Source organism: Arvicola amphibius, chromosome 13 (assembly GCF_903992535.2).
Source record: "Arvicola amphibius chromosome 13, mArvAmp1.2, whole genome shotgun sequence".
Taxonomy (NCBI): Eukaryota; Metazoa; Chordata; class Mammalia; order Rodentia; family Cricetidae; genus Arvicola; species Arvicola amphibius.
This window is the reverse complement of record NC_052059.1, coordinates 31,044,210-31,116,298: the sequence shown is the minus strand read 5'-3', so window position 1 is coordinate 31,116,298 and position 72,089 is coordinate 31,044,210.

Here is a 72,089-nt window from a genome sequence, read left to right as displayed (position 1 = left end):
GTCCTTATTTGATAGAGAAGAGAGTTGAATCTTAGATGAACTTGTTTCACTGGAACACTTTTCCTCCCATAAGGAAGAAATGCTCATAACCAAATCATCTCTTAATTCTCCCTTTCTGTTGTACTATCACACATCTGCAACAGCTATATGTTTGAAGGAAGGAAAGTACTTGAACAAAAGTAGACCATGTCCTTTTGTCTGAGTTGTGTCCTCTTCAAGTTCTTATATTGAAATTCTCTGTTTCATTATCTCAGGAGGCAATGAAATTTGTATAAAGACAGAAACTGACAATTAAGCTAAACAATTAGGCTAAAATGAACATATAACAAGCATTCTTAATCTAATACTTAGTGTCTTTGTAAGAGGAGACTACTATGAAAAAATGTACCGGAGGTAATATCATATAATTGTATAATTGCAGAGGCAGGAGACAGCCTTCTAGTAATCAAGCAGGAAGACCGAAAAAAAAAAAAAAGAAAGAACAGTTTTATCTCTTGATTATGGACATCTAGCCTATAGAACTGTGCCTAAGTAGATTTCTGTTGTCTAAATGATCCAGTTTGTAATTCATTGTTATGGAACCTTGCAACCTAACCAGAAAAAGAAATAAAGATAAGGGCACTATAGTAATCCTCCTGGATATTGGAAGTAGACACGATCGCCGGGCAAAAATTGGGAACCTGAGGGTGGGGCGAGACGGGGCCAAGGGAAGATGGGGAGAGAAAAGCATGAGGGGGAGAATGGGTGGAGCTCGGAGGAATGGGATGCTTGGGATACAGGAAGGGTGGATATGGGAGCAGGGAAGCATATATCTTAATTAAAGGAGCCATCTGAGGGTTGTCAAGAGACTTGACTCTAGAGGAGCTTCCGGGTTTCCAGGGAGACGCCCCCAGCTAGTTCCTTGGGCATCTGAGGAGAGGGAGCCTGAAAAGGCCAGATCCTATAGCCATACTGATGAATTTCTTGCATATCACCATAGAACCTCCACCTGGCGAGAGATGAAGAAAATGACTGAGCCCCACATTGGAGCACCAGACTGAGCTCCCAAGATCCTGATGAGGAGGAGAAGGAGGGAGAACATGAGAAAGAAAGTCAGGACCGTGAGGGACGGTCCCATGGACAGAACTAACGGGAGATCACCAACTTCAGTTGGAATGGGTCTGATGGAACATGAGACCAAACCAGACTCTCTGAATGTGGCCGACGGTGGAGGCTGACTAAGAAGCCAAGGACAATGGCGCTGGGCTTTGATTCTTCTGCATGGATGGGCTCTGTGGGAGCCTTCTCAGCTTGGTTGATCACCTTCCTGGACCTGGGGAGAGTTGGGAGGACCTTGGTCTTAACATAGAGTAGGGAACCCCGATGGCTCCTTGGCCTGGAGAGGGAGGGAGGGGGGGTATGGATGGAGGGGAGGGGACGGAAGGGGGAGGAGGAGGGGGAGGAGATGGAAATTTTTAAATATAAAAAAATAAACCATAAAAAAGATAATGGCACTATCGAGTTTCTGGTCACACATAAATGTGATGATTAATCTTGATTGTTAAATTGATTTATTTAAGATAGGAGTTTTTTTAAAAGGAAATTTAAGTTGCAGCCATCACCTTTTCTAACACAGTTTGTTTTTCTTGTGGTTTCCACTCTCTAGATCCACTTTCTCTTGTGACCCCTGTTCCCCTCCTATAGACTCCCTGACAGATTCATTTCTCCTTTTACATTCCATGTGTCCTTTCCCCCAACATGGTCCTTCCTCATCATCTCAACTTTTCGTTCTTCTTTCTAGTATTTTAGAGATTACATATATTTATACCCATTTATGTTGATGCATATACACATAGTGGGCTATGTCTATGCTCTTAGTCTATGTAGCTTCTGTTGTTTCAAGCTCCCCATTCTGCATAGTCATTGAATGACAATTCAACTCCAAGCCAAATTAAAAACTTTTCATTAATTAAATACAAATACTAAGCATATATATATATATATATATATATATATCTGAAGAGACATATTCATATCTTTGTGTGTATGTGTGTGTGTGTGTGTAGTCCATTACTCTCGAGAACTTTGGATAATACATTTACAATACTTAATTGAAACTGTGAAATAAACCTTTTCTTCAGGAGCATATGAAATATTCACTAAAATTGATGATTGCATGTAATATAAAATAAATGTTCATAAATTTTAAAGATTATAATTTGCATGAATTATTTTCTCTGTCCAAAATGTCATTAACTAGAAATTAATATTAATTAAATTGTGTAACAAATCTAAATGTTTTAAACTTATATACATATATATATATATATATACACACACACACACATATGTGTAAAACTATCAGTCAAAGACAAAGTTATGAGGAAGGTAAAATGTTCCTAAGTCAATGCTTGTTAACTATTATATAGAAACTATATTAATGTAGGCATATCCCAATATTAAGCGAAAAGCTGTAGCTTTAAATGCATATGCTGAAAAAGGAGTTCTAATAGGTCTTCATGAAGCTGATGTTTGTGAGTCAACAAAGAGAGTCTTTGTAATAAATTGCCTCTTTGCACAAGTTTGAGTCCTAATAGATTCACTGTGTCTATGTCATTACTTGGGGTAAATATATCTTTTATTTAACAAGACTCTATGTGTTCTAGTTAGGGTTTCTAATGCAATAACGAAACACCATGACCCACAAGAAAGTTGGTAGGAAAGGGCTTATTAGGCTTACATTTCAGTATTTCTGTTAAACATTGAAGAAGTCAGTATGGGGACCCAAACAATTCAGGCTCCAGGAGGCAGGAACTGAGCAGAGTCCACAGATGGAAGCTGATTACTGACTGCTTCACCTGGCCAGCTCAGCACATCTTATAGAACTCTGGACCATCTGCCCAAGGATGGCACCACCCACCATGATATAGACACTCTCCCATTGATCACTAATGAGAAGATACCTTACAGCTGAATCTCATGGAGGTATTTCCTCAGCCGAGGCTGCTTTCTCTCAGATTACTCTAGCCTGTGTGTCAAAACCAGCTAGTATACCAGAGAGCATTCCTTATCCTGTGGGATAGAGCTACAATCATAGAAGTATAACAAATACAAACAAGAAGCCTTGGACACAGTCCCTCATACTATCCCGCAATTGAAAAGACAATTGCCCACAGGAGAAGGGCAAGAACAGTGCCTTCTCTCAATACTGAAAGGATTCAGATGTGCTGCCCTACACCTGATGCTCAACCAATTTGAATCCAAGGTCATGAACATCTTGAGGGACGATTCTTAAATACTCTAAATTTAGTTGCAATAAAACCTCACTCTGCTAGGTGTGGCACTTCTGCAGAAAAGACATCAATGTATCAGCTATTCAGTACTACAGCTATTGACTGAAACGTGTGATCATTTACCTTTTTATATAACTTCTATAGGATCATGAACACTTTGCATTCATGTGAGAAGGTGAAAGTTTACATTTGAAACCTTTCTTATATCAAAATAAATTATAGAACAGCTTGAACTTTCTAGAGATTCATATAAAATCACATTGGCCCACTCATAAAAATCTCAAATTTGTTAAAGGTAATAATGCCAGGTAGAAATAAGATGAGTCTTATACAAAGTGGCAAAGTGGATGCAGGGAGCACTCTTAAAAGTGGGTTGCGTCTTCGTTCAATTATCTATATATTCATCAGCCAGGACTACATGTCCTGGTTTGCTGTAGCTATGTAATAATTCCGTAAGCTGATTTTCCTCCTTATTTTTCTTTTTTCTTACTTTAAAAGATTAAATAGCTACTTTCCCAGGACTTTCAAATAAATGCTAAAATATTTTGTTTCCCTCTGTCTCTCTGTCTCTCTCTCTCCTTCCCTTCCTCCCCCCTCTCTCAGCCTCTCTCTCTCTCTCTTTCCACACACACACACACACACACACACACACACACACACACACACACTTCCAAGACTTTGAGTTAAACATGCCAATACACTTGTATAAATACTTGCGTGGGGGGGGGGGGGGAGAGAACTGGCGCAGAAGATTTAGAATTTAGAAGTTCTTGCTGCCATTCTCTCCTATCCATCCTCTTTCAAATACATGGCCTATTCTTTATCATTATTATTGTTACTAAAATGCACACATATGCACAATCTACAGAGTCCTTTTATTGTTAATGGTGTAATTAGGTTTATACTGTATCTCAAATGGCATTTTGACTTTGCCTGTCTTTCTTTATGTTCCTGCCTTTGTTCCCCCCTCTCCCCGACCCTTTCCATTTGTCACTCTTAATGTTCATTTTTCTTTCTTTGTTTCTTTTTTATACATAATTCTTATTGATTCTTTAAAGATTCCACATCATGCACCCCAATCCCAAGCATTTCCCAGTCCCTCCACATCTGCTCTTCATTCTTGTAGGACCCCTAAAAGAAAATTTGAGAAGAAATAAAAATATTAATTCAAACAAATGAAATATTGATAACAAAAATCTACACATAACCTGTGCTTCAATGGATTGTAGTTTGGTTATCAAAGACTTTACAACTAATATCCACATATAACTAAGATACACTTTTTTGGAAGGGTCTGGATTATCTCATCCAGGATAATTTTTTCCCCTAGTTCATCCATTTACCTGTGATTTTCATGATTTCATTTTTAAAACAGGTCAATAGTATTTTATTGTGCAACCACACCATGTTTCCCATATGTTCTTTTATTGTGGCACATTAAGGTTGCTTCCAATTTATGACTATTATGAATAGAGCAGCCATGAACATGGTTGAGCAAATGTCCCTTGTTGGAACACAGTCATAAGAATGAACACGGTGATCAGTGCCTTGGAGAACTGTGAGAGAGTCTCTAGCAAGAAAGGAAGCGGGTATTTCACCTCAGGCACATTTCATTCCCTGGATTGTTCTTGAACATAATTTCATGTTTCCTGTGTTTAACATTTATATTACATTTATAAAACATGTTTATTCTTCTTGTATGTCAGAAAATAGCTAAAGAAATCAGTCTGGTTAGTGTGCCCAAAATATGAATTTGCCCTTCTGCAAGGCTTTCATGCTTTCCCAGATATAATCTGCAATACATGCCAGGCAATTGTGGCTAATTGGTCTGCCCTGAGAAACTTCTGGAAAAAGAGATGCTGTGTTAATACTTAGTATGTGCTTACTGACATTTGTTTATATGATTTCTGATCATATTTCTCTGAACTCAAATAACCTTCTTTTACTTTGAAGCACTAAAATTATTTCTGTCAACCGGGAGGTAGTGGCTCATGCCTTTAATCCCAGAACTTGGGAGGCAGAGACAGGCAGATGTCCGTGATTTTGAGGCCAGCTTGGTCTACAGAATGAGTTCCAGGACAGGCTCCAAAGCTATAGAGAAACCCTGTCTCGAGATTCCACCCCTCCCCCCAAATTGTGTTCTTTCTGACTGTGTTACTGATAAGAAAGCTACTGTTATTGGTATTGTTTTTACTTTTTTCTTATGCATACAATACCATTTTAATGTCACCGTGTAATCTTTTTTGTTTGTTTGTTTCAGTGGTTGGTTGATTGGTTGGTTGGTTCATTGGTTTGTTTTACTTTTCAAGTTGTTGAAACCTTAATGTTGATATCTTTGGGAAGGCTTGGAAATCAGTCTATTATGTGATATCATAGGTTTATACCTGTAGACAAATTAGGATTTTTTCCATTATATTTTTATATACTTTCCTTTTCAACCTCTTTCTCCTTATCTCACTAAACTCTGATAATATGAATGATTATTGATTAAATCTTTAGCTCTTATCCAACTGTTTCTAGCAGTTTACCCTAAGTGAAAATAGTTTTCTTAGGAAGAGCTCTCCCGGGACTCACATGGCTAGGAATGCAGAAAATTCCAAGGTTGACAGACCACTCTCCAAGAGTGTAGAAGCGATAAGAACTGTAGGGGGAAGAGACTTCAATCTCTCAGCCCAACTACAATTTGTGCAGAGAAGCCTCTTTCCCCCCAAAGGCTACATATTTCTTGACTCATCGTCTAAACAGGCTGGAATTTGTGGCAATGCACCTGCCCTTATGTGACTTCTTTACCAGTAGATACACCTATTTTCATGGTCCTGGACATCACTTCAAAAATCTCATTGTTTTGCCAAGTTGGGGTTTGGGAAAATTACTACCTTGCTCTGTCTTTCCTCGGTTGCCTTTCTTGGAAAGTTGACATCTTTGTTGTGTTTCTTAGAAAAGCCTCCTGAAATGATGAGTCTCTGTTTTTATTAAGCACATTTTTGATTTGGAATTTAAATATTTTCTATGCCATTTCCAAGAGAATCTTCATTCCTCACCCCTGTTTGTTCATTTGTTTTTAATTTTTTTTGATTTTTATTAAGCTCTGCATTTTTTCAAGTCCCCTCCCTTTCTCTCCCCTCCCCTTTTTCCTTTCCCAAGTTCCCCATGCTCCCAATTTACTCAGGAGATCTTGTCTTTTTCTACATGCCATGTAGATTAGATCCATGTATGTCTCTCTAAGGGTCCTCTTTGTTGTCTGGCTTCTCTGGGATTGTAAATTCTAGGCTGGTTTTCTCTGCTTTATGTTTAAAAGCCACTTTTGAGTGAGTACATATTATATTTGTCTTTCTGAGTCTAAGTTACCTCATTCAATATGATGTTTTCTAGATCCATCCATTTGCCTGCAAATCTCAAGACGTCATGATTGTTTTCTACTGTGTAGTACTACACCCCCTGTTCTTTAGTTGAGTTAAGCCCTAAAATACCCGATCAGGTCTGTACCCCATGTTTTTATTGGATCATGTGTTCTTTTGATGACCAATTTCTACTCTCAACAGGGGAATCTAAAATGGCTGAAAGACACTTAAGGAAATATTCAACATCCTTAGTCATCAGAGAAATGCAAATCAAAACAACTCTGTAAGAATGGCCAAGATAAAAAAAAACATTGATGACAACTTATGCTGGAGAGGTTGTGGGGTAAAGGGAACACTCCTGCATTGCTGGTGGGAGTGCAAGCTGGTGCAGTCCCTTTGGTACAGTGTGGTGATTTCTCAGAAAAGTAGGAAACAACCTTCCTCAAGACCCAGAAATACCACTTTTGGGTATATAACCAAAGGATGCTCAATCATGCCACAAGAACATGTGCTCAACTATGTTCACAGCAGCATTGTTTGTCATAACCGGAACCTGGAAACAATCTAACTGCCTTTCAACCGAAGAATGGACAAGGAAAATGTGGTACATTTACTCAGTGGAGTACTACATGGCAGAAAAAAATAACGGCATCTAGAATTTTGCAGGAAATGGATGGACCCAGAAACATTATTTTGAGTGAGGTAACCCTGACAGAGAGAGACAATTATCACATTTACTCACTCATAGGTGTTTTTAAATCTAAAGCAAAGAAAACCAGCCTACAAACCACAATCCCAGAGAATTGAGACAACAATGAGGACCCTAAGAGAGATTTACATAGATCTAATCTACATGGGAAGTAGAAAAATGCCACGCACCATGTCCCCGTGTCTGTGTTCCGTACGCTATTAGTTACTGAGCTTCGGGAAAGGGGCTGGAGGTTAAAATACACAGACACACACAGACAGAGAGACAACGACACGGGTCATCCTTGAATTCCCCAAGAATGCCCCTTTATTGTGTTCAGGGGCAGATTATATAGAGATAGCCACGCCCCAGCCAAACCCACCAGAAACCACTCTCCCGCCATCAGGAACTCCTGAAGGTCTCGTGCTCAGAGCAGCTGTAGGCACTCAGATCAGGGGATTACAAGAAATTCAGGATCTGGGGTCTCACTGCTCCCAACAGAAAACGACAAGATCTCCTAAGTAAATTGGGAGCATGGGACCTTGGGGGAAGGTTGAAAAGGGTAGGGAAGAGGCAGTGTTGGGAGCAGAGAAAAATGTAGAGCTCAATAAATATCAATAAATAAAAGAAAAAAATCCACTCAGGTTGGGTTCACATTTCTTTGCTCAGAGTTCCATTTTCTTTGTAAGACAATATTTTTGATTTTCAAATGTATTTATTCAATTTATCAGTTAATACTTTTTTATGGCTCTTTGAAATTTTACTAGTTAATTTTAATTTATTTGTCATCTTAGTTTTGTCCTCTAGAAGGCATTTTTCACTTAGGTTGAAATCTTTCTTTCACAACCAGTTGAAATTTTGACACTTTGGATATTATATAGTAGTCTAGATCTTCCTTAAGCCTTACATTTCAAATTGCTTCTTGTAATGATTCTAAAGCAAATGAAGGTGGAAAGATGCTATCTTCTTACTCTCATCCTAAATAGATACCCAGATATTCCACTCCCCTTCCTGACTCCCAAGGTCTAGGCTTTAGTGCTAACTGACTGGTGTGAGTAGCTTCTAGTCACATAGCTACTAATACTTCCCACACTGTCAGTGAGAGACAGTGATGTCCATTACTACTGTCAGATGGTCCACACAGACACTGTGTCAGTGCACCAAGAGCAGGTGTTGAAAGTTTTGGCATGTTCTCTGTCATGTCTAGCTGTGGAGATGAATGGCAAGGCACATCACTTCCAAGTGAAGACAGAATGGCTAACCCCATAAATATTTTCCATTGACATAACTGTTGGGCATAGAAAGATGAAATGGGACAGAATTCTTTGAAGTGGATAAAAGTCCTACATTCCTCTGAATCTTACCTGATATGAATTCAGCAGGGAACTTTATGCTGAATTAAGTTCAGAAGTCTCTTCATTTTACCAGATTTTTGGACCATTGGTTGTTGAGAGACCAGAGCTTTCTTTTATAAAGTTTAAAGGGATAGAAAATATATTATCTAAAGTTATTTTATTTTTAAAATCTCTTCTTTCTTTTCCATTAACTATGGATAATAGCCTCTTTGCTTGGTGTTAATTTTCAGGATTTTTCTAGAAGTCTGGCTGACCTCTAAGGCTAGAAAATGTGGAGCTAAGAGGAAACCCTAGAAGCTCACACTGCCAAGTCTCTTGGATCTCTGTGCCCCTACTTGGTGTTAGGAACTCTCCACACATTCAGAGTCTTGTGTTGCTTTCAAACACAGTCTCAGTGCTACTAGGTAGAATTTGATGGAGAAATATCAGTATGCACATCTACTCTGTATTCTGAAGTGGAGAAGTTGAAATGACTTTCCCATGTACCTTCTCAACGTAATGCAATCTTTTCGTTTTTTTAAACAAATTGCAAAAGTTTCAATTTTATAAAAAAATCTGAGTTTCCTAAGTTCAGAATAATGAGAACTGAAACATTTCAACTTACGAACTTGAAATTTTTCATTTCCCAGTGAGAAATGTGGAGAAATATAAATTAAAAGTACTCTCAGTATATTACCTTAATTATTCATCTTATTACTTATTATCTTGCTTTGTGGTTTTGCATGCCTCTGAACTGTGCAAACATTAGAATGGAAGAAGGCAATAAACTCATTAAACTTGTCCTGGAAATGATAAAGAAAAACAAATTAAAATCATTGATACAAATATGAAGGAAAACAATGTCTGAGCTATAAAAATGTTTCAGAGAATATCTCTATGGCATTTGTACATATGTAATATAAAAAGATAGATACAGATAAATATAGATGATATAGAAATAGATGATGTAAATATAGATGCATATATATACACACAAGCATAAATATGCATATTGTTTACATTTGCTTCTATGATTTACTCAAGATGAAGAATAATTGAATGTGTTGGCAGTAAGCATTGATTCCCACAAACTGAAGCAATTAGATTTTTAAACTTAGAAATATTTTAAAACATCCTTGCCAAATTGCCAAATTAATTAATGATATATTCCTTCATGTTCCCATCCTTCCACCTCTATTTTTCTATTTTCCTCTCTTTCTAGTATCCTTATTGTTATATTTTTCTTACTTTCATGGTCTATTTGTCCATTCTTTCTTTTCTTCTTGCCTTCCTCTCTTGTGTCTTTGTATCCTAACCACAATCCTTTATTTTTATGCACTATATCTTCTTCATACTTGGTTGTCATGTCAAGAGTATTGGTGATCTCTCTCTATTGTATATGAGAAATTTTCAGGGGAAAAATGTGTGCATCAAATATCTACAAAATAAAGATTACAGAACTTCATACTGTTATGAAGGCAGGGTTGCTGAAATAACTGCATGGCTTCCATTTGCTGAAAGAGCCTGTCGTTTCTATATGGGAGTCAGTATATAATAGCAATGTTTTCACAAGTGTCTGTTTCAGTCCCAATGAAGTAAAGTACATGCTGTGGCATGCTTCCTCTATTTAAATGTTGCCACACAAACAATGAGCGAGCAATGTGAAATTAAATAAGGTTTGCTTTGTTTTATATTTTCTTATATGTTGATGCATAACATTGAAAACATTGTGAACACTGTTCCTCACGTTGTGACACTGATGCTTGTTTATTCCCTACCCCTTGTTAATTAAAACTTTCTGCTGAATTAGAATAAAAAAAACCTTCAAAAGTATTTCAAAATATAAAAATTGGCATCCAGTTACATGATAAATTAATTCAACAGGGAGAGTCACCTAAGACACTTACCCGTACATATATGAAATACCCTCACTGCTTTTGATACTCTGGCAGCTTATTTCAAAGAGAGCACATAATATTCAGCAGCACAATTCCCTCTCACAACAAAGGTGCTATTAAGAGCTGTTGCATCAATAATGGGTGAATGTAAACTCCCTAAATAATCATAGATTGGATATTGTGCAGCAGTTTCAAAAGAGCAATTATAGCTCATTGTATCAGTAATGCGTGCATTTAGGCCTCTTAATAGTACATATTGGCTTAATGACTGGGAGAGAATGCAACTAGTTAGCAAAGGGTAGATTCTCATTTCCTGGGTATGTTTTAGGAGAGGAAATAACTATCTGTTTGAAATTATTTAGGTTCATTCCTATTGGAGTCAGGGGGATGGAAAGCATTGTCTCTAGTGGGCACTCCTGGACTTGTGTCATTTGAAAAAACTTGATAAAATGTTATTCAAGTGTTCTCAAGCTTGTCACAGAGATGCAGAGCTAGATTCATAATGTTCATGCCCTATTTGTCTTAATTCAGCTCCTGCTATGCCCACTGATAGGCATCTACAAATGGATACTGATATTTCCTAATTTGAATAGCCACCTTATGGAACAGAGAAACCCTCACACAATGTATATGTATAAACAAACAAATATAAAAGATATATACATATAGGTATATATGTATAATGTACACACTATATATGTACACATACAGACACACATATATACACACATACACACTCTTTTTAATGAGAAAATTTCCCTAAAGCTCAGGTTTTTGACCAACTGCTCCCAGTTGGTTGCACCTTTGAGGAGGGTTTAGGACGTATAGATTTGCTGGAACACATAAGATTGGAGCTGCACGTGGAGGATTCATTGCCTCAGTTTAATTCTAGTTACATCTATGCTTCATGTTTGCTTTTGAAGATGTAAACTTTCAGCTTCCTGCATGATACCATGAATAATGCTTGGTGCCATATTTTTATCCTGCCATGGCGGACTCTAAATCTTCTGGAACTGTGTTATATATGTGAGACACATATAATATACCTCTCTTTCCCTCCCTTCAACTGCATTTGACTGTGAAGTTTTATTATGACAACAGAAAAAGTAACTAATACATAGTTAGTACAAGACAGTGGGCTGTTTCTGTGACAATCTGACTGTTTTATCCTGTGGAGGAATACTTTGGAACTTGGCACTAGATAAGCAATCGAATGCTTCAAGCAGATATTAAAGGCCATTCAAGTAAGAGCTTGGAAGGAAGAAATGTTGAGAGAAATATGGTTTGTGAAGGCGCACTTCAAGAGTTTCCAGAGTGGAATAACATTGGCAGCTGGCCATAGGGGGTACTCATGTGATATTTTGAAAGAGAACCTAGTTATCTTCTGCCCATGTCATGAGAACTTGCCTGAGGATAAGTTAGAAAGTAATGCATTAATTTCTTTGCCAGAACAAATTTGAACAAATCATATTGTTAATGGTGTGTCATGGTTATAATTGATAATACTTACGCACATTTATGATGAAGAGGATAGAGTTGGAAAAAAAACAAAAGCAAACTATAAAGTTTAGTGAGAAAAAGAATAACTTTAATGTTATAGCCTAGGCATGTGTTGAAAGAGAGTTTGTAATTGCTAAGAAGATTAGTGCAATTAAGGAGAACATTGCACTGAACTAGAAAGGTCACTGGGAAATCCAGGACATGGTCCTACCTTCAAACTTGTTTCAACGAGAGCCTCAGATCTCTTTGATGCTGGAGACATGAGATATCTTCAAGAAAAGTTATATACAAGAAGAAGAATCACTCAAAGTGAGATGCATATGTTTCAGCAGCAAAGCTGGAGGGGTGGACCATCTAAAGCCTTTGAAGTCAGGAGTCCAGGTACTGTGCATGGAGCTCCAGAATTTGATGTTGATGTTGTCTGCTTTTTGTCTTGCCTGAGTTCAATATTTCTACACTATGCTCCCGTACCTCCCCTTTGTAATGGTAATGTTGTCCTGTACCTATATATTTTTAAATAAATAATTTGTTCTTGTGATTTAGTAGGGGATTACAGAAAATACATTGCCTTGATTCCCAGAAATTACTTTTGACTTTCAAACAATATTTAAAATGCAAAAGAATATCTCAACCTTTGGGACTGAACTAAACACATTTTTTTTTACCACATCATAAATCTTGTCCTCAAATCTTGCACACATATACACAGCATTAATTACTTTATCCAAATCCCCAAATCCAGCGCACATTTCCTGGAAACCTGTAGGCCACTTCAGTCAGGATAGTAGATAGACTAACTGAAAATCTTCTCTCTCCTGGAATATTTTCTCTGAATTTGTCAAGTGTAAATGGATTAGACATTGTTGATGTATTTATTGTCTGTATATATTGTATATAGTCATTATACTTATTGTAAATAACTTTTCTTTTATTAGTTAAAGCCTTTTTATTTTCAACAAAAAGGGGAAATATGGGGTATTTCTTTTATATTTTAATAAATAAATTTAACCTAAAGGTCAGAAAAGCAAAACAGTCAGCCACTGGCTCTTACTTCTACCTCAGTCCAAAATGGCGATCCTGCCTCCTGGAATCCTCAGAATGAGACAGAGAGAAATCTGTCTCCTCCCATCATATATTCCTTATATTGAACACCAACATCTGTTTCTGGGTTTTTATTAATCGTGTTACATTTGGCACCTAACATTTGGGGTATGAATCCACAAAAAAGTCATTTGCCTGAAGCTATTTAGTCACTTGAACAGGTCAGAGCTGGACCCAAACCTAGCCACCCATGTTTGGAAGAAAAGCTAGTGCTCCCAACCTCATTTACCGCATTCCTTAGCTTCTGCTAAGGAAGCAAGATGAGAATTCCTTACTGAGAAAAGATACGAAGCCACATGGCTAAACATAGGTAATAATTATAGGTTAATTCAAGTAGCAAGAGCTAGTTAATAATAAGCCTGAACTAATAGGCCATACAGTTCATGATTAATATAAGCCTCCATGTGTTTCTTTGGGACTCAACAGCTGTAGGACTGGCAGCACAAAAACTTCTGCCTACAATCTCCTCTACTCCAAATCTAATCTCCCAATTTCATCCCAGCTCTCTACAGACTTTCTGCTGTGGCCTTCTTTCCTCTTGGTTCCCATTCCCAAATTTTCAGGGAGAACTCTTCCAACTTCTCCTCCCCAAACTCATCCAAATATTCAAGTCTCAAACACTAGTCAGTATTCCCTGGGAATCATCCAGTCATGCCAGCCATAAAATCGGCTAGACTAAGTCTGCACTTTAAGACTAAGTCTGTCTTTACCTTTTCCAAATTCCTTCCAAATCAAATCCTTCAATATGCACCCCAGCTCAGTAACAAACTACCTACTGCGACCTTCCCTCCTTCCTCTCATATCCAGTGGATCAAATGGAACTTTCCTTTCAGACTTCCATTCCCAAACATATCACTTTATCCCCATGCTAAACTCCACTAGGCATTTTCTGGTCACAAATTGAGTTTTAATAGAATTTAAACATTTCAGAAGTTCTGTGTGTGTGTGTGTGTGTGTGTGTATAATTGTGCACATACATTTATACATCTACACATACCTATGCATATATACATACATCTATGTATATATACATACATAATAACAGTGATAAAAGAGGTCAAAAAGTAGAAATAAAGTAGTAATATATGGGAAGTATTGGAAGGAAAGGAGAGAAGCCAGAAATGTTGGAATTTTTTATCATATAATTATTATAATCTCAAAAATATCAAAATGTACTTAACTATGAAGCTCTTAAGACATTTAGAAATTTTACTTTGACAACTCTTATAATTTTTTATCTCCATTATGTATCTAGAGTCATATACATATAAAAAGCATCTTCTTTGTAGTACATATTGGGCTAATACGTATATCAATACACGCTAATAGATTTTAAACTATAGTCAGTCAGACTATGGATATTTGCAAAATGATAAGATAAACTTAAATATTTGAAGAAATTTTTTTTAAAGGTTTCTGTCCTCTTATAAACAAAAATACAATGGCACTGAGTTGATTCTACTGCATTGACTGGCTTTGTGGCAGCCTAGTCTGTTTGGATATTTACCTTCCTAGACCTGGATGGAGGGGGGAGGACCTTGGACTTCCCAAGGGCAGGAAACCCTTACTGCTCTTAGGACTGGAGAAGGAGGGGGAGAGGGATTGGGGGAAATGGAGGGAAACGGGAGGAGGGGAGGAGGTGGAAATTTTTAATAAATTAATTAATTAACTAAAAAGACAAGGTTATGAACTGTAAACCCCTCCTAATCAAGGGTGTCTCAGGAATTTAACTTCTGTGAAGAGACACCATGACCAGAGCAACTTTTATAAAGGAAAACATTTCATTGGACCTGGCTTACAATTTCAGATGTTTAGTCCATTATCATCACATTGAGACATAGTAGCATATAGGCAGATGTGGTGCTCGAGAAGGAACTGAAAATTTAATACTTTTTGATTTGTAGACAAGATAACTGAGACATTGGGCCTAGCTTGAGCATAGAGAAGACCTCAAATCATAGTGAACAGTGACATTCTTCCTCCAACAAGGCTATACCTGCTCTAACAAAGTCACAAGTCCTAATAATGCCACTCCCTATGAGCTTAGGTGGGTCACTTACATTCAAACTACTGTGAAGGGAAGCATTTTGGACTATTTAACATGATAAAAACAGCTTTAAGAAGTGATATTTTAATGCATCTCTATTATACATTTTTAAACTAGTTATCTTGCTAATGCATGCATAGATTAAATTGGAATCAGGTCAATTAAAGTTATTCATGTGAACTTTTATTTATGCCTTCCGTAAAAACGTGCAGATCAGAACTCTGGTACAAAATGGTAGCAAGGCTTTCTGTTACCAGAAAATCTTTTGATAAACCCTGTAAAAGTGGCTTAGACCAATGATCACATCACTTGGAAGGCTGAGTCAGGATTGCTTTAATTACACCACCAGTCTTGGCTCTTTAGTTAATTTCTGGTTAGAACTGGGCTAGAGAAAAACCCTCTCTCAAAACAACAGAAATTTATTTTAAGAAATTATTTTCTAGATCACTAAAACTAACTGGAGACAATACCATAGACTAGTCATATAATCAAGTTAATATTGCAGCACATCTAGTGAAATGTATAGGTAATCTGATGTGGAAAACATAGCTGAATTAAGCAGTACTTACCTAGGATGTTTAGTTCATTGAGGAGTATTATAAAAATATTAAGATAAAAGCTATTTGTTGACACTAAAGTTCCTAAGTATCTATTAAAAAGCAAATATGAAAGTGACAAAATGAAACATAGCAATTACTTTGCTGACGATTAGATACAAGGTACAGAAACATGATTTTATTGAAATGATACTTAAATTGACTGAGGAAGGTTATGAAGACTTCTTGTACGCTAGAAAATTGGATGTACTATAGGATACACACTGTCGAGGCTAGTTGTCATTAGAAATAGGAACTATATTGGTGATGTATATAATGTAACAAATAATGTAGGAATGGTGTGTATTCCAAGATCTAGAGGAATTTGCCATTGTTGGGTAATAACGTAGAAAGGGAAGTGTCTATTTATGTGGCCAGAGAGCTGGAATAGAAGGACCATATTACACATATTAGAGCCAATTCCTGTGTAGGATATGTATGCAGAGAAGCAATCACCATGTATTTCTCAAATACATGGCCAGCTGTGCTATCAATTTAGAAACAAGCATATCAGATGGCAATTAAAGTCATGGCTACAAAGCTTAAATGAGGGGAAAGCACACACCATTCATGTTTGGACACTAATGTGGTCCAGCTAAAACATGTACTCTAAGGAGGAAGTAAGGATCAAGTTCATATTCATTAACAGTGTCACAGGACAGGGAAGTCAAATAAAATGAGCATTGAACACATGCCCTGAATTTGGCAATTGTCAGGGCATTTATCTTAATGAGAGAAATCCAATGGAGTGGAAATGTTGCAGGAGACATTTATAAATCTGTATCAATAAATAAATAAGGAAAACAAATTTAAGGCTATTCTTTCTACGTTTAAAATCTAAAACCATTTTTAAAATTGTGAATACTAAAAACTTGCTTTAGTTATTTTTGATTTTTTTTTTTTTTTGGAAAAAAGGCTCCAGTAACACAAGGAAACTTAGTAATTGATACCTGCTTTTATTTATTTATTTTTATTAAAAATAGGTTTTTTTCATACACTATATTTATATTATGATTTATCCTACCCTAATTCTTCCATGATCTTCTCCCTCTTATTAATCCACCCAAATCCATACCCTTTCTTTCTCTCTCTTATTAAAATAGAAATGGTGAAAGTTCTTCTTTCCCTCAAACGAATGTGTAAAGAAAATGTGGAACATGTACATAATGGAGTTACTCAGCAATTTAAAAAATGAAATCATGAAATTTTCAGTTATATGCCTAGAACTAGGCAAAAATCTTCTTGAGTGCGATATGCACACACACACACACACACACACACACATATATATATATATATATATATATATATATATATGGATATTAGCTGTTAAGTCTATTAAAGCCAAGCTATAATCCATACAACTACAGAGAACTACAGAACTTCTATATAGTTAAGGGACAAAGAAAGACAGGTAACTCCCTTCAGGAACGAGAAATAGAATAGATAGGTACAGATTGATGATAATGATCTGTAATCGGATGATAAAATGCAGAGGGAAAGGAAATACAGGAATGAAGAGGGCAGGAATACAGAGATAAACAGCTCAAATTAAAGGCAATTTGAGGGGTAGTATAGAAACCTAATAGAGTAGAAACTATCTAAAATATATTGATACATGAAGACAGTTTGAATGAAGTTTCCAAATACAACCGGTCATCTTTTGTCACTAAATGAAGATTCCAGTAGCACAATTGCACTATATTTAATTGAGTTGTTGGCCAAAGGTGTTGCATAGTAATCCCTACACAACTCGTATTATTGCAAAGATTAGTGGTTGCTTCTACAAACTGACAAGGCCCTGTTACTAAAGACAACACCCACACAAATAAGTCATTGAACATGAAAAGTGGAGGGGTGTCTATATAATAAAACTTTCACATATTATATTATACCATCTTTGATACAAGAAGGTACTTAACATTGTTACCAGAGGATAATTTGAAGACCAACCAAGCTCAAATACTTTGATCTACGATGGTGTCCTGTCCACAAGATGTGCTAGGGAAATGGTGGGACAAAGTTTGTGGGAGTAACCAACCAATAGCTGATTTGACAAAGGCTACAAGATGGAACCAATCCCTGACACTGCTTGGGTAAACTTGAACCTGAGTCTATATAGCCCAGGAACCTAATGTAAAAGCATACAGTACTGTTCCAAATAAAAAAAAAGATAGCAATATAATGACATCAAATGACATTCTGCTATACTCGTAGATTAGTGCCTTATTCAGCCATCACCAAAGAAGCTTCCTCCTGCAGCAGATGGAAACAAATATAGAGATCTACACCATGCATTTATTATGCACAGAGTGAGAAACATGGAAACACTTAGTCCTAAATGGGATGTCTCCATCAAATCTCTCTCCTCAAGTCTCAGAGAACCCTAAAAGAGGAGGCAGAAAGAGTCTGAGTCAAATGCAATGGAGGACGCCAAGCAAACAATACTCTCTATGTAAACATGATCAAAGTTCATAGGAACTCATAGAGATTGAGGCAGCGTGCATAGTACCTTCATGAATCTTCACTGGGGCCCCTGAGTACATATTATGGATCCTAGTTTAGTGCTTTTTATATGATTTCTGAGTGTGTGAGCCAGTGGGTTTCTGTTTTTTGTGCCTTCTCTCTGGCACTTTTCCCTGTGTTTTCTTGTTTTGTCCAATAGTGATGTATTAGCTTTTGTTTTATCTTCTTTTCCTATTGGCCCTCAGAAGCCTGTTTGCTTTTTAATGATAGACAAGGACTGGATCTAGATGAGAGGGGAGGTACTGGGAGGAATAAAGGGATGAGAAACATTATCAGGATATATTAAGTGAGGAAAAAAATCTTTTTCCCATAAAAGGAGGGGGGAACACAAACAGGCATCTCCAAAATATGTGTCCTTCTGCAGCCAAGTAGCTAATTTTAATGCTTGCCTAATTTAAAGCACGTGGCTGTTTTTCCTGCTTTTCTCTAGGTTCTTCCTACAGGCAGCTGCTGAGACTTACAATTTACCTGTCTGTGCTTTTCTTTGAAGCCATAATAAAAGTGTTTTTGAACACCAGTGTGAGTCCATTTTTAAATTCCTTCATTGATGAGACGAGGAACTTTATGATAATACTATGACTCCCCCAGTATAAAAGGGTTACTTGGACACTGGTTGTTTAACTCTTTTTGATTGCAGGTCACTTCAAGGGAAGCAGCTTGCTTCTTCATATACCTCCAACATGCCGCAGTAACTCACCACCAGCTCTCAATCAACTGAATCAAAAGATCATGAACAAGGCACTTGGAAAGAACTTTTGGTCCTTGACGTTGATTTATATCAGTTATTGTGACATGGTAAACGTGGTAAAAATTTTCTTTGTTCTAATATCTTAGATATCTTACAATGGGGATATCTTAAAATATGACTTACTGTCATATTGGATAATTAATGATGCCAAAGGACAACTATTATCTTGCTATAAGAAATTATGGAGAAGGGAGAAAGGAAAGAATGGTAAAGGAGGCGGGGAGAAAGAAAAGATGAAGGGACAGAGACAGATAGGCAGAGACAGACAAGAGATAGAAAAAGACAGACCAGCAACAGGTTGAAATTTAAGCTAAAAAGAAAGGCAGCCAAGTTTGAAAACTGAATGGTTGACCTTGAAGGGAAAATGATTCAAGGAAGATTAAAAGGGATATGAAATTATTCATATATATTTCCTTATGAAATATAACTAATGAAACATCATGAATTTTGAATTACCTGACCATAAGTCTTTATGGATCATAATTAGGGCAAATTCATACTATTGTCAAGTGCATGTGCTTTTAAGTACCTTCCACTTATGAAGCAGAGGCCTGGAGAACTAGAAATTTCATGTACTGAAGGGGGAGTTTTAAGTTGTGTGAAGCAGAAGACAAATCACTTATTTTCCCTGGTCCTCTGAGTCTGGTTACAAATGGAATAAATACGATCAGAAAAAGTAAGAAGCAATGAACATATACTTGAAAAGTACACAGGGCAAATAAAAGTGGAGTAAATAAAGGCAGCGTAACAAAATAAAAATTATGTGAAGGGAATTAAAAAAGAGGACTGAGTGAAGGCCAGATATTTGATTATAGAAATGTGACAAAATGCTATTATATATATATATATATTTATATATATATATATATTATATATAGTAACCTCCCATGTAAGCATGTATATAACGGGATAAAGGCAGTAGTTAGTTAAAATTTGTCTGAATACATTTGTAGAGGGATTTATCTGAACAATCTGAGCAATAAATTAGAAATACTAAGAAAAGGGAATCTAGAGCTCAAATCCAGCAATGCATGAGCAAGAAGAGGTATTGGCTGGATTTGGGGTATCTATGGATAAAAGTTCAAATGTCATCTGCATGTGCCTTATGCCATGATCCTGCTACAGCCTGGTTTCAAATTCTGAGACTGGGAAGGGGCATAGGCATGAAGAAATGAAGTAGTATTTGACTACCTGAAGAGTTTCATACAAGCGACTGGTCCCAAAGAGCTCAAGTCATCTTTACTACTTCTTTAAAACCAAGCATTCTGCAGGTTTTTCCATACTAACAAACATGTTTTTCCCATGTTAAATATGTTTCCCCCAAACCTTTACATCAAAACATCAATAAAACAAAAAAACATGCCATTTTTTTAGCTTGGGCAAACATGGAGCCAATTACAGCCTGTCTTTACAAAATTATAAAGTGATTAACAGATTAACACAGGCACACATTTTCAAGAACAATCTCATTCAAAACATATTGACAGACATAGGGATAAGCTGCCTGTATACAGTTCACTTGTCCTTCTGAAACTTCCCATTAACTTTTATTGCCTCTGATCCTGTCAGGACTAAATCAGAAGAGTTCCAAGTGACAGGTGTTATCTCCAGTCAAGAAATCTGAGAAGCATCAGCTGTCACAGAATTTTAGGGAAAATATTTGAGGAAAAATGGGGTTCCTGGGAATGCTCACGTCTGTCCCATGCATGACTGACAAAGTGACACTAAAAGCCACCAATAGCATCAGCAGTATTAGGAGAGAGATGAGAGAGTGTGCAGGCCCCATGAGCCCAGTGTTCTTCACTGTCTCAAAGTCCCTTGGTCCTTGCTGAGTGAGACTGTCCCCATGAACGCTGCCTTATTTGGGGTCCCGTTAGATAAACACTCATATACTGGCCCAAAATTAGGCCATATGGCTCCCAACATCTTACAAAAATATGTAACTTATAAGTAACTGAAATAAATTTACTCAGAATATATGAGAAAATGATATATTCAAGTTAATGTATTACCCATTGAATTTTACACACAAATCTACCACGGAAATATGCCTTCAGATAACTTTAAAATATCTCAGGATCTAATATAACATGTTTTCAATATTACTATGTACTCAGTAGGTTTAAATCATTTCCTAATATATACATTTCAGAAACTAATGACGTTCCTAGTGAAATCATGGTTATTAGTGGATAATCTACCTTCACTAGTTTATTTAACTAGCATCACTCCTAAAAAACATCTAGAAAAGTTTGTCCTAATACCCACACATGTGTGCAGTTTTACCTCTCATCAAGGAACATCATTTTGGAACAAAGACAACTACAGAAATCCATAATCAATCAAAATACAGCGATTTAGAGCTGAGTCCCTAGAGATGACATCTACAAAACATGCACACAATTTAAGCTTGCAGAAAATCGTGGCAGATGCTGCAGAAGGTTTTAAGAGAGAGAATCAGAAAGTGTGCTGTGAGATTGGGTCAGCAGTAACATCAAAAGGTACACCCATAAAGTCTCACCGACAACACCACTCATGAGAAGAGCTGAAGAAAGATGATATTAATAGACATGCCAATGTGGATGGAACAAAGCCCACAAGGCCTCAACTCTACACAGAGAACTATTTGCAATTGATTACAGTTTAGAGCAGGAGAGATGTTCCCTCCTAAGGAAGAGTACACTGATACTTATTCGTTATGAAACAGTCAGTCCTGAAATGCTTATAGAGTAACATATGGACTGAACAGGTTATATTTAGTTATATATGTACATATATATGTATACATATACAAATATATGTGTTATACACGTCACAATAATTGCACATCTATATTTAGGAATATATATAATATATGTACATATATACACACATATATGTATATATGTGTATGCAATAATATTTGAATTATAAAGAGAAACAGAGGGATATATGGAAGGGTAAGGAGGAAGAAATGGAAAATGTCAAATGTAATTAAACATATATATGTGTGTGTGTATACATATATACACACATACCTATATATCCTACTCCATTTAAAAATTATGTCAATGATATGAGTTCACTTTGAATGAGGCACAGAATTACAGAGGCACACCTATGTTAGTGCATGTTAGTACAGATATTTGTTTAATTATTCCTCTTTTCAAATTAAGTGCGTAGAGGTTAATTCACTTGGATTTGAAGCTGAAGAGCAAAATTCTTGTTTTTTACAACAGATAGTTTTTCCCTGATTCCAGCATTAGTAAAGCCCAGAGAACTGACAAATTGCTTGGATGTCATGCAGAATATGACATCATTATTTCTCATCAATTAAAAATAATTTGTGCAGGTTTTTTATGTTAAACTTTATAATCAATACTGTAGGAAATTGGACATGTGACTGTTTTAATTAGTCTAGTGAAAATTGATATTACAGAGAAAGCCAAAAATTATTTTAAGGAGATAAAGAGTTCAGTACATTCTTAATATTTGGTTCTATTAATCTTGTACTATTGTGATTGCTTAAAGAAACTCATGTTTACTTTCAAAGAGTATCAGAAGAACCACGAATAAGTTTATTTAATGTGTCTTCAAATTACACAGCATATCCAGTAGGAGTTCAAGTTAACAAGACACAATTCTAACTATCCTCTGATTATGCATATGCATTGGTAAAATTAATTTTAAATATTAAAGGAGCTTAACTTTCCATTATATTTCTTGAACATTGTCAAAGCTTGTGAATAATATGATCAGTAAGGTGTTCTGACACCTCTGACCACCATAACCATGTATGAAACACAATAATGAAAAGACAAATGGAACTCAGAACTTTGTGCTGTGTTTTACAAGTGATAAGAGTTGTCACAATGAGGGTCATCCTTTATAAGTACTATAATAGACTACAATTTTAAACCCACATTACAGACTGATCAAATATTTTCTTGCTTTGGTACAAGTTCAGAAGATGCTGCTTTTAGTATTCTGCTGAAACGTGATGTAGCAGCTAACATCATAACATATATATGAATAATAAATTAAATGTGAATATATGTAATACATGCATAAAGAAAAATTCCAAAAGAATATGTAGGAAAATACATATGTAATACTGACAAAATAAAACAAGAACCCCCATACAGAAGAGTAATATAATTCCTCCCACTTAAGAGTAAGAAGAACCTTCAACTAAATCTGTCAGAGTAACAGTAAAAATGAGGGAAAGGAAATTTTCTGGTTAAAGATGGTGTGAACATGGTCCAAAGAAAAGAAAAATAAACAGACTGAAAACATGTATGCAATATGTATCAGAGATGAAGGAGTAATATTTTCATTTTAAGGCGCTTCTGAAGTTTGAAAATGAAATAATCAAAATCTTAACAAGCTCTAGATCTTTGACAATACCTCAGAGATTTAAAACAAAAGGCAATAGTTTCTTAAATTTATAAAAAGGCACATCTCACTCAAATTAAGATATACACATTAAAATCTAAAGCATAATGTCTTATCTGAACTACAAGATCGACAATTCCAAAGTTTTATTACATTCTTAATTGTACCTATGGGGAAAACAATATAACACTCTAACAATATAAAATTACTATGTAAGTTATGCTCATAGTGACACATTATTAATCATTGCTAGACAGAACTAATCCATATTGGTGCTAGACTCAAGTTTCAAATTTTGGGTCAATGATTCTTCCAGATGAGTCAGGGATTTCTTACATGTTTATACATGTCTGACATTTGTGATGGCAAATGTTCCAAAATCTTCTGAATATAAGTTATTCTTCCTGACTCCTTTTAGGTACACTGGCTTGACAACACTTCTCTTTGATATTTGTTCTATCTAACTCTCTGCTGCTGTGGAAAAACCTTTTCTACACTATGAATATGTATTACTGTATTACTCTCTGTTGTTAATAAGAAGTTGACTGGCCGGTACCTGGGCAGAAAGTTAGGCAGGAAAGCCAAACTGAGAATGCTGGAAGAAGGAGTCTGAGAAGTCCCCAGCCAGAAGCAGAGAGAGCAGGAGATGGGTATGCCATGCTAATAAAGGGACCACCATATGGGTCAACTTAAATTTGTAAGAGTTAGTTAGTAATAAGCCTGAATTATCAGACGAGCATTTATAATTAATATAAGCCTCTGTGTGGTAATATAGGTTGTGGCTGTCAGGTATTTGAGAACAGGTGGTTGGGACAGGAAACACGTGCCTGAGCTCTGCCATTTCTCTTGAGCCTCAATGCACTATAATATGCAAAAAAGTTTCCAAGAGATGATTACAACTTTTATTTAATTGAGTGTTGATGTGGTTTCACAGGAATATTATCAGTTCATTTTATAGACATTATTTTGTTCATCTCACTGGAGGAAACACAAAGAGGTATACAGAGAACACTAAATCCTTGTTTAATTATTCAGATATGTCTGCAAATAGGACACAGAAGTGAATTAGCTTTTCCAAGATTTTTTCCCAGATAATTCATAACCAATTTTCAAATGTTTGAATAACAAAAACACTATCACACTTTTATATGAACATTGAGTTTCCAAAGTAGTACATTAATTCTCACTGTAAATTCCATTCTCCATAAAAAATACTTCATGTTTTTACTATTCTGTCATTCCCGAGAAAAAAAATGGCTAAAGTTCTCTAAAAGAGAATTTATAAAATAAATGATACTGTCTAAAATATTTTTATATTTCATCTTAAATAATCACACACATTCATTGGATTATCTTTGTTTTAACATACTATTTACTTTTATGAAAGAACTACATTTACTTAATGTATGATTATTATTTATATATACATTTTATTTTGTTACATTTTTGTGATAAAAATATATAATTGAAATTACAATTTAGCTTGAAATAAAATATTGAAATAGATGCAATTATTCAACACTTGATAAATTAATTTTTCAAAGAAAACAAAGTATTACAAAAAGACACTAAACTTGAGTCCAGGGAGATAGCTCGGTGTATACAGAGCCTGCTGTGCAAGTGGGACACTTCTCCTTCCAGGATGAAGACCATAGTAGAAGAGTCTCAAGTTCATCGACCTCAGGGAATCCAGGTTTCTTCACCTAAGTGGGATTGGCATGGCGGTGGCATATGTGAAAAGGTTTCCATGGCCAACAAGTAGCTGGTACTCTGCACATTCAAATTTAAATCTATTAGAAGCCAAGGAAAGATTCTGAAGGCAAGTTACTTCTATAAAACTATTAAGAGATGTTGATGGATGGCTAAGTTACAGTTTGAAGGATAAAATAACCCATACTCAATCCAAGGTCTAAAATTTTCACTATTCAAATATTATTTGTAACACAATTGCTTTAATGATGACCTTTACATTTACTCTTGAATGTTGGGTGCTTTGGGGAATAGCACATGGCTTCATTCATACAAGGATTATTTGTTCTGTATTGGATACAATTGTGAACAATTTATTCTGATTTACTTTAAATTGACATTACTGTCCTTGTTATTTGATAATATCAAGTAAATTTCACACCAATCAGAAAAGAAAAAAAATCCATCCGTATTTAATATGGAAATAAAAGAATAGGATATACCTTTGACTAATTTGTAGGTTAGAAGCTCTACATAAACAATTTTTGATTTTCCATTTTCACCAGTATCAGCACGAGACATGTCACAACTGTTGTTTAAGCAAAACACAACTGTTATTGCTGCATTAATAATAAAGCAGCAAGCAACAGAATGCTGCTTTGAGGAAACATTTTTAAATGAGAATGAGTATCTGAGGCAGTACAGTGTTAACCTTTCACTTGGTAAACTCAACCTTCATTAATGGTCAATATACGGTGCTTGAATTTCACACTGCTGGAATTGAGAATTAAGTTTTGAAATATTTGGGGGTCAATGTTTACAAATTGTGTTTTCATGAGCACAACTGATAATTAGCATTTGAACTTTGGAAATGAGGATCCTAAAAGCTTTTCGTTTTCAAGAAACTGATAGAATGTTCTAAACTTATTTGGAACATTTTGATTTTGCTTTTTCTCATTTAAATGCCAATGTAGCCATCAAGTTTCATTGTACGGCACCTTTTCTATCAAAATCACTTCTAATTAAATAGTTCACAAGAGAAGACGAACTTACTAAACAGTTTTACAGCTTTGAAGTTGCTTGGCAGTCAAGAGGACAGATTTCAGTCTCACTGAGATAATTTTATGGAAAAGAAATGCCCTGATTCTCTTTGACATCTTTGGATTGATGTGTCAGGAATCAAGCCTATTTCTCAGCACTACGCTCAGTGTATGTGAGGGAGTGACTGTGGAGATGAGAGAAAGTGTCTGTGTTTTGCTGAGCAGGCCAGGAATTTAAGAGGAAATAGATTATTCTTGAGTTCAAGGAACTTAGATTTACAGGATGTGTTTGTGTGCTGAAGCATATCAAGCCTGCATAAAACCCAGCAGATTCCCAAAACTCCAAATCATTTAGTAATCTCGATAATAGCCTATCTTCTTATCAAGGAGAAACACCCAACAACCACTGCTAAAGCTTCAAAGCCTATCATTTAAAACAAAGCTCTAGGAAATCCCTTGTTTTTAATATCAGAGGCTTATTACATGTGTTTTAAATATAGACACTAATATACAAATAGGGATTTTTTTAAAACCTTAGGTTTATATATGCATATAGACCAAAGTGAAGACTATTAAATATGTTGGCTAGCTCTTAATTGCAATCTCTTTGGTTATTACATCTTTAAAAGAAATCTGGTAAACCAACCAACAGGCATGTCAAAGTAAAGGTCAGACTAATACCTGGGAAGGTACAGCAACGGATTTGGTGGGGAAAACTGATTAAACTAAGGCAGCTTAATTCAAAGCAGCAGGAGCAACAGATGCTGTTGCCTTTGTTTATTTTCCCTTGTTGCCAGACGGAAAAGGAGAAATAAATACTAGGACGGAAAAGAAAGCTGCTGAATTGTGTTTCTACTCCACTTTAGCATGCTGCAACATTTCAACATGCAAAGTAGTCTCGTATGAGCTAGAAACGTGGCTTGTTTGACTTGGAGGATCCATCCTCGGTGACCATCTATATTATAAGTGGAGGTATCAGCAGGTTGGGAAATCATGCAGATCAACAAGGTACATGATTGGTTAGTTTTTCTCACAAGAAGGAACTGTGATATATTACTTTCTCTGGAAAGCCTTAAAACAACCATAATGACTTAATTTCCATACTGGACTGTAGACATATCTTAAAAACAAGGATTTCATCCTTTTATCAAAAATTTTGAGCAAGTTATATTACATGGATCACAGTACCTAACTATAATCTTAGTTACTAGGATTCAACAAAAAATAATTTTTATGTTTCTCATACTACTTAAGAATAGTTTTGTTCCGACTTCATGCTTCCCGTTAATAAATTGCAATACCAGGACGATCTATACATGCATATGTTTTATATCAGTACTTCTTGTTTGAGCACAGCACAAAGGACCTTACACCTACAGATCTCCAGGGAGAGCATGAATGTTAAGCATACATGATTGATTTTCCAATGGAAAAGTATGAAACCTGTTCTTCCATCCAGAAAGCTGGGATTTGGGAATGATTACTAGCCTGTTAGTCATTTCAACCTGATGGGTCAGAATATATCAAGTACCAACAACTAAGACTGGAGGAGGCTAATAATCTCAATGATCCTAATAGCTAGCCAGTGTCTCCTCAAGCTCCCACAACTACTATGAGGGTGGTTAATAATCAAATGACCTCTATACTATCTGTATGACTGAGACCCAACCAGAATCTTCCTTGGACCCTTATCAAGGAGCATATCTCTAGACCCCATCTTCGTGGAAGAACTGACATGTACCATGAGTCAGGTTTCCCCACAATTACACCTCCTTGTGCACTGGGCATTGCATTTATTACAGCAGAAAACTTTTTGCCATGTCGTATTGTGTTTACATTTGTTGAGAATAAACCACCTGGCTTGAGACTTCCAAAGGTTTGATCGAGGTTGACTCAGTAAACTGAGTTTTCCTTTATACCTCTTCGCAGTCCATTCCCTTGCCTGACACCTGTAGGGTCCCCTTCAGCTTCTGAGGTCACATAACCTAAGACATGGCTGGTGATCTAAAACTCAATAATTATTTATCCAGAAGTTGGCATATGCCAGGTAGTTTCATGTTTTGAAAATGAAGCAATGAAGAAGGAAAAATAAAACAATCTCTCTTAAAGCAAGAGACAAAAATAAATGATGCAGTGGGGTTTGTTTTATCCATTTTGGTATCCTTAACAAAAGTGCCCAAGGCACAGAGAGCTTGGAAAATTTTTTACATAGTAGAGCAGAAAAGTTTGAAAAAGAAATTTAGCATGTTGGGAGAAGATGAGAAGAAAAGGCCAAGTGACATTCTGTGGTCATTTCTCTATGACATGACAGGGAGTTCTAGAAGGGAGTTAAAAGAAATTGGAGTGATCATTCTGAGATGGGAAGGAATGGAAACTAATCTGTATCCTGACTCTTCCTAACCCTCCTCTCAAGGAGGTGGTTACAGTGGTAGAGTGATCCAGTTTCACTGACAATACTTTTGGGTTACTTGCCCTTTTGTGACAGTTACTAGGGAAGCCAAAGCCCCATGCCTTAAAGTGCAGAATTTCCTTAGCAGTCAAGTAAGGTTCTAACAACTAGTAACTTTTGGGTGGGCCTAGGTAAAATTTAAACATTTCATAAACATGATATTTGATCTAGTAGTGTTTATGTAACTCAGAAACAGTGGGAGGCATGTTAAGTTTCATCTGAGATGCAAACATCTTCTGGGGTTACTTAACAGTCATTTCGTTTTTTGAAAGAAAGTACATATATCAGCAGAAAGACAGCCAAAATGAGGCAAGGCACAGAATCTAAGTGTTCTTGTATATTTTCAGTCCCAAACGTTTTAGGTGCTAGAACATTGCTAGTTTCAACAACTTTTCCTAAGAAATCTTATATTTTTACTAGAACACAGCTTGTTTAAACTATGGAAACTTGGGATTCAATCATTTGCTACTGAAATAAGTTCTGCCTAATGTTGTATACTTTATTGTCTTCATTTCTCATAGAAGAAAATGGAGACATTAAGTCATTGGCTGAGTGCTGTTGATTTTTTTTTTCCTCATGGTTTATTTTTTTTTATTTAAAAATTTCCATCTCCTTCCCTCCTCCTCCCCCCTCCCTCCCCTCCTCCTCCCCCTTCCCTCCCCTCCTTCTCCCCCTTCCCTCCCCTTCCCTCCACCCATACCTCCCCTCCCTCCCTCTCAAGGCCAAGGAGCCATCAGGGTTCCCCACTCTATGCTAAGACCAAGGTCCTCCCAACTCCCCCCAGGTCCAGGAAGGTGATCGACCAAGCTGAGAAGGCTCCCACAGAGCCCGTCCATGCAGAAGAATCAGAGCCCAGAGCCATTGTCCTTTGCTTCTCAGTCAGCCCCCGCTGTTGGCCACATTCAGAGAGACGGGTTTGGTCGCATGATCCATCAGTCCCATTCCAAGTGCTGTTGATTTAAATTGGTATTTTGACTAGATCATAGCAGGAAGTCTTGATATGCATGCCGCTGATAGCAATCAGTTGTTGTGTATTTACTGAAATTTCTGACACACTGAGGGACATGGGGAAACTAAGTTATAATGAACATAAATTTTTCTGACAGATGATTCAGAGATTACTTTCTTGTGTTCCAGATTTTCAGGCTAACCATTTTGAATGTAAATATACATTGTTGCCGCACACCGCGGCCCCGGTCTGCGCTCTATGCGCTAGACCCCAGTTGGCAAGCTTTGGGCAAGGGCCTGGAGGTTGAGAATACACATGCAGAGACAGACCGGCACACGGGCCCCCTTTAATAGCACCATGGAGGCTTAAATACACTGCAGTCAATGGCCAACAGGTGAAAATCCCATCCTCTGATCCTCTAAGCTAGGCACAGCTTCTAGTAACTTCAATTAGAAGGTTCTAGCAGGGAAGAGCAGCTGAAGGCCAGGACTCATTAGTCCCAACACATTGTATACATATGTAAACATTTTTAGGAATTTGTACTATGTATTTTAATCAACCATAATTTCATAGGAGAAATGGGAGCTAGATTTCTACTGTAGCTGAGTATAGGCAAGCCCTTTGTTTTAATACAATATACCACCAATCACCTTAAGCTCTCCCAACAGAAGTTAGACTTCTACAACTGCAGAAATGGACCCGCAGAATTATTGGCTTCTGGTCAGGTTTTTAGTATTTAGAGGAGTCAGAAAGCTAATTTCTAATTCTGTCCAACACCGGTAGAGTTGTTAAATAAGCAGGGTGTAAGTAATCTGATTTTATGCTATTTGGAAAACTTGAGATAAATTATCTGTCTTAAAATTCTCTTTGGATTTGACAATAAACTATTTAGTTACAAATAAAGCATAAATGTGTGTCACACTCAACAGCATTGCGCTGATTGACACGACTTGAAATGAAGACGTGGGATGAACTATTTAAGATCTTCTCCCAGTTTTGCACAGATCATTCGGCAAACTTTAAATATTTCAAATTCTGTTTTAAAATAGTTTCCTTAAATTTATGTATGCCACATACATATATTAGTGTTGAAAGTAACAAGAAATTGAGATTTTAATCATATATCAATGCAAAACTAATGAATTAACATACACCAGACGGTCTCCTTTCTTTTCTACCGCATCTAATTACTCTAAATATATTAGTGCATAAATTAGCATAATTGTTTCACATATTTTCCTAGTGCTCTTAAACACCCATAGAAAATATGTACATAATATTCTATATTATTTAGTGCATTGCATAGTTCAATCCATTTGGACATGAAATTGAAAGTATTTATAAGCATGTGAGATATGTGCAGACAGATATTCAAGTGTTAGAAATATTCTGCCTTGAATAATTTGAATATGATAATTAGTCTTAATAAACACTAAGAAGGCTTTTTAATCTTAGATTTCCATGTTAACATACATTAACTCCTCCCTTTCCTTAAAACTCCCACAGAACATCAACTTTCTAAAGACATATTCCAAAGATTGGATTTGGGACTACAGGAAGGAATCAAAAAAGGTAATGAGGAAAGTATCACATAATAATGATGATGATAATAATAATAATAATAATAATAATAATAATAATAATAATAATATAACTAAAAGTTTTTAAATTACCACAAGTTTTCTTCAAGGTATTTAGACAAAACTGAAATTAGAAAACAATATAGAAAACCTATCCACATTCTAATCACAACATATTTTCTAGATTTACTCAATTAACAAATTATTACAGAAGATAATATCATCTGCTTAGGCATGCTAAATATTTTTAAATAAATTTACTTATATCTATCCAAATGTAATCATATTCAATTGCTTAATACCTTAGTATATTGAAAAAAGATCTAAAAAATTAACATGTAAAAAGAGGAAGAAAAACAAGAAAACACATAGAACCAATACAGAAATATTATATATGAAACTACTTACTTCTTTAAATAAAAGACAAAATTTCAGAAGCATATTCAAGATACAGGTAAGTGTGTGTGTGTGTGTGTGTGTGTGTGTGTGTGTGTGTGTGTGTGTTTAGCTCTTGAAGTTCTGTACTGTCTCAGTCACTTTTCTATTGCTGTAAATGATATCATGGCCAAGGCAACTTATAAAAGAAAGAGTTTCCTGGGGCTTACAGTTTCAGACGGTGAATCCATCACACTGTTGGAGGGAGCATGGCAACAGACAGATATGCATGATGCTAGGGCAGTAGCAGAATTAACAGAGAGATATATCATTATCCTCAAGAACACAGGCAGAGACACAGAAACAGAGACAGAGTCAGAGACAGACAGATACACACACACAAACACACACAGAGAGAGAGAGAGAGAGAGAGAGAGAGAGAGAGAGAGAGAAAGAGAGAGAGAATTAACTGACTAACTGGTAATGATGTAGGCTTTTGAAACCTCAGAAGCCACCTCCATTGACACACCTTGTCCAACAAGGCAATTCCTCCTAATCCTTCTCAAACAGTAACTGAGTAACAAGCATTCAAATGCAGGGAGTGAGTCTCCTTCAAACCACCACACACCGTGTGAGGCACAAGTTAGGATTTCACCTTCTGCACCTTGTGTGGCTAGCTTGTGAAGCAATAAGATGGGAATAGCTACATGGCATAGAACAAACAGATGTGGAGTAAAGTCCTCTTCTGACTTAGTAAAACCATTTCATCTGAGCAAGAAACCTTCTTTCCATTAAAAAAAATTTCTACAAATTGATAGTTACTCTTTAGTTTTTTTTTTTTTTTTTTTTTGGTTTTTCGAGACAGGGTTTCTCTGTGGCTTTGGAGCCTGTCCTGGAACTAGCTCTTGTAGACCAGGCTGGTCTCGAACTCACAGAGATCCGCCTGCCTCTGCCTCCCGAGTGCTGGGATTAAAGGCGTGCGCCACCACCACCCGGCTTTTAGTATTAAATAATTTCTTTATCATAGCTGATAACACAAAATAATTTTTTTTCTTTTCGACTAAACGTATTTAATTTGGAGACATAATGGTGATATTTAGGAGTCATGGAGTAGGGAGGAAGTTTGTTATATATTTATTTTGAAAGAGTCTTCTAAGCACCTCAAGATTGTCTCTGAACTTCTATATCAGCATTTTCTGAGAAAAACTCAGGAATAAATGACTGTTATAAAGAATTAAACAAAGGATATACTCTGAATGGAGACACAAACTGTCATACTCCACTAACTTTGGCAAACTTCAAACTATAGCTCTCCTAACTAAGGACTTCTTTGGTAAACACTAGAATTTAGTTATGTGATGTAACATTTAAAGAATCAATTAACATTACTAACACAGCAGACAGTAAACTAATTTGTATTAATAAAAATTCACCAGGTTAACTTGGTATGTTTAACACCAGAAATTAAGGAGCTGTGCCTGGAGAAGTCAGACACAGATATTCCAGAGATAAACTCCCCTCCCCTTTCCCATCTACTCCCATCCCAGCCTGCTCCTCCTCTATCTCCACTTAGGGATTAGCCTTGCACAAAGCATGCTGCAGCAAGTTGAAACAGAACTGAGCTCCTCCCTTTATGCTGAGGCGGGGCAAGATAATTCAGCATGGGAAACAGGTTACCAAAAGCCAGCTAAGAATCAGGAAGAGGTCCTCTTAGAAGAGAGCAAACTAGATAGTTATCACACACATGGGAAGATTGGTCCCATGCAGGCTCCCCAAGTGTTGATCCAGCTACCAAGATGGTCTCGGAGCTAAGGAACCAGGATGCATGGATTTTCCTGTTAAGGGGAATTAAAAATAGATCTTCTGGGTAAACTAGGGCAGAGGTTGGTGAGATAGAGAGATAGGAACTAGAGGGAGCTATTTGGGCAGGTTGGGTGCCAGAGGGAGCTTGGATACAGAATGGAGGGGGAAAGTAACCAAAGAGTTGTCTTGATAGGGGGAACCTTTGGTACCAGGCAAATTCCCAGGAACCCACAAGGATAACCCCAACTAAGACTCCTAGCAGTAGTGAATGGGTTGCCTGAACTGGCCGTCTCCTGTAAACAGACTGGTGACTTCCCTAATTGCCATCAGAGATAGATACTCTATCCCTTAACTGATGGAAGCAGAGGCAGAGATCCACAGACAAGCACTGTCTTGCTGAAAGAAAGTGAGGAGGGATTCTACCAGTGTGTGGGGGGTCATTATCAGAGAACCCACAGATCTTTTCCTATGGCACTGTTACTCGTCTATACATCTTTAACTTTTCTCCATAACTATCATCTTCAGAATGAATTTAATCTCCTCTTCCCAGAGGAAAACATCCCTTTCTAAACTTATTTTTACTTCCCCCACCTTCTGCATATCTTCTTCACCAAGCTTGCCTGGTTTCTCTTGGCAGTCTCTGATTGCTACTATTTTAACCATTTGTTCTTTACAGCAGATTATTTCTCTTCTCTTTTCAACACAGGATGTAAACTCCTTTTAACTTCCCTGATGCTAACTAAGCTAAGTAGACAAGTTCAGTTGTCTCTAACTGCTCTCTCAGTAGTATTTGAAAGTTTGCTCTCTTGGATTTTCCACACTGAAATATTTTTCCATATGTTTTTCACAGTGAAAGCTATCTCGTCTCATTTCTAAATAATGAGATCAGGGATTTTAAAATATTGCTTTCAGATACGTACCCTATCTGGGTTTTCCACACCACTTTCTATGTATTAAAAGTTGTTTTCAGCAGGAGAGGTAAGGTAGGAACCTGAAATTTTGTAGCGTCACTGACATGATTCCTGACTTTAAGCATCCCTGATCAGTTATCAAAGTGTCTTTTTTTTTTTCAGATTTTTTATGCCACCTGGGAAATAACTGAAGACCACACTAAACCCTCTAAGAAATAGGCTCTTGACCCATTCCTAAGCAATTATAATAATTTGAAAATGAATGGATCCCATTGATGCTACCGTGGGACCCTCTAGAACACTAGTAGTGGGGGGTGACTTCACAGAAATGGAGAATGTATTTTAAATAAAGGAACTGGTGACACTCAAATACTATTGAGAAAGCATTAAGAAAATATTTTGGAAATTTACCTATCCTATTTAGGATCAGAGAGTTGAAGAAGTTTATATTATGGGTTAGAAGAAAGAAAATTAATCCCCATTTTAAAATTCAGTGGTTAAACTAATAATTGAATAAATTTAAATGAGCACTTGGGCAAGAACTCTACTGTCTACTATGTAAACTGAATCTCGGGAAGTCATCAGCTAAGGGTACTCCTACTTCTCCTTGTACGCTTGTCTCACTCACTGCTGCATTAGTTTGGATTTTTTTTACATTATTTTCAGTTGTCCTCATGTGTATATGTGTGTTGTATGCATGTGTGAACACATGTGTAGAAGGCCAGTGCAAGGGATCAGATGTGCTGCTATTATACTCTGCCTCATTCCCTTGAACCAGTGTCTCTCTCTGAATAGAAAGCTATACATTTTAGCTAAGCTTGGTAGCCAGTGAGTTGCTGGGATCCTCTCATATTCATGGTACAGTGCTGGATACAGGCATGTCCTCCCACTGTCTACTTCTTATGTGTGGGTGCTCGGGATTAGAATCCAGATCCACATGTTTCAAAGAGGGGTGCTCTTACCTACCAAGTTATCTTCCCAACCCACCTGGCTGCTTTTTTGTATCCATGGTTCAAGCATTAGAAGGCTGGCCTGAATAACTGTTTGTCATCTTAAATATACACATGATGTTTTTGGTTACTCACATATATTGGGTTGTTTTTATGATGAATTTAGCTCTATTTCTTAGAGAGAACCTCAGTATATACATAGCTTTCTACATGATAAAATCACTAAGCTCCAAAGTTACTGAGGAATTTTATGTCTAATGTTAATATATTTTCACTGTGTCTCAACAATTATTTTGTTCAGAAGACAGCAATTATATTTCCACTTTTGAAAACCTGAGCTCTTTCACATTGAAGAGCACTCTTTATCATCTTTGTCCTTCAACTTAGCAAAAGGCAAAAATCCAGAATTAGGACTAAAAAGCTTATTGGGTTGAGCCAGTTCTTGGATTTAAAGGAATTTTAATCAAGAAAAACATTTCTTTTTTCTTCTACCCAACTGGACGAAGTCAAAAGCAACAAGACATTGTGATCCAGCTCCCCTAGTTCCTCCCATTGTTTCTTTCCTTGCTGTACTAGAAATAGTCCCTTTGCTTCTACAATTTAATAAAGGTAGAAAAGATTGAATTTCCTGACTTTACCCAAACCAATTAATCAGTCAGTAAATTAAACTCAGCTGTGAAAAGAAACTCCCAGCTACCGTTTGGATTTAGGACTATCCATTATGTTATTGACAAAAAAATCAGGCTTATCGGCAGGAGCAGGGCATTCAGGTACTTTTGAAAATGAATATGATTCTCATCTTATTTTCCTGGGTTCACCTGCTGTGGATTCATCCCACACAGCACTGTAGAGAGATAAAAATAAAAGAATCTAAATGTTGCCATTATAAGTCTGGTGTTGGTAATGCGACAGTTTAATCTCCTACTAGTGATAGTACTGCAAAATTTCATGTGTCAGGGGAAACCTTCTTATCTGAAATATCATATTAAGTATTACTTACTTGATAGCTCTCGTGCAAAGTAAATAAATCAGTCTTAAGCTAATTAGCAAAACAAAACCACACACAAAATCTTAATCTTAAAAATGTCAATTTTTATCCTCAACGCACCTAAGCTTAACCTCCCGATGTTACTGCAGTTTGCAGAGCCCTGGAGTTGTGTGCTTGAGGGCTATTTGTATTTTTTTTTTCTGAATTGGTTGTCTACGCCCTTCACAGTAGCTGTCACCCAGAGTTTGGTAACACTTCAAATTAAATGACACTAATTACACCTAACATGCGTTTGTAACAAGGATGCAAGTATTTTATAAATTCTGCTCGTATCCAAATGAATTTAAGTGGTAATTCAGGACTCTTTGGCTTGTAAATTATATGATTATACCTTCAGTAGCCTGAATCTCAATAATGTGAGTACGTATCGACGGTATGACAAATATCCTCTAGAATTAGTTCACAACGGTGATGTTTAGGATTACCTAGTACAGTCTCTTTTTGAGTTTGCTATTCAGGCTGCTGGCCTTTCTACAGCATCTCACGAATGTACTCTTTGCACAGAAAATTACAACTAAAGGATCATAAAAGCAAAGGATAGAAAGAACGAGTGCCTGCTTTCAGGAGCTGCTCTTCTGCTATCACTGAGACATAAGCTAAATCATGTTTTCTTCATTTATTCACTACATTCTGTTTCCCTATTGGTGCTGAATATTGGACCCAGGCTACCCCATGCTAACTGGGATCAACAAGCTACACTTCTTTTTAGTCTGGGAAGAATTTTTTTTAGATATATTTATTATTTATCAAACATAACTATCTTCTGAAGAAGTATAGTTCAAAGAATCTAATATTTAATATGATTTTAAACAGCCCAGTGAGCCAGAAGCATTACCGACCATTTAATCAAATCAACATCCTTAGGCATAAACAACAACAAAAAGGCAAATCAGGATTAGTTTATTTTTACATTTCTGAATGAATCTATGTTCAGTCTAACATCATTAAGTACTGAAAGCATTAATTCAATTGTATAATTATTATCCTTTGGAAATAAATTAAAGAAAATACACTTAGAGAAAGAAGCAAATCTTGAAACCTCAGAGATCACTGTACAATTGCCATTTATACTTCAGTTTGTCACACATGCACACTCAAAAACAAAACTGTGCTTCTTAAGGAAAAATTGAATTGAAAATTTTAAGTTAACTAGGAGCCTTAGATTGTGTCCCTCTGAAATTTACCCATTAAAATAATCTGTCCCAAGATGACCATAAGGAACCAGGAAGGGGTTCCTTATAGGACATTATGTTAATTACATGTTTATACTGATTTTCTGATTTCTAGAGTTTGTGAAGTTATATTCTTTTGTGTGTTACTTATTCAGTTCATCAGGTTTGGGTAAAGCAGAATGGTTGTCTAATTAATTCTTAAAGAATAAAATAGAATCATATGGAGGGATAAGATTATATTAGGTCCTATGTACATCTCTACAATATACTACAATAAAAGCAAATTAATCAGACACTGGACTATAGAAAGTTTGTTGAATAAAGATTTAAAAGCCATTTTTGAATTTCTTATATCAGTGTTATTGTCGTTTGTTGGCAAGAACAAGTGGAGGCAAATATGTTCTTCCTTGTGTACAGAAGATAAGTATGTATGTACATATATATCATTTGTATTTTAAAATATTTTTCCTGTTGCCTGTGATGTAAAAACCTATTCTGAGTTCTGCTACACTTTCAAGTTATAACGAGCATAATGAGCAATATTTTAAAATTGCACTATACACACTGAAGTCCACGAAAACAGTGTTCAGTCCCTAACCAAGTGAGTCTCCTTAATCTAAACATGTTGACTTTTCTGGTTACGTCTGTCCCCAGGTAGTGAAGACTTCCTTGTTTTATGATGTTTCTTTACCTTAAACTTTAACCTCATCTTATTGGCTTGTGCTTCAATAAAAGCCATAGGGTTTTGTATGTATTTATCTTCTTTCTTTACACTGTCCTTTCTCAAACTTGCCTTGAAGAGTGCTCTACTTGGAATTCCCAGTCATTTTATTTTCCTGTTGTGCAGATGTTAATGGCTAACAACTACAGCTCTGCCTCCAGAATAGAATTTTATATGGTTACCAGGAACCTTCTGCTCAGAGGCTGCACACAGCCAATGGCAAGTTAGTGGAAAGAAATAAGATCTTTGCCAGATGACTCAAGTTGGTAGAAAAAATGCATTATCCAAGACTAAGAGGTTGGTTCAGTACCAACCAATTTCAGCTGCAGCTGCAATCTGGACCTACTCTGGTGGTGTCACTTCTGTAAGACAGCGAATCATCCTGCAACTTTCAGTCTCAAAGGACATCTTCATGAATTTTAGTCTAAGATATGGGTCTCCTTAATCTATCTCTATCTCTATCTCTATCTCTATCTCTATCTCTATCTCTATCATCTCTATCTCTATCTCTATCTCTGTCTCTGTCTCTATATCTGCCCTAATGTATTCAGTCTTTTAATTTGATGGCTTCCACTCAAACCACAGGTAAAGTCAGTGGCCTATTCCATTATTTTTTAAAATCAATCCTGCTTTACTTCTGTTTCTATAGCTGTATAAAGACCATAATCAAAAACAATATGGGGAGGAGTATATCTGCCTTACATATTTCTATTTCAGTCCACCATTGAGGGAAGCTACCCAGGGTCTCAAGCTGACTAGAAACTAAGAAATGAAAAAATCCATTAAAGAAACTTGAGAAAGGACAAACAAATAATTTGAGGAGATAGATAGATAGATAGATAGATAGATAGATAGATAGATAGATAGATAGATAGATGATAGATAGATGGATAGATGATAGATAGATAGATGATAGATAGATAGTAAATAAATATCTTAAAGATTTCCAAGAAAGCCAAGAAAAAATAAACAAAAAAGGTGAATGAAGATCTGAAAATAGAAATAAAATCAATAAAGAAAACAGATGTTGAGGGAATTCTGGAAATGGAAAATCTGCATAAGAAAACAAGAACTATAGATACAAGGATCACCAACAGATTACAGGAGATAGAAGAGAGAATCTCAGGCATTGAAGATAAAATAGATTAATGTAACAAAAATATTATGTCTAAAAAATTTTCCTAATGTAAAACAACCAGGAAATCTGTGACACTATAAAAAGACCAAACCTAATAATAATAGGAATAGAAGGAGAATAATCCCTCCTCAAAGGTCCAGAAACTATATTCAACAAAATGAAAGAAGAAAAATTTCCAAACCTAAAGAAAGATAATCCTATAGATATATAAGAAGCTTACAGAATGCCAAATAGACTATACCAGAATAAAAAGTACTCCCAAATGCATAATAATTAAACACTAAGCATACAGAATTAATAAAGAATATTAAAAGCTGCAAAAGAAAAATGCCAAGTAACATACAAAGGCAAACCTATCAGAATTACACCCGACTTCTTAATGGAGACTCTAAAAACCAGAAGGGCATGGATGTCTTACAGACTCTAAGAGACCAATATCTATCCACAAATCCATTCCTACAAAAGGTACTAGAAGGAAAACTCCAACCTAAGGAAATTAGCTACAGCCAAAAAGCACAGTCAATAGATAATCCCATAGCAGCAAAACACAAAGAATGGAAATGCACACATACACATGCACACACACCACCACCACCACCACCACCACCACCACCACCACCATCACCACCACCAACAACAAAATAACAGGAATTATCACTCATTAATTTCTCTGAATGGACTCAATTCTCCAATAAGAAGGCTAACAAGAATGTATACAAAATAGAATGTATCCTTCTGCTGAATACAAGAAACACAGTTTAACAACAAAGACAGATATTAACTCAAAGTTAAGGGTTTGAAAAAGGTTTTCTAATGAAACACATCTAAGAAGAAAGTTGGCATAACTATCATAATAGCTGACAAAAATAGACTTCAAATTAAAATTAAAAGAGATAGAGAAGAACATTTCATATTCATGAGAGGACAAATCCGCCAATATGATCTCTCAATTCTGAATATCTATGCCCCCAATGTAACTTGGTGCAGGGGAAACTCCCAGGATTCTACAAGGATGATCCCAACTAAGACTCCTAGCAATAGTGGATATGTAGCCTAAACTAACCATCTACTGTTATCAGATTGGTGACTACCCCAATTGTCATCTGAAATCCTTCATCCAGTAACTGATGGAAACAGATACAGAAGCCCACAGCCAAACATTAGGCCAGGCTTGGGGAATTCTGCTGAGGAGAGGGAGGAAAGATTGTAAGAGCCTGAGTGATCAAGGACATCACAAGAAAACCCATAGAAACAACTAACCTGGGTTCATAGGAACTCGCAGAATCTGAACCAACAACCAGGAATCTTGCATGGGACTGACCTAGACCCTGTACATATAGGTGGCAGTTGTGTAGCTTGTTCTACTAGGAGGATTCTAACATTGGGAACAGGATTTTCTGCAGTGCTTTGATTGACTCCTGGGAACCTATTCCCTATACTAATTGGCTTTCTCAGCCTTGAAACAAGGGGAAGTGTTTAGTTTTATTGTAACTTGACATTCCATGTTTTGTTGATACCCATGGGAGTTCTGCCCCTTTTTGAACAGAAACAGAGGAAGAGTAGATGCAGGGAGGAGTGGAGGTAGGGGAAGAGAATGGAAGGAGAAGGGGGAAAGAAAACTGTAGTTGTGATATAAAATAAATATATTAATGTTTAGAAATTGCATCCTACCAAACATCCTGTTAGTATTTGAGAGCCCTTTTAACCAACACACAATTGAAATGTCTGTAAACACAGCATCTTATCTACTGTGTTTATGATATTTATTAGAATATGTTAATATATTAATTAGCTTTACTTAATTTATTTAATTAACTTACTAATTGTAATATTAATTAAAACCTTGATCAAGGGTACTCCAAAATTATCACACGTACCTACACAAACAAGGCCACTTTAAATATTCAAGTAGATTGTATATTGCATGATTCTTGGGAAGACCATTTGAATGGCCATATAATGTTGTGTAATCATGCAAGGATCTAAAGACTCCCTTGAAATGTCTTCTGATTCAGTGGAAATAAATCATGTTACTTCTTTGCACTCTTCATGGGAGGTTCATACATACTAATAGAGAAAGATTAAATAGTTTCTGACTGATCTCTGAACATGTGTCACACTTGCCATAATAGATATTTTTCCAATATTTAAAATAGAAAATGTTATTATCTTGTTTGAGACTCTTTCTTGTTTTCACAATTCTTAAAAATTATTTACAGTGGTTATATTATGATTTGAATGTGAATTGCCCATAATGTGTTGATTGATTTGAATGTTTGGTCTTAAGCTGGTGGCAGTGTAAAGCCTTACTGAAAGAAGTAGGTCACCAGTAGGCAGGCCTTGAATCTTCAGGCCTGGCTTGACTTCCTGTTCTGTCTTTAGTTCTTGTTTCTGGTATTTGAGGAATGAAGAGTTCCTAGCTTCACACTAGCGTTATTATGAACTGCTGCCACCATGCATTTTCTGCCACGAGTCTCTCCAACCTTCAATCCATGAACGCAAATAAACCTTTCCATCCTCTGCTTGTCTTTGTCAGGTATTCTCTCACAGCAATGAGAACTTGGACAGCAAAGATTCTGTATCCAAATCAAGATATGTATTCTAAGCATCATTCATAACAATCCTTCGTGTTCTGTACAGATAAGATTATTTAAAGGACGAACAGGTTCCTATTTTATGCAGCTCAAAATGAGTGTGGTGAGCAGGCTGCTCTTAGTTCCTCAAATTCCACCTCCACCTTAACATACATTGACCCATTGTGGGCTTTAATCCACCAAAGCTAGTTCCTTCTGGCCTTTAAGAGGCTTGCTCATTAGCTGTACTTTCTAGTTTGAAGTACCTGAAATGTTACATTTACTTAAAGTAACCCTGGACCAACAACAGTATAATGCTATAAACATCTTTCCTATTTTCTTCGATAGAATGGGTACAAAAACTGCAAAGTTGCTATGAGACAGAAGCAAATGATTTTACAAAGAACTCTATGACACCATTTTTGATCTTCCTATTCCATTATGGGTGTAATTCTATCCCACAAGAAGCAAATGTAAAAGCCATAACCACTTCAGACTTCAAAAATGGATTTATGTTGAAAGCAAACAGAAACAAGCAGGTTAAAAATTGCTCGTGAGAATGAACTCTACTTCAATCTGACTAGTATCTTTAATTTATTTCTAAACGGAGAGGCACTTGGGTGTAGATGCATTTCTGGGATAAATTTATCCTTTCTAAAAGGATAAAGGCTGAAATGGGTCAAAACCTACACAGGCCAATATATGGCAAAGACTTTGGTCACAATACTAGGAGCAAAGAGAAAACATGGGATGTGATACAGATTTCCACATACCTTTCAGAAGCAATCAATTGATCTTTAATACAGTCTAAGATATCTAGTATCCAAATATGAGATAATAATTTTGTCATGCTTACCCACATAGCTTGTAGTACCTTCTTACCTCTGCTCTTCCAAGTAATACATTCCCAACACTTTCCTAATCAACCCAGGGCTAGTCCTAACAAATCAGTTCTCATAGCAATCTCTCAGTCAGTAGCTGCTTCTTGGAAATTGCATCTAAGTTGATTTGTGACTTGTATCCAGAATTATCAGTATGTGAAAATTACTATGGGAGAGTAGGTGAATATGTATCCTCCTGTTGAATTAGTCAAAAGGCAAAAGTGTTCCATGTTGACCACTAGTCTCCCTTCTTTCCTGTGTAAACAGGGCATCCTTCTCCTAAGAAATGACTGCAACCTTATTGACTTCTAGATTTACTGTGACAGCAAAGTCTAGCACTTTTTGTCATTAGCTTATTTCTGAATTTAGCTTCCATAATTTCAAGGTCTTATATGGTAGCATTTTGAGTGGCATTTTTCATATCATACTGAGTCAATTAAGACAACATGTAGTATTACGTCAATGATCATAGTAGGAAACAATAGAGGGGAGATTATTTTTGCTTAATATTCTTATTTTCCATTGAATATATTTTATTTTAATGCAGGCATTGTGTATTTAAAATAAAATTTAAAGTCAAAATAAAAGAGAATGTACTTATAATTCTTTGGTTCTCCTTTGTGTTTTCCCTGAGTCTCTGCCCTTTTGTGTTGAGAAGATGCCCTTCAATTTCAGTAGAGTACAGATTTTTCCTAAACTGTAAGGCAGGATCTCTTTGCTGTTTGCTCCTTTTCTTCTGCATTGCACTTATGCAGAAATGCATCATCAGAATGTATTTCAGAGCCTTTCAACACGCTTGACACATATACACTTCAGAGTTACAGATGAGATCACAGGGTCACATTTACCTTTTTCAGCTTTCTTAAAGTCAGGAGTATGTCTTTGAATCTGCTGAGCAGTTCTGTCCTTGGCAATTCTAAATTCCAAATAGGCACAGCTGCTTTAATGGAAAGGTTTCCATCACTCTCGGACCCAAACTCAATTTTCTACCCCATCTGAATGAAATGCAGCAATTGCCTATTTGACTCCTTATGTATGGGAAAGTTGTCAACAAGGTAAATAACAAATTTATTAGTTCTCATCCTTTTACACAGAATTAGATTCCTAACAGATGTTCACAGAGTTCAAATTCTCCATTATTTCTTTATAAATTTTGTTGTTGTTAACTTGGAAGTCTTTTATGAATTCTCTCTGTAAATTCCATTTTGTTTGAATACATGTAACAAAGACATTCTTTCAAAATATATTTATTTTCTGTTTACATTGTACTTCTTCACATCAGATTGCAGGAAAGAATATTATTAATTTTGTTTTGATTATTATGTGCAACTCTACAGATTTCACACCTTGCTTCATGAATCATGCATGTACCAATAAAACAAAATTATAAATGTTCTAAATATGTTTCTTTTCTTTTATTCCACTGTTTTGAATATGAAATAGGTGTAACTATTAGTATGCTTGGACTGCCATACAGTACATCATAGATTGCTTTACTTAAATAACAGAAATATATTTTCTCCCAGTTCTGAACACTAGAGCTTCTAGTTCAAGGGGCCACTACTGGGCCTGGAAGTACAGCTTGATAGTACAGCTTGAAGGTTTGCCTAGTGCATGATGGGTTTTATCCCCAGCAGGTATGTGATCATCTCCTGGGAATTAAGGTTCTGTATATGTACAATGGAAACACACATTTTCAACCTATAGCTACCACCAATTCTCTTTTCAGTTTCTATTTTCACTAATTCTTGTTAATGCCCACTGTTACAGTGTGAATACACAGACTCCGAAATTCATACAATGTAATTTAAGAAACAATGTGATATACCAAGAAGTAGTGATTTTAATAGGTGCTTAAGTCATCAAAGTCATTTTCTTGGGAATAGGATTGGGATTCCTAAATAGACCAACGAATCTACTTAACTCTTCTCTGCTGATTCTCACCATATCTTTCTGTTACTTGACAGTGTAACAAGACATTATTTTGATTCAACTTATTTCTTTAATTATTTGCAGTGCCAAAGACTGACTCAAGGTCATGCACAAGCTAGGTGCTAGGTGTGCCCTCTGTTCCTGAGTTATATTCCCAGTACAGTCGACCATTGTTTGTTTTGGTTTTGTTCTAGACATGAAGTCTGAATCTGTGACGTAGTCTGATCTGTACCCCATGTTGGCCTCCACCTCATTTTCCTCCTGCGTCAATGCTGTTGAAGACTGAGATTCTGAGGACCACCATGCCCAGCTGCCAAAGTAGCATTTTAGAAGCAGATTTGGCTCTCATGTGACACCAACCTTGCTTTGGACATGATCTCCAGAAAGGTGAGAAATAAATGTCTTCCCCATATAAATTACCCAATGTACGGAATGTATTATAATTCTGTGAACAAACATATAAACATATTCTGTGTTAAAATGTTACCATATTGACATATACATGAGCTTATTTATTTTTGGAATCCTTGGTTTCTTCTAAGAATTACTAGTCTTGCAATACAATCTTCTTTGACTCACATATTTGTATATTTTCACATGAAACATGTTAAGATTAAATATCTAGTAATATTCTTGTTTTCCTCACATTCATAGATGGTTAAATCTTTTTGATTGCAGTAATTCTGCCATCAAATTTACATCCCTCATCTTTAGGAGTGCCAATAACTTGTTTTTCTGGAGAATTTTGCTTTATCATTATAAACCTAATTCCAAGTAAATCAGTACCTTTCAATGTGAATATAATTTCCAGCTTCTATATTTTTATTTCCAAAGTAGTGACTGCCATGTTGTAATTTGTCTGTAGGTCTACTTAGGACTTTGAGTTTTCTTTTGTTTTGGCTTTTGAACTTGGTCTTCAATGTCAAGAGACACTCGGTTTCTTCCTACCACACTCTTCCTTCCTTCCTTCCTTCCTTCCTTCCTTCCTTTCTTTTTTTCTTCCTTTTTCCTACCACATTTCTTGTTCCATGAATGAACAAGCAGTTATGGCTAATTTTAAATCTTGTGGGATAGGATTTTTTGGATTTTTAAGTTCTAAGAACTTAAGCACACCCAACATTACTTTCCCCAATTAATAAGGAAAAATTAACTTGGTTGTTTTACTAGTTTCTTTCATCAAGTATTTAATAACTAAATTTATATTATATTTCATAAATTGTTGAAGCTATCATAGGCATGTAAGTCATATCTAATTAACAATGAATGCATTTGGAAAAGATCACATTAACTCAAATGCTACAAAGCAAATTATTAAGTGGTGTACAATGAAAGAAATCTGTCATATGAATGAGATCACTCACCCCAGAGCTAACACTGATTAAAAGTTAGCTTTGATGCTCATAATTATGCCTAATAAAGAATAATTGTTCATGTTTACTATTCCTATTTTTTGAGCAGTTAAAATATGAAGACAATTAATGGTGTCTATCTCCAAGTTCAACTCTGTACTTATGGGGATCCCTAAAGTGGCTGATCCATGGAAGAGATAGACTCACAGTGGCAGCTGAAACAGAGTAGAAGACGGTTATTGAAGGGAGAGAGTTGGCAAAGGACTTCATTTGAACTTTTGATTTCTCCCTAATACAAATGTCAACAAAAATACTGTGTGAAAGTGGCGACACATGAGGAAATCTGAATTCACAAGGAAACATCATCTTTTAGCAAATCCAGGGTAGCTAGACACATGAAATTCCTGCCACTTTGTAGATTCAGTAAATTGCCTGGACTTGCTGAGAATCTCTATTCCAGTGCTGAGAGCAGAAACTGTCACTATGTTTTAAAACAGAGTCTTCCATGCTCAGGATTGGTGTAATGCTGGATTTCCAAGTCAACTTAAAATTCCTTAGCCTTGTCAATTCAAACCACACACTTAATATAGTTTTAATGTTACTTTTTTGTTTATCTATTGCTTAATACAGTCATTGTACAGACCTTTAAATCCAACTTTCTAGTTAAATATTTTACAATAAATATTTTACAATTACTTGATTAAGAAAAAAACAGCATGTGTATCAGTTTTATTAGTTTTCTCAGTGTTTCCTTATTTCATCTGTATAAACAAAATTTCCCCTGTTGCCAGAAGTAAATTGAAAATATTAGTGTAGGAACCCACATAAGTTTTCAAAATACAATAGTGAGTAATGCTGATACACTGTAGGTAAAATTGCTCAAAACCATGAAGCAACACAAGAGAAGGTAGACTATAGAAGGATATAATTCATCATGATTGTTATATACCAACATTCCATTGACTTTATCAGTTATAAGAAAGTCAATATTATATTTTTGGGGGAAATTATCTGTGATACAACATAGAAAAATATAGTCAAAGTTAAATATATTATGAGGATCTTAAATACATCTAAGGTGGAAAATGAATAAAACAGTATTACATCCCCCAGGTCAATTGTCCAACACTCTCCTGATAGATATACAATATGTGCTAGGCCTGTGAAATTAAACATCACTAATAAAAGCAAGATCTGTAGAATTGTGAGTTGTGTTTTCAGGCAGCATATGTTTTCATCTACCAAGAATCGCTATAATCACTAAAATCAGTAGTTTCGCTTACTTCAAGAACAGGAAAAAAATACAAAGCTAGAATCATAATCTCAGGCTTGAAAGTTATTTTTAAAATTTGGTGGCTATCAACATCTAAAGGTAATAACTTAAATCTTCAAATGTTTTAGTATGTTTCTAAAACACACCTTGCCTTTGGAGAAACAAATTCTTGCCAAGCATGGCAATCAAGTTAATTATATGCCTTGAGATCATTTACAACTATTTTTCAATCTGCTATCCTACTGTGTGCTCAGCCAGTTTCAATTTAAATTTCCTTTAAGGAAACAATTTAGCCAATCTGAATGTGTCTTAGATTCCTCGTATAATCAATTATTGTAACCTAAAATAAATGTCCAGCTTTTATATCCCTGGCCAGAATCTCTCTCTCTCTGTCTCTCTCTCTGTCTCTGTGTCTCTGTCTCTCTCTGTGTCTCTGTCTCTCTCTGTGTCTCTGTCTCTCTCTTTCTCTCTCTCTCTCTCTCTCTCTCTCTCTCTCTCTCTCTCTCTCTCTCTCTCTCTCTCTCTCTCTCTCTCTCTCTCTCTCTCCCCCTCCTGTGTATGTGTGTATTATGATAATCATTTGTTGAAAGTAGCCAACAGGTTGAAAGACACTTTAAGAAGCAAATTTCCCATGAATGCTGGAAATAAAATGTGAACGTGGACAGACAATATGCAGTTTCACATGCTGTCTGCATGAGCTGAGGTCAGTAAAGCAACTTTGTCACTCCTAAAACTTTTAAACATTTCTATAAAAATATTTCTCATTTTATTTCCATACAATCTTTTATGTGATGCCCAAAACATGTGGCACAAATAAAGGCCTTTATTAGGGACCAACAACAGGGGCAGACACACATCATGCAGGAAATAGATCCACAGCTACAGACCACAGACTGATGAAATAAGCAGGCAGAAATGTGGAGAATTCAAATTTCTGCTCATTCTTTGTCTCAACTATTCCAAGAAGAGGTCACCTTGCCTAGACTTGAATGTGACATCAATGTAATGGTAGAACAAAACTATAGTATATTTCTATTTATTTTTTCATTCTAAAACCATATTTTCCATGAAATTCCACCTTTCCAAACCCTTAGTGTTTGACCAAAGATCCCAGCTAGAACTATGTTCCTTAATTTCACGCAAATATGTATAACTTTTGAGAATCATAGAACCCCTTAATATAACAAATATTAATTTCTTACCTATAATAGTCTATGTGTTACTCAATGGGAAAAAGCTGCATATGGTCCTATAACTTGAGGAATGATAGCCCTGTGATAAGTATTTTAATCCATATGACCTTATTTTATCATTACAGTAAAATAACTATATTACTATTAGTTCCTTTATCTAAAAATGGTTTTCAATTCCCCTAAGTCTTAGAGTTCATAAGTGTAGACTGTAATCAATCCTTTCTACACTTGCAGGAGTCCTCCAACATTCTTTACAATTAAAATTACTGATGCTGCTCATGAAAGCTTTAGGCTTTTACTACCTGAAACAAAATTGATGTACAAAACCTTGTCCTTTCTCCAGCTTTTTCTCCTCTAATCGAGTTTAAGGTCTAGCAAACCTACAAGTCTAGGGGATTTGCAATTGCTACCTAATTGATCCATGTTGCCACCCTATCATTGTGAGCCCCTCCTGGCCTCACAGATAACACTTTCATACTTTTTATCTATTACTATCAGTATAAAACACTTTAATGCTTACCAATAGTATCCTTTTTTCAGAAAAAAAAAGGATCTGTAAATTTGAACATGTAACTTTAATTCCATGCATATTAATAAATAGAGAAGAAAGTATTTTTTGAAATTTACTTTTTTTCATAGCATAATTCTCTTTTCAATCTGATCCTGTCATAGTGTAGAAACTACAGTTTTGAAATACCCTAAATTTCTAAGATTTCATGTACCACTGACTTCTTGGTATATTAAAGAACCAGGCAGAAAGTGTCTATTTTTCAACAAACTCTAACTAGTACCAAATTTTTAGGAAATGAGTCTAAAAATGACCAAGAATAGGTCTCACCAATTGTGATTAAAGACTTATTTTATCTTCCCAAGTTTAAAGCCATGATCTCCTTGTCAGAATCAATAGCATTATGTTGTTTTTCTTAAATAACTAAAAACTTGAAGCTTCTAGATTTCACAACCAACAATTACTTTTCTGTTCTTTACTGTGGGTATATTGGAATTGAAAGAAAAGTAAAAATTAAGAGAAATTTCTTGGGTCGATAGTTGAAAATTTAAAGAGCCTAGTCCAACACAAGAACTGAAAATTACTTTGGCAAAATAATATAAAGGAAAGTATAATTAAACCAATATTAATATCAATATTCTCCTAATTTAATTTCTACATTATGGTCTAGTTCACATACTTTATAATTGTAATAACTGTAACTCTGTATAATCTTCATTGACATATTTTGTTCATTTTCACATTTCTAAAAAATGTAGCTCATTATTAACATATGAACATTCACAATATGACTATTGATTGAGGCTACTTACAAAATAAATAAATTAGTAACATAAGTATTCACAGTTTAACTATCTTAATGCATATTTCAGTTTAATTTAAATAACTCAAATTGGGAGTTCATTAGAAGTTTAAAATATTTAGAAGTTATATCTGAGAGAACACTAAGGTACACCGAGTCTCACTTTTTCTAAAATTTAGCAAGAGAGAGCTCTTTTCCTACACAAGGACAATCCTTGCATTAATGCTTGGAATTTTACACTTTGTATTGTCTATTATTTTCTTCAAGAGTATTTTTTAATGTGTAATGTGTAGTAATGACTACTTTAAGGGAATTTTGATTTTTATCTTTTCTCCATCTTTCTTGATGCAGGCTTTTTTTCTCTTGCCTTTTAATTTGCTAGTTATTTCATAATTTCACTGACTCTTCACTAGTTAAAATGCATAAACATCTTGTGATTGCAAAAAGCTAGGGTTACTTATGGTCCTTATCTGAATTCAGGTACCAGTGATAATCAAAATCAAAGTCCTTCTCAGGTGCCACGCAGTTAGCGGTCATTTGTGCCAATGAAGGTATCTTTTCTCTCCTGGACTTTCTTTTATTTATTTATTTATTTATTTATTTATTTATTTATTTATTTATTTATTTATGTGTTTGGCTTTTTATTATTTTTTTCTCATTTTTTTATTATAGATTTCCATCTCCTCCCCTCCTCCTCCCCCTTCCCTCCCCTCCCTTCCACCCATACCCCCACTCCACCACTCTCCAAGACAAAGAGCCATCAGGGTTCCCTTCACTATGTTAAGCCCAAGGTCCTCCCAGCTCCCCAAAGTCCAGGAAGGTGAGCAACCAAACTGACAAGGCTCACAGTGAGCCCGTCCATGCTGTAGAGTTCATGTTCATTGCCATTGTCCTTGGTTTCTCAGTCCTCCTCCACCGTCAGCCACATTCAGAGAGTCCGGTTTGGTCCCCTGTTCCATCAGTCCCATTCCAACTGGACTTGGTGGTCTCCCGTTAGATCTGTCCCACCGTCTCAATGGGTAAACGCACTCCTCACGGTCCTGACTTCCTTGCTCATGATCTCCCTCCTTTTGCTCCTCATCAGGACCTTGGGAGCTCAGTCCGGTGCTCCTATGTGGGGCTCTGTCATTTTCTCCATCCAATGCCAGGTGAAGGTTCTATGGTGATATGCAAGATATTCATGAGTATGGCAATACGATATGGACATTTCTGGCACCCTCTCCTCAGCTGCCCAAGGACCTCGCTGGGGGCGTCTTCCTGGACACCTGGGAACCCCTCTAGAGTGAAGTCTCTGCCAACCCTAGAATGGCTCCCTTAACTAAGATATATAATTCCTTGTTCCCATATCCACCCTTCCTATATCCCAACCATCCTATTCCCCCAAGCTCTTCCCATCCTCCACTTCACACTTTTCTCTCCCAATCCCCCCATCCCCCCATCCCACCCCACCCCCATGTTCCCATTTTTTGTCCGGCAATCTTGTCTACTTCCAGTATCCAGGAAGATAACTACATGTTTTTCTTTGGGTTTACCTTCTTAAATAGCTTCTCTAGGATTTTTTACGAATTATAGGCTCGATGTCCGTTATTTATGGCTAGAAACCAATTATGAGTGAGTACATCCCATGTTCCTCTTTTTGGGCCTGGGTTACCTCGCTCAGGATGGTGTTTTCTATTTCCATCCATTTGCATGCAAAATTCAAGATGTCATTGTTTTTTACCGCCGAGTAGTACTCTAATATGTATATATTCCACACTTTCTTCATCCATTCTTCCACTGAAGGGCATCTAGGTTGTTTCCAGGTTCTGGCTATTACAAATAATGCTGCTATAAACATAGTTGAACAAATGCTTTTGTAATATGATTGGGCATCTCTTGGGTAAATTCCCAAGAGTGGGATTGCTGGGTCCTGGGGTAGGTTGATCCCAAATATCCTGAGAAACCTCCACACTGCTTTCCAAAGTGGTTGCACAAGTTTGCATTCCCACCAGCAATGGATGAGTGTACCCCTTACTCCACATCCTCTCCAGCAAAGGCTATCATTGGTGTTTTTGATTAGCCATTCTGACAGGTGTAAGATGGTATCTCAACGTTGTTTTGATTTGCAATTCCCTGATTGCTAAGGAGGTTGAGCATGCCCTTAAGTGTCTTTTGGCCATTCGAACTTCTTCTGTTGAGAATTCTCTGTTCAGTTCAGTGCCCCATTTTTTAATTGGGTTCATTAGCATTTTAAAGCCTAGTCTCTTTCTTATACTTTCTCAGACTTCTCTGGTTCTTCAGAATTAGGTTTTACTTTTTACCTTACAGTGTGTTATTGAGCTTTTTCTTCTCATGTCTTTCTTTCTTATCTGATGTTTGGCAACTTTGCAGTCTAATTGAAAGAGCTTTGGAATCAAGAACTCCATGGAAATCTCGCACAGATTTTATTGGTGTTACCTGGGTCAATCTCTCTATATGGACATTTAATTGCAACCTCAAGCTTTTGCTTCCTGAAGAAGTCACAGCTCCATCACACCTATTTCACACCAGTTTTGGTAATATTTTTTTCATTCCTAAGGTTATATTAATGAGAGATATTCAACTAAATTTATTTCTCTTTCTTCAATATTAAATTGTTAGCACCTATATTAATTTCCTTTTGCTATATATTTATGTTTTTGGAGATAGATGATAGATAAGAGATAGATAATGGATAGAAAATAGACAGGTTATAGAAAGATGATAATGTGTGTGTTTTGACACATGCTCCTAAGTATTCCATATACATTTCCCATGTCCTAAAATTATTAAAGCTGGCAGAACAATGAAGCAAATTGTGTTGTTATAAATTTAAAATCTCAGTTACTATGGGAAGGTGACTGATGTCTTGAACAGGGGTGTCCAACATTTTATGAGTCATCATTGACTTTCGTCGTCACTTAAAACCCTGGTAGATATAGAGATTTTATTAATTTGATTATCATAAAAAAGTAGATGACTGCACATTCAGTGGTGGGTGCTTGTAAGTTTTCAATATTTATTTCATTTAATTAGTAATGCACATATGAAAACACACATGTGTGTGTATAGGTACCTAACTTAAGCTAATTATTAATTTGTCTTCTATAGATTTTTATCATCCTTAAATTCATATTCCTAAATCTTCTTGGTTAAACCATTTTAAAAACATTTTTAAAAGTCTAACTGACTTGAAAAGTCTAACTAACTGAACTGAAACTCACTCTGCTTATCTTCCCTCTCCCATCAATCCTATTTTGGAAATGGCATCACTTAAATTAGTATCTATTTAATTCACCCACTAAAATATAGTCACTTCAATTTTTCATTCATGTAACTAATATACACTGGGTTCAGATATATGATGTAATTTTATATGCTGGTTGGTGAAAAATTTAATTTCTAATTTAAAGAAACATATTTTAATGGGAGAAATAGAACACTAAACTAGCTACACAATTAGGTCCTTCAACAATTTTCCTCTCATGAAATAAAAGGACTGCGTGAAAATCTACAGGTAGTTAAATAGATGTTTGGTGAGTATTTGAAGAGAAAGCAATAACGATTAGGATCCAGACTGGGCTCACAAAAATAACTTCTATTTTGATGTAGGTGCAAGACTGGCAAAGTAGATGAATTTTACGGACAAACATTGTTGACTTCAGTAAGCTACATTTAACCTCAGTAACATTGTTTTATTGATATTCTTGGAAGAAAATTGAGAAGTATTAATTAGAAGGCAAACCATAATATTAATGGATGATACATGATAATTAATGGTCTACATTTGTTTGTTCACATCTAAAAATAAAGCTATCTTGTAGACCCTTATGGGAACGAGAATGCTCTAAAGAGAATTACTTTGAAAGTGACATAATAAAGATAATTATTGTTTTCAAATATTTGAGATTACCTAAATTGACAGGAAGTACAGTCAAACATATATCACTTTAAGCATATATAAAAGCCTTCTTAGCTTTGTGAATATTTTAAAGATTTATAAATAAACCAGATAACAATATTGGAAATTTATATTTATATTAAATTAATGTTATTTTTGTTTCTTAATGCATGGAAATACTTTGCCACACAAGAACATATTTTTAAAGAATGTATTTGACCAAAGTGTTTTAGGTACAATTATACTGTGATAAAATATACTCATTATCAATATTGAAACAAAATTATTCTAGGAAATAGATATAATAATGAAAAAAAGGTAAACAGATGACTAGGTTGTTAACTTGTCTTCCAAAGTGGCAGACAGGAGCTACTTGAAATGTGGCTAGAATTACTGAAAAACAAAGTCTTGAACTGATTTGAACTAAATCAAGTTATGTTAAATTTATACATCCATACGAAGTTAGCACCTTGCATTTTGTACAAGAGAAACTGAGATATTTCCAGTATAAAAGAAAGTTCTACTGAACAGTATTGATTTGATAAACATGTGGCAAACAGAGATTAGTTTGTGATAGGCATGGGATCTACAACTCAAAAAGAAACAAAAATTAAATGATCAATTGATAGCCCTTTGAAAACTAAGAAAAATCTGTTTGAATTAGGGAAGAAGCCATTTAGTTGTTGGGTAAGATAAGATTTGATATGACAGCTTTTAGAATATACTCTTTGAAACTACTTGGCAGTAGGCAAGGGTAAAAATAAGATAAATTTTTTAATTACCTGTAAGAGACAAATTTAGACCAGTAATAGCAAAATTTCATATTTAAACAATACTTTTTGCATTTATCTTACTACAGAAGAGTATGATATATTTTCCAATTTAATTCCCACTTCAAATTCTGTGACACAGTACTAATTCAGTACACAACATTCCTATCATTCTCATATTACCTAAGTATAAGTAAAAGCTTAGAAAAGTTAATATCATAAAATATTCCCCAGCCTGGTAATGTCAAAGCAGGCATTTCAACCATCATTTTTCAGACACCAGCACCTAAATATTTACTTACTGAACTCCACTGCTTCTTGTTCTCTGGAGTGCCTCTTGATTAGACTTAGCTAACACGTTTTCCTTTTGGCAAAGGCAATTGAAATGCAGTCTTTAGGGATATATGGCACTACAGTCATGTATTCAGTTCAAAACCTTTGCTAATCTGGTATCCTTCCTCCCTTCCTTCCTTCCTTCCTTCCTTCCTTCCTTCCTTCCTTCTTACCCACCTTCCTTTGTTTCTTCCTTCTTTCATTTTTGACATAACACTTAACATGTAGTAAATAAAACACCAAATATAAGATGCAACATATTCTTCTTTCAAGTAGTTAACAATACTTTAAGTCACATTTGACTACTTGGCACTGAGATAAAGACAAAGACATGAGAAAATTCTTTATCAGAATAGGTTTAATCTGAGAAAACCTGCAGAAGGTAGGAATGTGTATAAATCATGAAAATCAGAGTTCTCTGTCTTTTTACAAACTAGACACTTAGAGAGTAAAGAGGGAAGAAGGGATTTGGGGCAGAGGTTAAAAAAGGCTTCTTTTCTTCTTCTTCTTCTTCTTCTTCTTAGGAGGCTCAGTAGTTCTTCTTCTTTTCTGCTCTCTCTTCTTCTTCTACGGAAAAGTAGGACGAGCCCAAAGAAGAAGGCTCCTAATCCAGACCTCCTTCTCTTCTTCTTCTTCTCTCTTTGTTCTTATTCTTCTTCTTCTTCTTCTATCCTCTTCTCCTCTTCTCTCCTCCTCACCACTCCTCCTCCTCCTCCTCCTCCTCCCCCTCCTCCTCCTCCTTCTTCTTCGATGTGAGATTAGCCATTCCTAAGCACGAGAATATCAGCTCATCGATAAATACCACCTACGTGCAGCCATTAGGAAACCAATAAAGCAGTAGAGACTAGTAAGAATCTAGGGAAACACATTGAGTTTTACAGAATGGTGTGTCCATGGCTTACCACAGTCGAACAACTTTCTTATACAGGCGATCTAACAAGCTTAAGGCTTATATATCAACGAAAGTGGCATCGCAAATATGGAATTTGCATTTTAACTTTTTAATATTCAGTCTCCTCGTGCTCATGTTTGTTTAAATATATAACAATCTGTTCTCACAGTAACAGATACACATGTACTCAAACAAAATTTGAATCAACAATTTATTACAGATTTAACTATATAAGAAAATTTGAAGTATGACAAACAGAAATGGGGAGACTAAAATGCGATAGAAAGAAGTGGTAACTTGAAAGACACCAATGTGCATTGCCTTTCCTTGTTTGCTAGTAAATTGCTTGCAAATACTACAATATAATCTAAAGCTTTTTCACCCCTCAAAAAGTGTGTGCAATGTGTCAACTAGTGTTGTATTAGTGAGGAAATCTGCTTTGGACATGAAAACTAGAATAGAAAAAGAAATTCCTGTTCAAATCAAAGAGCCTATGTGTTGTTGGTGGCATTAGAAACATTGGTGAAACTTGTTTTCCAAAACTGTCTGTTCTTATGTGTGTGTGTGTGTGTGTGTGTGTGTGTGTATGTGTATATATATATATATATACATATACATATATATATATATATATATTCATATTCCCTGTACTCACATGGTGTTTCACAACCATCTGTAACTCCAGTTCCCGGAGATCTAACACATTTTTCTGGTCTCCACAGGCAAGAATGTAGTACTTAAATATACAGATAGGCAAAGACTAATACCGAAGAAATAAAAAGTAAATATGGATGGAAGAGAGGTAACTCTGATGCAGAAAACAATGGTCAAAATAGTGCAAAGACTCCTCTTTATAATAAAAAATGATTAAATAAAACAAGGAAGAATTTAGTTCAGAATGTTGAGAACGAGCACATTTTATGAGAATTTTTTTCTTCATTGAGGCATTCAATCCATGCCTCTCAGAGGCAAAAAAATAGTCATAATATTAACAAACTTCAAACCATTTACAACACTTGGGAAGTTCAGAAATTCGTAAGAAAAACAAGTCTAGCCGAAAGGTCACATATGGAATGAACAATAGCTACTAGGAGGAGAGTCTTTAGAGGAGTTGCCTTCAATTTGGGTAGAGATTTTTAAGAATGCAATTTTTTGCATAGTCATTCAAGCTATTGCCTTTTCAGTGATTCATATGCCTAACGGTCAACCCTAGATCTTATCATGAATCCCTCAAACCTCATTTGGATCAACAAGATAATTGAATGGAATAAATTCTTTGGTATTCCATCAATGTCCCACCAAGGGTCAACAGACAGGTGTTCATATTTCCCTCAGAAAAAGTCATATATAACACAAATACAAGTGGGATTTCTGTAAGACACAAAAACACTTGATGGTGGCCACTTCATTTAGGTTACTATAGACCAAATCAAATCAGTGAGTAGAGGGTGCATTTGGCTGTATATTCAAAGCTTTGGTCCAATGATAGAAATGTTAGGACCCTGGAGTGAAAAGATGAAGTAGAAGCCAGGGATGAACTCTGCTCAGTACTTTGCTCAGCCTGCTTTTTTTATACCACCCAGGACCATCTACCCAGGAGACACCATGCCCAGTGATCTGCCTCTCTCCCATCGGTCATTAATCCATAACATTATGTCAGACTAGCCTACAGTAGGCATTTTCTCAACTGAGTTTCCTTTTCCCAGATAAGCCTTGTGACAAGGTGACTAGAAAAACCAATCAGAACAGTGACATAAAGAGTAGAAGGCACAAGCAACCGCACGTCAGATGAGAAGAATGAAATGAAATTCAGTGATCTCAGTGCTGTGCATTTCAGAAACTTTGCTACAGACACTGGCAACATTAGCAGTGGGACTAAGTATCTTAAAGCTTAAAGATGTTTTGTGTTTTCACAGGGACTTTGTTACTTGAAATGAACTTATTCTCCTTACGGCCAAGCTGCTGACGCATGGAAAACAACCTGGTGATCAGTACGTATTGCTACTCTATTCAGTCCCATAATCTTCCTAAGGTACACCAAGCTTCTATTTAAATCAGATCAAGTTGCACAAGCCATGAAAATCCACCATCCTAATCAACCCGTGAGCAGCTATCACTGTTATCAGGGGCATACCGCATACAATAGCACCGTTTCCATTTTCCTCCGGTCCATTGCAGAATGCCCCTTTATGTTCCAGTTCACACTGTTGAGGAAAAGGGCACATTGCTGAGAAAGCTTGCCCTGTACGTCATATTTTCAGTGCCCCCTGACACTCCTGAATACCTTATTTCTGCGTAGTTTCTGGCTTTATTGTCACACATAGGTCACTCAAACTCATGGGTTACAGCTAAAAAAAAAAAAAAAAAACGATACGGAGAAAATGTATTGAACACATCAGGGTCTAAGACCTGCATAGCTTTAATTTGGGAGAGAAGTGCCACCCAAAGCATTTCTTCAAGAGAAAGCTGGCTTCTCTCAATACCAACATTTGAAAATGGAGGAGACCCCTGACCATCAGATGTGTAAATTTCAGTATAATCTAAAGGCATTTAAAATATGGAAACAAGTAATACAATGTGTCCAAAGCAATGCAATTGAAATAACTTTTCAGCAAGTATTCTGACAAATAATTCAAAAGAATACCTATAACGAAACTGAATGAAACCCAAGAAATAAAATGCAAACAATCCAGGGATATTAAGAAAACAATTCATACTATGAGTTTGAAATTTATCAAAGGGGAAAAATCAACAGAAGTCATGAAAATGAAGAACTCAATAAGTGAAGTTAAATCTGTGTGTAAATCTTCAACAGCAGCTAGATTATGCAAAGGAACTATGTTGCATCTTAAAAATCAAGTCATGCTAATTATATAAGATGACAGATATTTTAATGTAGAGAAAAGTAAAGACTTTAGGAATGACAGTCAAAGAACCAGTCTTATTATTTTCAGGGTTTCTGAAGGTGGAGGAGAATAAAGGCATAGAAACATTCTGACTGTAGTAATAATTGGGATAAAAATAATGAGGAAAACACAATGAATCAAACACGAAGAGTCCATAGTTCTAGATAGATGTGATTAGTAAATATTTTTTCTTGAGTGTATTATGTGTCAATTATCAAGGGTATAAAGCAAAGATATGATGTTGTATACTGAACTAGAATAGTAAAAGTCATATTTATGATTACCTCTGTTATGTTACTAGTGTATCCATGAGCAAAAACCTTAGAAGATCAAAGGGAATGAAATCGCACACAATTACAAAATATTTCAGCCGTACCTACACTGTGCACTCCCTTCACCAACATGTGAAACATTCTCTAATATACAATACATTAAATCATAAACAAACTTTAGCAACTTCAGAAGAAAGGAAGGAAGGAAGGAAGGAAGGAAGGAAGGAAGGAAGGAAGGAAAGAAGGAAAGAAGGAAAAGAAAGGAAGAAAGAAACTGCTTCATACATCTTTACGATCAAATGTAATACAACTAAAAACTGGTCAGAAAGGAAAATTTAGAAACCATACATGTACATGAAGAACAAACAAAATATTTTAAATAGACATTAAATAAATAGATTTAATTAATTAAACAAAATATTTTAAATAATTCTTTATTGACAAAATAAAAAATAAAATATTTAACAAACAAAATAAAAGTACAACAAAATAAAATCTGTGGTGATTTAAGACTAAAACAACAATATGAAGAAAATGATTCATAATGAAAATTATCTGCACCAAAACAAAATTTAAAAAGCCAGACAAATTATATATTTTAATACAGAGTAAAATAATCAATATAAAATTTAGAGAAGTAGTTATTTTGTGAAAGCATAAATGAGATCAATAAAAATTAAACCAGCTACTTCAAGAGCACCTTGTTTTAATATTAAAAAAAAAACAAGAAAACCAAATAGAAAATTGCAAATCTTAAAGGAGAGTGCAGGTAAAAATTGTTGGGGCAGCTGGCCCAATCCCTGCGTTCAGGGGCGTGGCTGCTCCAGCGGGGTAGCCATGCCCCTTAAATAGGATTGGGGAGCCGGAAGGCGCCCCGTTCGTTTGCCCCGCGCTCACTCCGCTGGACCCTTGGTTCTGTAAGTTCCCTTATCTCCCTTTTTATTAAACTTGAATAATTATAAAAGGACTATTTTTGGTTATTTCCAATCTTCGCCGCATCAAAAAATATTGTCAAGAAGATTATCAGGGAGTGCAATGAACACCCTCTCACCAGGCATGGCTGTGCACTCCTGCAATCACAGACTTGTCGAGAGGAGACTTAAGTAGGAGTATCTCAATGTCAAGGTATTTCAGTAGAATGAAAGTTGTATATGACAATTCCTTAGCAGCATAATATAATGGGATTAAGCGTTTCCTTTAAGATATAGGACAAGACATATGTCCAACCTCACTGTTACTCAATGTAGTACTAGAAATTCAAACATAACAGTTAGACAATTAAAGGAAATAAAATACATACAAACAGTAAAGGATACAGTCTATAATTACTATTTTTACATTATCTTATTCTATGCATAGAAAAACCAATGACTATAAGAAAGATAACATAGAAAAACTGCTAAAATTTAAAAATATAAAACTGACCATTCAATGTCAGTAGTTTTTTACATACCAGTGACAAACTTGATGAGAAAGACATCATAAAACATTCTCAGTAGCTGCATATTTTCTATAACAGGCAATTAATTTATCCAAGAAATGAAAGACCTCTGCAGTGAAAATTAGGTGCATTGATCAAAGAAATTAAAGAACATTAACAAAGAAAAAATATGTCCTAAGTTTGTCATCTGGGAAAATTAATGATGTTGAAATAATACATACTACCCAAAGTTATCCACAGACACAACACAATCCTCTTCAGTCCATCAATAACATTCTTTACAGTACTGGGGACACCAATCCTAAAATTTTTATCTAAGCAGAAAAGACATCAAACAATTTGAAAATAAAGAATAAAGCTAAAAGCATTATAATTTCTAATTTCAAAACATAACACAAAAACTGTAATCAAGATAACATGTTACTGATACATAAAGCTATGAAATGAGCAGAGATACCAGGAAACAATAATCAGCAATAGCAAATAGGGGACAGAAATTGTACAATTTACACCAAATATACATATACATGTATATGTATATGTATATATGTATCAAAAAAGGACAAAATGACATGTTATGAATATGTGTGCTTAAAGAAACCACTTGTCATATACACAAAACTGAAATGTGACATGCATCTTTTTGCCCTGTTTTTCTAAATTTAAAATAGTTTTTCAGACAAAATATTTTGATCACATTCCTCCCCTCTCTCAGTTCTTTCAGATCCTCCTACCTCCCTACTCATTCAGTTTTATGTTTCTTCATCTTTCAAAATAAAGACTAAAACACAGAAACAACACCACCATAAAAATAAAATAAAACCCCAAGATGAAAATTAAAATAGAGACAAAAAAATAGAACAATAGAGAATGGCTCAGGTCAGGTTTTAGTCCAGATGCAGTCTAGGACTGCACCCTGCTAGTCTGTGCTGGACAGGCATCTCCTGCATTTAGAGAATCATTCACACATTGTGTTAGTTACTGTTCTATTGCTGTGAAGAGATACCATAGTCAAGGCAACTGTTATAAAAGAACTCATTTAATTAACGGGTTGCTTACAGTTTCAGATAGTAAGTCTATTGTCCTCCTGGCAGGAATCATGGTGGCCAGTGAGTAAGGCGGCACTGAGAGCTTATTTTTCTCATCCGCGGTCAGGCACAGGGCAATACTGAGCCTGGTCTGGGCTTTTGACACCTCAATGCCCCCCCTGCCCGCAATGACATACCTCCTCCACCAAAACCACACATATTTGAACAATGCTGTGCCTCCTAATCGTTCCCTAAAACAAATGGGAAGCATGAAAATAGGTAGCAGGCAGGACAGTAAGAGCAATCTGCTCAAGCAAACTGGTTGTGACACAAGGCTTTTAGTCTCCAAGTTTTCACTCAGTAACATCCTTTCTCCAACAATCCTGTAACACCTAAACTTTCCCAAATATTGCCACAAACATGGGAACAAGTTTTCAAATATTTAGGAATATGGGGGGCATTATTTTTATTTAAACTCCTAAATTATATGAACTGAATCTGTATTGGTATTAAAGTAAGTAATTTGAATGTAGTATATTAATTGCCAGGAAAGGGGAAGAAGAAAAATAATTACCAAAGAAGAGTTATAGAGAAGGAAGGATTTGTGGTGTTTTTCTGCACAATGGGATCATTAAGTTTAAATAATCTTTTATGTATTTCATGAAGATAAAAAAGAGCAGAGCTTGAAGTTTCTAAATATAAGGAAATGATGCAGAGAGGTAAATGCTAATTACCTTTATCTGATTAGTACACATTGTATGCTTATATTGAAATATCATGCAAAACTTTGTTACTCTTAGCCACTAATATCTATTAATAAGACAGAAATGAAAAGAAAATGGAGTTCATATATCCCCATATACAAATAAATAAAAAATCCTGTAAATATATATAAAGGTTGTTGGTTTACAAAAGCATTGCATGCTTGAGTCTCTGGGAATATTTGTACTGGGCAGGCGAAGCTTTGAGTGCATGTGAAGTTTATCAGGCTTTGTATGACCTAGGTGACCCCTAACAAGAACCTTAACAAGGTGACCCTTGGGAAACAGCAGAACCTTGGAGTGCAAGTGTTGCTGGTATGTGCAGGAAGTGGCCATGGTAGCCTTCTCCTCTGAAGTCAATGACCGGATGAGGGTTCTTCTTCAGAGACTGCACCTGTAGAGAGGGATATTAGCTACAGTTGTTTCCTTGTTCAGGTGCATAATGTACACTTCACCTCCTCAATGAAATGGACATAATACCCTTTTCTTCCCAACTGTGTATGAGCAATGTTCTATGCTTCTAAGGTTGGTGATTTGGATGAATAAGACATAAGCTCATATTTTTGAGTGTTGTATCCCCAGTTTACACAACTGTTTTTGAATGATTAGGAGATAAGGCCTTGCAGGAGGAGGTATATGGGCTTTGAGGTTTGAGGTTTGAGAAGACTTATGCCCTCCCCACCAGAGAACCTTGGTGATGCAACTCCAGCATCTCTCGGTGTCTGTGCCTTTGCATCTGTCCCTCCTTCATTCCGTTGCTGCTTCTAGTCAGGTTATCTGCGTGCCCTAGACATTAAGAAAAAATTTCTTCAAATCAGTAACTAGAACAAAGATTTGAAAATCATTGAAAAGGTGTTTTCCCTCTTTATTTCTTTAAGAAAAAGAGAGTAAGGGGTGTTACACAGTGAAAAGGACTTAAAAGAGTCAGAAGACTAAGTCTATTTCTGTTACAACTAAAAGTAGAACAAGGACTAAGTTTTGAACTGTGTGCCCCAGATATCATATGAATTAAGTATAATTTCAGGATCTAAATCCTCATTACTCTTCTTTAGAAAAAATTAAAATTGCTTTCTAAATCTGAGAAACAAAACTTCCATCAAGGTTTAGGACTTCATGAGTATCACATGGGAATTTTTATGGTAACTGCTTATGGAGTGGACGAGAGCAACAAATTGGAGCCATCATCTTTACTATTTGCCTTTATCTGACATTTGTTAGTACATCAACATGTCTTGTATAGACCGGGTGCTCAAGATTCTGGGGTAGGTATACTGTTACTTCATTTAGAAGCAAAGGGTTATTTTTTATATTTTTCTTAAAGAATTTACCTTGCCTTTACATTCCAACCACAGTTCCCGTTTCTCCCCTCTCTTATCCCCAACCCCTTCCCATCTCCCATACACTCCTCAAAGGAGGTTAGGCCTTCCTTGGGGTGTCAATAAGGTCTTGCATGGGGGTATTAAATTTTATTTCTGGTTGATATCTTTAAAAATATCCTCAGGTGGTGACTCCAAGTTGTCCTGATTCTCCCTATTCATCATCCTCATAAAGGCAGGGGAGTTTTTAATTCTTTAATGCAAATCAGTATATTTTGGAGCTTGTGATCTTATGTGCGCTAATTCCATCATAGATCATTACCTCCTATTCTCGTGGGCCTAGAATCATCTGATGATTTAGGATTCTTTCTGGTTCCATAATTTGTACAAAATTTCCATTGGTAAAGTATTTGCCAGTTGTGCACAAGACCCCACCAAGACAAAATAAAAGAAAACAAAACAGAAGCCTTTCATATATGCCCGAGATCAATTTGTCTGAGACACTTGACTTAAAAAGGCATATTCTATAGTCAAATGGCTACATCTTATAAGACATAAAATTATATGGGTTTAAATAAAGCCATCCTTAGTTGAAGTTTTATTTCCTCTGATCATCTTTTAAAAATAAGCAATATTCTCCATTTTCTCCCAAACTTACTTTCTTCATTTTAAATCTGTAAAGTAGTATTGCCCATATGAGAACTATGAAGAGTTTGACATAAGTAATATAGTCAACTCAATTTAGTGCTTGAATTATACTTTGTATGCAATTCAATTTACTTGTTATTACAAGAGAGATAAGCAAACACAGCTATAAAATATAAATAAAACAATGTATCAACAATTTCTCTTTAAATATATATAGATGTCTACAAACAAAAAGCAGATGTCTTCTGCTTCATTTATCATATTATCATTTATTCTTAGGTAGTGATACAGGTAGAAAATATTTTAAAATCATTGTTGAGTGGATAAGTATACTCAGATAATTCAAATTGAGTCTACAAAATTATGTTCTACACAAACAACTTATCTTCTTCCTCATATTTTCAGAACTCACCTGTAGGCTGTAGAAATTGGTACCTATGAATTTATATTTTAATTTTTGTATTTCCTGTAGAGCTTTCCATGCCACATCTGTTGGTCTGATTGAGTTTCAGAGAGGTATTCTATGATGGAAAATAGAAAGCTTACCTGAGAGTTAACTCTCAATTTATTATTTGGGGGAAATCATTTATTTTACTTTCAATTTTTCTATTTATTTTACTCTCCATTATGGGGGTTTATACCAACCTCATTCATATGTCTTTGTGATGATAGAAGGATCATTTCTCATTTTCATATGAAGTAAAATCATCCACAAGGAAAAGATATAATTATTATGATTGTACAATAAATTATGAGCAAATTATGCCTAAAACAATTGTTTTAATAACATAATTACAGTTTTATTATTGATAAATATTAGTGAAATGAAATAATTCCTTGCCTTCAAATTGTGACATTTAATGCTAATCTTGTCAGCATTTATACATATGCTGGCCCTAATTCCGTAGCTAAAATCAACAAAAGACCTTCCCTTTTCACACCATCAGGAACTGACTTCCAAATTAAAGCTGCTTCATATATCACATCTTTTCACAATAGGAATTGATGATCTATTATTTCATTGGGTTTGAGACTTGTGACAAGAGAAGTAAAATGATCTGGTAATTCAGAGAATTAAACTGTGTGGATGATCAAGATTAAATTCTGCACAAAGAAGAGAAAAAACTAGAGGGAAATTCATATTGATATTAGACAAATGTTTTGATGAAGGCTTAGAAAAAAGAATAGACACTAATCAAACCAAGTATCATTCATATACAAAACACAATAAAACTGAGAACAGATGTGAAGGGCTGATGTTACAGCAGTAATGAATAATAAAGCTATTCAGTGCTAACTCCCATTTTACCTGATTATTGCTGGTTCTTTGCTTGGATTATATATGAGAAAGGTTCATTTGTAAAACACTAAATAAATCTTACTTATTGAATGCACTATCAATTTGGCAACCCCAAATGACTGAGTGCAATAGCTTAAGTCACCTACACAGAGCCTGAATCAAGGCACACTGTGTAGAGAAGTAAATCTAATGGCAACAAAAGCTGTGCTATTGAAGTAATAATAATTACAATAATACTGAAAGCGTGTTATGTAAGCGTTCATCTGCCACTTGTGCTCCCTTTTCCTTTTCAGAAACACCATGAACTAAATAATTGTCCCCATTTAAAAATAAGAAAACTGCCTTTATTAAAAAGGTTGACTAAATTATTCAATCTCTCCTGACCAATAAGTAGAAGGGACAGAATTCATGCAGGCCTTCTGACTCCAAAGCATCTATGCTACAGTCCCACTAATGATCTTTGTGTGATCACACATTTATCTCAACTATGCCAAGGCTTGAAGGTCCAATGAAGACTTGAAGGCTATTGTAGTTCCAAATAAGGCATTTGAAATTTCTTAAAATAGAAAATCTGGAAATTCTACATATATTATTATTACTGTATACAATTGGCAACTTAAGGCTATGAGATTGTTTAAAACAAACAATGATGTTCATAGTATAGTTTGACAATTTAGCATACAATTAATACTGTATTGTGGCATGAAAACATCAAAAGATGTCACAGAGCTGAGTTCACAGGTGATATCTGATGAGGGCAAGTATCCAGCAAGGAGGTGAGGTTTGATATCAGATGAAAAAAATCAATCCAAGCACTTTAAGTTGACATTATGACTAAACAGAAACATGTAGGCATGTGTACTCACTTCAGTGGGCTAAGTATAACATATATGACTGTGACAGCTTCAAATTCTCAATTGCCCAGCCTACATTTTTGTACAAGAGGTAGGAAATAGGGGATGAATTATAGTTCTATAGTTTTAATATAAAATGAAATTGTGTAAGATTAAATGTTATACTTTATGTGGAAATGCTAGCTCAGATCTGTCACTATGAACTCATAGTTTGTTTAGCAAGTATTATTTTTCATTAATACAAACTTCTCATATATTAAAATTTTAGTCTAACAGGGTACTAACTGAAGAATTTCAGTTAATATATTTTAGACTGTAAGTACATTGGTTTTTTTTTTTTTTTTTTTTTTTTTTTTTTTTTTTTTTTTTTTTTTTTTACTGTGGAATGCCTAATTCACATTGGCTTAGTTTTAGCATTTATAAATTCTTAGGGCTTTGTGGGATGAATAAGTGTGTGTGTGTGTGTATGTGTGTGTGTATGTGTGTGTGTGTGTGTGTATGTGTGTGTGTGTATGTGTGTATGTGTGTATGTGTATGTGTGTGTATGTGTGTATGTGTGTGTGTGTATGTGTGTGTGTGTATGTGTGTGTGTATGTGTGTGTGTATGTGTGTGTGTGTGTGTGTATGTGTGTGTGTGTATGTGTGTATGTGTGTGTATGTGTATGTGTGTGTATGTGTGTATGTGTGTGTGTGTATGTGTGTGTGTATGTGTGTGTGTGTGTGTGTGTGTGTGTGTGTGTGTGGTCCAGCAGTCAATAAGAACTGTCTTCCTTTGTTGTTTTTCACATTTTTTGTATGGCGTTATATTTGGTTTAGTTTTTATTTCTTACTTTTAGGTAAACTGGACAACTAGACTTAAAATTTTGAGTTCTTAGATAAGCGAAAGACTGTCTAAAAATGTAAGACAGGGAAGAAATTGAGGAAGAAATACTTGTGTCAAAATTTGGTTTTCACACTTACTTTCATGGACGAGTTCAAACATACACATACACACCATATATATACACACAGAAAACACACAGATTTTGCTTGATGTGTTATAGTAAATATAGTCATCAACATTCTTTATTTTCAGAGTTTTAATGTATAGTTGCTTAACTCATCATATAAACTTTGATTCAAATTTTATAGCTAGAATTTCTTTGTTTTTTAATTTATTTATTTTTATCTTTATTATTAAAAATTTCTGCCTCCTCCCCACCTCCCATTTCTCTCCCCCTCCCTTCCCCTCCTTCCCCTCCCCTCTCCCTCCCTCTCCAGTCCAAGGAGCAGTCAGGGTTCTCTGCCCTGTGGGAAGTCCAAGGTCCTCCCCCTTCCATCCAGGTCCAGGAAGGGGCGCATCTAAACAAACTAGGTTCCCCCAAAGCCAGTACATGCGGTAGGATCAAAACCCAGTGCCATTGTCCTTGGCTTCTCAGTCAGCCCTCATTGTCTGCCACATTCAGGGAGTCCGGTTTGATCCCATGCTTTTTCAGTCCCAGTCGAGCTGGCCTTGGTGAGCTCCCATTAGACCAGCCCCACTGTCTCAGTGGGTGGGCGCACTCCTTGGAGTCCTGACTTCCTTGCTCATGTTCTCCCTCCTTTAGCTACTCATTTGGGTCTTGGGAGCTCAGTCCTGCACTCCAGTGTGGGTCTCTGTCTCTATCTCCATCCCTTGCCAGATGAAGCTTCTATGGTGAAAAGCAAGATATTCATCAGTATGGCTATAGCTAGAATTTCTTATGAGTCTCTAGATTCATGCAACTCAAGTAAAATGAATAAAAAGAAACAAAAAAGGAAAATCTATCTTTATTGTGTCAAAACCCTTGTTTTCTAATAGCACATAAAATACACAATTAGAGTAACTAAGGTCTCCAGACATTTCTCCTTCTTTATTTGTGTCAATTACAACCAAACAAACTAGACCTTCTAGGCAGATCAGCAAGAGCCTGAGATCCAACTTGATTGGTCACTTAGGGTCTGTGTAACAAAAAGAATCAATTTCAAATTAACTGTCTGCCAGAGAGTAGAAAGATACCATGAACAGCCTATACCATCCAAGTAGCAGAGATGGGCGAAGAAGGGGAAAATAGGCTTTGGGATCTATAGATTATGTATCTTGAAGGGAAGGCTTTCCAGGGAAGCAGACTAACCACAGAATTTTTGCTTGAATCCAAAGGATGAAATAGAAGACACACCCTGCCCCAGCTGTACCACTGAGATGAGCAGAGAAAGTGACACTGCAGGATGTAAGACATTTTCCATCATACTCACAGTGTGCTTAGCATGCAACTGCACACCTCCAGTCAATTGTCATTTACTGCCTGCCACCCACCTTCCACAAACTCTTTTCGGATACCTGGGAGTGTTTCTAGTTGAACAATGTGATATATATCCATCTGCTAGAGCACTATCTGGTTCTTAAGACATACTCTGAAATATTTTAAAATTTAACAGATATGCGTTAAATAAGTGAAATGGGATGGTGTTCTGCTAAAGTCATTGCATAATGAGTTCTAATTGTTAGAACTAATTATTATTATTTCTCATTAGCATGAGAAAACAGAGAAAAGGAAAAGACAAAAAGTCAAAGATTTGGAAAGGGAGGTGTGTGGGAAGCCAAACGTAATAATTTTCCACTTGAATTTTCTTATTTTTAAACTATGTAGTTAGAATAAAGACAAAATAATTTCGTTTTTCTTTTTTTTTTTTTTTTTTGCTTTTGTGTTATCTTTATTTGGAGACTTATGGCCATTTAGGATCCTGACCTTTCATATTCTCTCCAAAAGCAAATGGAGTAAGCTCTGATTTTGCCTATCATTGAATTGAATATATCAGACAAAACTTTGCTTTCTGTTGCTAATGCACAGTTTCTTATTCATGTGTTCATTATGAGTGAACTTGACCATTGCAATAGTTCCCATAATCGCTTCCCTACAGTTAGAACAATTTTTGATGATATCATCCTCATGCTTCACTTACTTAATTAGACCCCAGTGCATCAATGAGTCATTTTAACTTTCTTCCGCGAAGGCTTTTCATGCCCAGGGCTAACCCCTGTCTCTAAGTTTTATGTGCTTCTTTTTACCCAAGGCTGTAGGATATTAGAGTGCAGTTTCTTCCTAGATAATTTCAGTAAGAATTTATTGATAGCAAGATGAATTTGTAGCCATTTCTTTCTTTCTCTTCTGAGTACGTAACAGAGGTAATGTTCACGGAATACTGCCATGTGTGAGGTCACATTCTATACATATCAAATTCATGATTCCATTTAACATGGATATTTTCATTTTAGACACAGTAACTATTCAGTGTAAAATAAAAATTTATAAAATTGAAAACTAAGTTTTTGTTTTTAGTTAAGAAGTAAAAATTTTTAATATTTTGGACATGACATTATGCATATAATTTTTACTGATATATTTATCACATTATAAGATTATGCTGTTCATAAAATTATCTATATAATCAATTACAATCATTTTATCACCTCTTAAAACATTTTAAAGTACCTTGTATAATATCTATTAATTCAACTTAAGCTTTTCTCTAATAGACAGACAAAAGTTCAACTGAACTTTTTTTTTGAAAAGTACAGGTTCTATGAAAGGGAAAACAAGGTTTCTAATTGAGGTGGAGTAAGAAGGCATAAATAACACAAAAGATGTTCAAAATAAGTATACAAAACCATACTGTTTTATAGTTGTTATCTAAAATTACAGATAATGCATATATGTGTACTTATACACAGTTTAATGAAGTAATACCACTTAAGATGATAATGCTTTCCATTAGAGCCATACTAGAAGAAAAAAGGCTACCACAAGGCATGAGACTCCTTCTTGATTTGTATTGGACAGAAAATTCTAAGTGAGTTAAAAAATATTATAGTTTGGTGTTGCTACTGCTGGTTGTTTGCCAGAAGTTAAAGGTAAGGCCATGTTGCTGGAGATATCATGCACTTTGGATGCAGGACTCTGAGCATTTGACCTGGCTATGACATGATAGCGACCTCCTGGAGGGCTAGCCTTCATAGTACTAAAGGGGGCATCTAAACCCCCAAGGGAGGAAAGTAAGCACTAGTCCTATCCAGCGGGGATACCTATGAACTGAAACAATGACCATCAAGGCAGGATAATAGCAGCAGCAATGAGGGTTACATTAGGGAAAGCAGGCTCATGAATACAGGACAAGATAGACATTGTTGCTGATCCAGCTACCATTCTCCTGCCATTTTGCCCAATGACAACGAGGACAAACCACAAGGCTTGCTCCTGCTCTGACCACCCAAGAGAGAGAGGACAAGCCTTCTCAGTTTTATCCTGACATGTATCCAAGGAAAAATCACGTGAATAGGGCTAGTCATTCCAAATATCATTGGTCAAAATGGATCTAATTCCCATAACTTCACTTCTCAACTTTTGTCTAATTAAGAAGATTTTAATAAGAACAACTCTCTAGTACTGACTGGAAGAAAGAAAACAAACAAAAAATGAAATTACAGCTGTTGGCTGAAACAGATCGAATCCCTATAATACCAGATTACAGAGTGGATCAAGAAGATGGAGAGATTGTGCTCAGGCAGGTGCCACTGAAGGCTGCCAAGATGATTGCTTCCGTGTACACGTTTTAATTTTTTCAGAATTTATTTCTTTGAAAATTAAAATTATAGGTTACTTTTAAACTATAGGCTGACAATCTAAAAAACACACTACATATGAACAAGTATTCACAATGAACAAATTTAGCAAGGTTTTATGGGAGTGCTCTTCTGTAGAGAAGACAAGTTCCAAATTTATTTGTAAAAGCTTAAGGACCAGAAAGAAAGAGAGCACATGGTTTATGTGGTTATTTATTAGAACACTGTTTTGACAGTGGTACTAGTAAAATTTTCTTTGAGATAAATTGGTCAACCAGAAGGTTAACGTACACAAGGAACTAAAGACTTTGTGGCAGGATTGTAGTCTCCTCAAAACTAGCCTCTTATTTTTATTACTGCATATGTGTTCTTCTGAGACAGCCTTGCATTCTTTTTACAGTTTATTTGAAGGTAATTATGTGGGAAACTCACAATTATTCCAGAATACATTATAAACACGAGACCTTAAATTGGCTAACTGTTCCAAAGAGCCAGTTTCATCTAGCAGCTTTGAAAAGAAAGCTCTCAACTTCATCGTTGCTCTTTCCTTAATATTTGTAATTACTTGCCATGATTAAAAAGATCAAGCAATTCTCACAAATAATCCAGGTTGATAAAGCAAATCCCAAATAACACACTGAATTTGAAAGAGTTCTCTGAAGTATTACTAAACTAAAAAATTAACTGCAAACAGAAGATATTGAAGTGAATGCTTGGCTTTAAATTAAGAAATATAACAAAGCATGCAAGAGATGACCTGGAGAGATTTGGGGAAATGATACTTAAGGCTGGTTTTGGTTTTGCCTGTTCACTGAATAGACTGGGCGTTAAGAGAGTGTATCAAACAAAATCCGCATGTGATGTGACAGATTTAATTAGCCAACACAAATATCATAGCGCTTTAGCACATTTAGCAACATGACCTTCAATTGTTCCTGGGGGACTCAACCCGACTAATAAAACTTTTCTTTTTCTGAACTGACATCTGCTGGTAGTCTTGTGTGTTTAAATACTCTCTTCCATCTAAAACTGGTTTTTGCTAAATGCTGTGATCTTTTTCTAAGGCTAATGAATCTAAACTAATGACTATGGTAGGTTAGCTTCTGCTTGATAGGCCAGTTTCACAGGCAGACAAGGGATTACAAATTGTTCCAAATCTAGGACTCAGAAAGGGCACAGGAGTAGGATGGAAAGCTCTAAGTGAAAGGATTAAAACTGATCCTAGATTATCACAAAAGTCATCTAAGTTGTCTCCTAACGTCTATGCCCCTTCCAGATGCTCAGTTTTCCT